The sequence below is a fragment of the Natator depressus genome, chromosome 14, assembly GCF_965152275.1.
Source record: "Natator depressus isolate rNatDep1 chromosome 14, rNatDep2.hap1, whole genome shotgun sequence".
Taxonomy (NCBI): Eukaryota; Metazoa; Chordata; order Testudines; family Cheloniidae; genus Natator; species Natator depressus.
In genome coordinates, this window is record NC_134247.1 from 40,889,750 (window position 1) to 40,950,697 (window position 60,948).

General features: G+C 50.9%; 3 protein-coding genes across 8 annotated transcripts; 2 read left to right on the forward strand and 1 right to left on the reverse strand.

Moving 5' to 3' along the window:
- Positions 1-7,356: 7,356 nt before the first annotated feature.
- LOC141998431 (uncharacterized) lies at positions 7,357-59,115 on the reverse strand. Of its 6 annotated transcripts, none has more exons than XM_074971255.1 (5): positions 13,770-13,860; positions 11,219-11,418; positions 10,575-10,701; positions 9,952-10,065; positions 7,357-9,614 (listed from the first exon to the last, which is right to left on the reverse strand). In XM_074971255.1, the coding sequence occupies exons 2-5, from the start codon at positions 11,240-11,242 to the stop codon at positions 7,672-7,674; spliced, it is 2,208 nt and encodes a 735-aa protein (XP_074827356.1). In that variant the 5' UTR covers positions 11,243-11,418; positions 13,770-13,860; the 3' UTR covers positions 7,357-7,671. The 6 variants fall into 6 exon arrangements, with proteins under 6 accessions (XP_074827356.1, XP_074827355.1, XP_074827354.1 ...); XM_074971254.1 differs by having other exon boundaries at positions 7,357-9,617; XM_074971253.1 differs by lacking the exons at positions 9,952-10,065; positions 10,575-10,701; positions 11,219-11,418; positions 13,770-13,860 and adding exons at positions 57,735-57,848; positions 58,355-58,481; positions 59,032-59,115 and having other exon boundaries at positions 7,357-9,617.
- Positions 19,742-27,388, forward strand: LOC141998495 (uncharacterized). Its single transcript, XM_074971359.1, is given in 5 exon segments — positions 19,742-19,971; positions 23,253-23,379; positions 23,889-24,002; positions 24,336-25,349; positions 25,352-27,388. Coding segments are annotated over 4 exon segments (1,344 nt in total). The 5' UTR covers positions 19,742-19,971; the 3' UTR covers positions 25,441-27,388.
- On the forward strand, positions 36,637-43,358 carry LOC141998454 (uncharacterized). The gene is given in 5 exon segments (XM_074971304.1): positions 36,637-36,897; positions 40,176-40,302; positions 40,903-41,016; positions 41,333-42,526; positions 42,529-43,358. Coding segments are annotated over 4 exon segments (1,527 nt in total). The 5' UTR covers positions 36,637-36,897; the 3' UTR covers positions 42,621-43,358.
- Positions 59,116-60,948: the final 1,833 nt, after the last annotated feature.

Below are 60,948 nucleotides of genomic sequence, written 5' to 3' on the forward strand. Positions count from 1 at the left end.
ATGGAAATAGGGAGAGTGTCATATTCCAACTTGTTTCCAATTCAGTCTTTTTATAAATTAGAGAGAGACCTCAATTATCTGAATTTGACTGGTATTTATTCATTCACTAATTAGTAGCAGAGCACATAACAGGAAACTGGAGTCACATGGTGGTGAATCAATTAAGGTGGTTTTCAGATTACAGAAGTGATACTAATCCCAGAAACCAACCGGTCTCCAAATATGAGCTGGGATTCTTCAAGGAGCCCAACTCCTAGTTGAATTTCAGCTCTGAAGCCCTGGGGACTGCACTGGTGTGACAGAGCGGGACTAAGCGTTAGGGCAAACTCCCAACTCGCAAATATAGACAGGCCTGCAGCTCTTGTGTTTTAAGCTGCACTGATCATTGAACAGCTTCTGTTCTGTAAAAAGTTCCCTTGTTTCACCAGTGGAAGTTGGGTTTGACAAGGATTCAACTTCTCAGTTAAAGGTTTCCCATGTCAGGTATCTTTAAAAACTTTATTTTTTTGCCTTTCTTGCCACTCTGCCAGATCATTTATTTTTAATAGCAGCTCCCATACAGTGAAGGCTTTGCAGAGCTGCATGATACAGATACACTTGTGACAGGCAACTTGCAGTGAAATTAACCTGTAATTAAAATCTAAAGTTATTGCCCATTAAACTTCACAGCAACTTGACAGTTTTAAACATAGGTGCCGACTCCGTGGGTGCTCTGGGGCTGGATCACTCACTCAGGGGAAAAAATTAGTGGGTGCTCTGCACCCACTGGCAGCTCCCCGCCCCAGCTCACCTCCACCTCTGCTCTGCCTCCTCCCCTGAGCGTCCCTTCCCCGCTTCTCCCCCTAGCTCCCAGCGCTTCCCGCTGCAAAACAGCTGTTTCGCGGAGGCAAGTGCTGGGAGGGATGGAGAGGAGGGGGAACGCAGCGTCCTCGGGGAAGAGGCGGGGCCGGGGCAGGGATTTGGGGAAGGGGTCCAATAGGTGCAGGGAGGAGGTGGAGTTGGGGAGGGACTTTGGGGAAGGGGTTGGAATGGGGGTGGGGCGGAGGTGGAGTCAGGGCGGGGAGTGGGGGTTGAGCACCCACCAGCGCCGGGAAAAGTTGGTGCCTATGGTTTTCAAGAAAACTATTTGGATTATTGACTAAGTAAATATAAGTACCGCAGAAAGGGATCTAGGGGTCATAGTGGACTACAAGCTAAATATGAGTCAACAGTGTGACACTGTTGCAAAAAAAGCAAACATGATTCTGGGATGCATTAACAGGAGTGTTGTGAGCAAGATACAAGAGGCCATTCTACCGTTCTACTCTGCATTGATTAGGCATCAATTGGAGTATTGTCTCCAGTTCTGGGCACCACATTTCAAGAAAGATGTGGAAAAATTGGAGAAGGTCCAGAGAAGAGCAACAAAAATGATAAAAGGCCTAGAAAACATGAGCTATGAGGGAAGACTGAAAGAACTGGGCTTGTTTAGTTTAGAAAAGAGAAGACTGAGGGGGGACATGATAGCAGTTTTCAAGTATCTAAAAGGGTGTTACAGGGAGAAGGGAGAAAAATTATTCTCCTTGAGCTCTGAGGATAGGACAAGAAGCAATGGACTTAAATTGCAGCAAGGGAGGTTTAGGTTGGACATTAGGGAAAACTTCCTAACAGTCAGGGTGGTGAAACACTGGAAAAAATTGCCTAGGGAGGTTGTGGAATCCCCATCACTGGAGATATTTAAGAACAGGTTGGATAGACATCTACCAGGGATGATCTAGATGGTGCTTGGTCCTGCTGTGAGGGCAGGGGACTGGACTTGATGATCTCTCAAGGTTGCTATGCCAACAAAACTACACAGGATCATTTCAGGGGACAAGACAAGAAAATGCCACGTTTATTATGATACCACAATTTGATTTATAACCAATAACTAATATCTTGGGTTCGATGCCTGTGACGGCTAACTGGCCAGGAAAGCCGGGCACAAGGAAGAGCTGGGTCTCTGTTGGGCATGCACCGATGCCCTTCCATGTTGGCTGCAGAATGGTACCCTCCAAAGTCTTCCATCTCATCCATCCTTTTCTGTAGGCTTTAGTTTGAATCTAGAGTCTATAGGTCTTGCTGTGTCACGCTGCCTCTGGGTTCAGTGTGATTGATCACCCGTCAATTGCAGACATGACTTTCAGCCTAGGACCTGGCTTTGATGTTCCTTCAATTGTACTTTTGTTCTTTTCTTTTGAGGGTGGACTCCTCTTACTTTGTCAGGGCTGTTGTCTGCATCTTCAGCCACTGGGTGTTTACACTTTATTTTATCAGGACAGGCTGGGGCTGGAGGTTGATTCCATCATCCATCCATACCTCATTCACACATCTAAACTAAACTAATAAGATTACATCAGGCTTTTGCAAAATGGAGTAAGCATTTTTAAAATGGAGTTTGGGACAAGTTAAAATGGAGTTTGAGTTACAATATGGACAAGTGTAAGAAATGGCAAACAGTGAGCAGAAGTTACAATGTTGAAACAGTTCAAGTTTCAGTGATTTAAGCAGCAATTGGATTGAAAGTGAAACTCAATTAGCCAGTTATTGGGGTAACCGATTTTATGAATGAATGTTGCAATGTCAGACAGCTACCGGTAAGTCGGGAATCAATTTGGAGTGGGCAAATCTACTGTGGGGGTTGCTGAGATGCAAGTAGCCAACATAATCATTGAGCTGCTGCTATCAAAGGTAGTGACTCTGGGAAATGTGCAGGTCACACTAGATGGCTTTGCTGCAATGGGATTCCCTAACTGTGGTGGGGCTATATACGGAACGCATATCCGTATCTTGGGACCGGACCACCAGGGCAGCCAGTACATAAACTGCAAGGGGTACTTTTCAATGGTGCTGCAAGCACTGGTGGATCACAAGGGACATTTCACTCACATCAACGTGGGATGGCCAGGAAAGGTTCATGATGCTCGTGTCTTCAGGAACTCTGATCTGTTTAAATGGCTGCAGGAAGGGATTTACTTCCCAGACCAGAAAATAACTGTTGGGGATGTTGAAATGCCTACAGTTATCCTTGGGGACCCAGCCTACCCCTTAATGCCCTGGCTCATGAAGCCGTACACAGGCACCTTGGACAGTAGTCAGGAGCTGTTCAACTACAGGCTGAGCAAGTGCAGAATGGTGGGAGAGTGTGCATTTGGATGTTTAAAGGGTCGCTGGCGCAGTTTACTGACTCGCTCATGTGACGAAGTGGGACTGTTCTTAATGTTTCCTCTGAATATTGTGGGGGTGCCTCAGTTTCCCCTATGCAGTTCTTAAGTATCTAGGGGGTGGGGTAAGGGTGTATGATCATTGCAGAGCCCTAGAGGGCAAGGGTGTGCAGGGGTCTGGACACAGACAATGGCCGACACCCTGTTTCCTGGCAACTGATGGCCTGGGCCCTTCCCCCCTGCAAGGTGAGAGCTAAAGGGTTGGAGAACAAAGGAATCAGGTGACCTCCTGGCCCGGGAAAGGAACAAAGCCCAGGGGAGGAGGGGCTGCAGGGAGTTTCAGTCTGGGGCTGGCTGGGACATGGAGTGAAGGGCAGACGTGGTTGTCTGGCTCACTGCCCCCCAAAATGGACCCAGCTGAGGGGTCCCGTTCTCTGCACCTGCAAGCTCTGTTTTAGACCATGTTCCTGTTGTCTAATAAACCTCTGTTTTACTGACTGGCTGAGAGTCACGTCTGACTGCGACGTTGGGGTGCAGGAGCCAGGGGACTCGCTGTGGGAAGCGCACGGAGGGGCAGAGGATGCTGAATGCTCCGAGGTCAGACCCAGGAAGGTGGAAGCTGTGTGAGCTGTGTGTCCTGAAGACAGGCTGCTCACAGGAAGGCGACTGCCCCAGAGTCCTGACTGGCTTCATGGGGAGCAGTTCCAGAGCATCGCCCAGGGACTCCGTGACAGCTCAGACCTCAGTGAAACCAATATTCCCATTGTTATTGCTGCTTGCTGTGTGTTCCACAATCTCTGTGAGAGTAAAGGGGGAGACGTTTATGGCAGGGTGGGAGGTTGAGGCCAAACGCCTGGCCGCTGAATACGCGCAGCCAGACACCAGGGAGGTTAGAAGAGCACAGCAGGAAGTGGTGCGCATGAGAGAAGCTTTGAAAACCAGTTTCATGACTGGCCAGGGTACCGTGTGACACTTCTGTTTGTTTCTCCTTGATGAAAACCCGCCCCCTTGGTTGCCTCTAAATTCCCTGTTAGCCACCCACCCTTCCCCCTTCGATCACAGCTTGCTTGCAAGGGAAATAAAGTCACTATCATTTAAAAAACATGTATTCTTTATTAATTGATTATAAAAATAGGGAGATAACTCACAAGGTTGCCCAGGTGAGGTGTGGGAAGAAGGCAGGAGGGAAGGAAAAGGCCACTTTAAAACTTCTTGAATGACAGCCTTCTGTTGCTTGGGCTGTCCACTGGGGTGAAGTGGTTGGGTGCCCGGAGCCTCCCCACCCTCCTCCCCCCATGTTCTTGGGAGTCTGGGTGAGGAGGCAATGGAACTTGGGGAGGAGGGAGGGCAATTAAACAGCAGCTGCAGCGGCAGTCTGTGATCCTGCTGCCATTCATGAACCTCCACCAGAGGCCGGAGCATGTCCGTTTGATACTGCAGTAGCCCCAGCATTGCCTCACGCCTCCTCTGATCTTCCTGCCACCACCTCGCCTCACGTTCATCGGCCACTTTCCTGTACTCTGCTATTGTGTCCCTCCACACATTCTGCTGAGCTCTGTCAGTGCCAGACAACTGCATGATGAGCTCGCCTGGCCAAATAGGAAATGAGTTTCAAAAGTTCCTGGGGCTTTTCCTCTACACCGGGCCAGTGCATCCGAGTTCAGAGTGCTGTCCAGAGCGGTCACAATGGTGCACTGTGGGATAGCTCCCAGAGGCCAATAGCTTTGAATTGCGTCCACACTAACCCTAATTCGAAACAGCGATATCGATTTCAGCCCTAATCCCCTCATTGGGGAGGAGTACAGAAATCGGTTTTAAGAGCCCTTTATGTCGAAAAAAATGGCTTCATTGTGTGGACGGGTGCAGGGTTAATTCGATTTAACGCTGCTAAATCCAACATAAACTCGTAGTATAGACCAAGCCTTAGCGACTGGCAGAAAAAGAAGTAGCACTGAGTGGACTTCTAGTCTCTAAAGGTCTTAATTGCTTTATTTTTGAGTGCACTTATATAATTAAAATCATCTATGTTTCTAAGTTACACTTTCCCGATAAAGAGATTTCACTACAGTACTTGTATGAGGTGAATTGAAAAATACTATTTTTGTTTTGAATGTTTATAGTACAAATATTTGTAATAAAAAATAATATAAAGTCAGCACTGTACACTTTCTATTCTTTGTTGTGAGAAATCAACATATGAGAAAACGCAGAACAATATCCAAAAACATTTAACAAATTCCAATTAGTATTCTATTGTTTTACAATGTGATTCATTGAGATTAATTTTTCTAACCCCAATGAATTTTTTTGAGTTAATCATGCGAGTTAACTGCAATTAATCAACAGCCCCACTATCTTCTTCCAATTTATTAACAACACCAGTTTACATTTCAAAGTTCTACTCTATATTACTTGGAGTGGCCCTAAATACCATTTAAACACTTTTCTAACATGTCTCTAAAGGTTGAATCTGGGTCAATTAGCCTGCAAGGTTCTTAACTCTTTTGGACCAGGTGTCACAGAAGTTTAGATCGTGTGTGAATTCTCCCATGTTTAATGAGGTGTGATCTCTGTGTACAACTTTTGCTCAGTCCAAGCACTTATGGAGTCTTGTGGATTCCTTGATGTAGAACAAGGACTCATCAGTTTCTGAAATGTTTCCCACAGTCTAAGCCAGGGGTGGCCAAACTACGGGCTGCGGGCCACATCCGGCCTGCGGAACCATCCTGACCGGCCCGCCTGAGCGCCCGGCGGGGGAGGCTGCTCCCAGCCCCTCCCCCGCCTTCCCCGCTCTCTCGGAGCCTCAGCGCACCGTGCGGGCAGCGCTCTGAGGGGTGGGGCTGCGTGCTCCTCCGGGAGAGTGGTGCAGCGTGTCTGGCTCCTGCCACCAGCAGCGTGGTAAGGGGGCCGGGGCCGGAGGGTTGGATAAGGGGCAGGGAGTCCCAGGGGGGAGTAAGGGGACGGGGGCTGTTGGATGGGTGGAGGCTTGGGGGGGGGCGGTCAGGGGACGGGGAACATGGGGGGATTGGATAGGTGTGGGAGTCCCGGGGGCCTGTCAGGGGGCAGGGGTATGGATAGGGGTTGGGGCAGTCAGGGGACAGGGAGCACGGGGGATTGGGAAGGGGGTGGGGTCGTGGGGGGGTGGTTTGGGGCAGGGGCCCCTGGAGGGGGCAGTCAGGTGGTTTAGATAGGGGATGAGTGTTGCGGTCCAAATACAAGACAGACAAAGCTTTAAGCAAGCAAGCGGGCTGGTCTGCCGACGGGCTGGTCTGCCTTGTCAGCTTTCCACCCTCTCTTTTATTCTCCCCCTCCTCCTGCGCATTACATACTCCAACAGATAAAAGGAATACACTGGCTTTGTTTAAGATTCTTATTTACCAATTTCTATCTACCGCATTCCTTGCTCTCGGGCCTTGAGCCCAGTCCTGGGAGGCTTCCCACGGTTCATGTCCTTTGGGCGAGTTTCCAAGGTTCATGCCCTTGAGAGGAGCCGTGTGTGCACTGCTCCTACACAACACTCAGGGTGTGCCCTAAATGTTGCCAAGTGCATGAACCCTGCATGAATCCTTCAGATGAGGTCCTGGGGGGTGGTTAGGGGTGGGTGGGGGGTCTCTGGAGGGGGCGGTCAGGGGACAAGGAGCAGGAGGGGTTGGATGGATCAGGGATACTGAGGGGGGCAGTCAGAAGGCAGGAAGTGGGAGGGGGTCAGATGGAGGCGGGTCCAGGCTGTTTGGGGAGGCACAGCCTTCCCTGACCCGGCCCTCCATACAAGTTTTCAACCCCGATGTGGTCCTCGGGCCAAAAAGTTTGCCCACCCCTGGTCTAAGCACTTATCGGATCTCTCTTCAGTGTGGACTGTCTGATGTTTAACAAGGTCTGACCTCTGTATGAAACTTTTTCCACAGTCTAAGCACTTACGGAGTCTCCCTCTTTCGAGGATTGCCTGATAATTAAGGAGCCTTGACCACGGTATGAAACTTTCTCCATAGTCTGAGCGCTTATGGGGTCTCCTGTGTGGATTCTCTGATCTAAAACATGGGCTGAGCTCCTTATAAAACTTTACCCACAGCCTAAGCACTTATGGGATCTCTCTCCTCTGTGGATTAGCTGATGTTTAACGAGGTCTGACCTATGTAGGAAACTTTTTCCAGTCTGAGCACTCATGCGGTCTCTCTCCTGTGTGGATCCTCTGAGTGTTATAAGATTCGATCTTTGTGTGAAACTTTTCACATGGTCCAAACACTTATAGGGTCTCTCTCCTGTGTGAATTGCCTAATTTGAAACAAGTTCTGACCTCCATTTAAAAGGTCTTTCACAGGCTAAGCAGTTATGGGGTCACTCCTCTGTGTGGATTCTCTGATGTAAAACAAAGGATGACATCTATTTGAAACATTCTTCCATAGTCTAAGCACTTACGGGGTTCTCTCGCGTGTGTGGATTGCCTGATCTTTAGAAGGGCTAATCTGTTTCTGAAACCTTTCCAAGAGTCTTATGGTCTCCCTGTTGTATGGATTGCTTGATGTTTAACAAGGTGGGACCTCTGGATAAAACTTTTCCCACAGTCTAAGCACTTATGGGGTCTCTCTCCTGTGTGGATTGCCTGATGTCTAACAAGGTGGGACCTCCGTATGAAACTTTTTCCACAGATTAAGCACTTATGGGCTTTCTCCCCAGTGTGGATTGCCTGATGTCTAACAAGGTGGGACCTCTGGATAAAACTTTTCCCACAGTCTAAGCACTTATGAGGTCTCTCTCCAGTGTGGACTGCCTGATGTTTAAAAAGGTGGGACCTCCGTATGAAACTTTTTCCACAGTCTAAGCACTTATGGGGTCTCTCTCCAGTGTGGATTGCCTGATGTTTAACAAGGTGGGACCTCCGTATGAAACTTTTCCCACAGTCTAAGCACTTATGAGGTCTCTCTCCAGTGTGGATTGCCTGATGTTTAACAAGGTGGGACCTCTGTATGAAACTTTTCCCACAGTCCAAGCACTTATGAGGTCTCTCTCCTGTGTGGATTGCCTGATGTCTAACAAGCCAGGACCTGTGTATGAAACTTTTCCCACAGTCTAAGCATTTGTGGGGACTCTCTCCTGTGTGGATTGCCTGATGTGCCATAAGATTTGATCTTTGTGTAAAACTTTTCCCACAGTCCAAACATTTATGGGATTTCTTTCCTGTGTGGATTATCTGATGTTTTGCAAGGTCTGGACTCTGTATGAAACTTTTTCCACAATCTAAGCATTTATGAGGTCTCTCTCGAGTGTGGACTGCTTGATGTTTAACAAGATCTGACCTCCGTATGAAACTTTTTCCACAGATTAAGCATTTATGGGGTCTCTCTCCAGTGTGGATTGCCTGATGATCACGTAGGGTTGATCGCTGTATAAAACTTTTTCCACAATCTAAGCACTTATGAGGTCTCTCTCCAGTGTGGACTGCTTGATGTTTAACAAGATCTGACCTCCATATGAAGCTTTTCCCACAGTCCAAGCACTTATGGGGTCTCTCTCCTGTGTGGATTGCCTGATGTGTAACAAGGTGTGACCTCTGTATGAAACTTTTCCCACAGTCTAAGCACTTATGAGGTCTCTCTCCAGTGTGGATTGCCTGATGACTAAGCAGCGTTGACCTCCGTACGAAACTTTTCCCACAGTCTAAGCACTTATGGGGTCTCTCTCCTGTGTGGACTCGATGATGCAAAACAAGGTATGATCTAAGTATGAAGCTTTTCCCACAGAGTAAGCACTTGTGGGGTCTCTCTCCAGTGTGTATTGCTTGATGTTTAACATGGTCTAACTTCCGTATGAAACTTTTTCCACAGTCTAAGCACTTATGGGGTCTCCCTCCAGTGTGGATTGCCTGATGTAAAACAAGTTGTGACCTCCGTATGAAACTTTTTCCACAGTCTAAGCACTTATGGGGTCTCTCTCCTGTGTGGATTGCCTGATGTCTAACAAGGTGTGACCTCCGTATGAAACTTTTTCCACAGTCTAAGCACTTATGGGGTCTCTCTCCTGTGTGGATTGCCTGATGTCTAACAAGGTGTGACCTCCGTATGAAACTTTTCCCACAGTCTAAGCACTTATGAGGTCTCTCTCCCGTGTGGATTGCCTGATGATTAAGTAGGGTTGACCTCCATATGAAACTTTTTCCACAGTCTAAGCACTTATGAGGTCTCTCTCCAGTGTGGATTGCCCGATGATGAAGTAGCATTGACCTCCGTATGAAACTTTTCCCACAGTCTAAGCACTTGTGGGGTCTCTCTCCTGTGTGGATTCGATGATGTAAAACAAGTTGTGACCTCCATATGAAACTTTTTCCACAGTTTAAGCACTTATGGGGTCTTCCCACAAAGGTGCCCTGTGATTCCCTGTACCCAGGAATCTCCTGCTGTTGATTCCCCTCCTCGTTTTCATTCACTCTCTCATCACCTGCTGGGACAGAGAGACAATCCAGACAGGAGTCATTGTGCTAGGGAAAAATTAAGAGGAATAGCACCGAGGGAAAACCCAACATATTAAAGCTACACAGATGGAGCAATTGAATTCTGCCTCCAAATCCCACCCAAACTTTCACAGAGAAGGAATGTTGGGAAGGAAACACCTGCAAGTAACAGGACACGTGGGAAACAATGTCAGTGATAGCTCCTGACTGCAGCCCTGCCCTGGGTGAGATGAGGAAGGAACTGAGGAAACTTACTGATACCACGGTTCTGGGATTCTCAATTTTTTCCTTCATTCCCCAGATGGTTTCTGTGTCAGTCCTCACCTGTGTGGGTGACTCTCGGGATCTCTCTTTCCTCACCGGCCTGGAGATCGGGCACCCACGGCTCTTCCCCTCGTTCCAGTCGGGCGATCAGGTCAGGTTTGGGAAGGGGGAATCCTGTACAGGTGGTCAATTCAGATCAGAGGAGGGTATGGAGGACTGAGAGAGCGTCTGTCAGAAAGGACATTCCGTGGGCGGCACCTGTCCCTGTTCTGTGCTGTGGAAAGTGGAATCTAAGAGGACGGGAACGTGGTCACTGAGCCCCCTCGGGGGAGGCAGACGTCTGGGGAGGTGAGGGCAATTGTGATGCACACCCAGCTCTAGTGTTAAACCCCTGCCTATTTCTAAACCTGCGGAGCCCAGAGCCCTCATTCGGAGGTCAGACCAAGGAGGAGGGAGAAGAAGGATTCTCTGAGTGACCGAGAAACAACACAGACAGGACAATACAAGAGTTCTTCACCTTGCAAGCTACGGGGTTCTGGTGGGGATGATTTAGTATGTGCCTTAGGTTTTGACACCCTGGTCTCATTGGAGTGTGATGAGGGAAGAACCTCAGCGGTGCCAGACACACAAACCCTCCCCGCACCCCGCAGCTTCCAATAACCAAGGAGCCACGAATCCCTTACCCAGCGAGGTCACTGTCTCGTAATTCTCCTGCATGACGTCCCTGTAGAGGGCTCTCTGAGCGGGATCCAGCAGAGCCCCCTGCCCCTGGGTGAAATACACAGCCACCTCCTCAAAGGTCACCAGCATCTGGAACAAGAGTTGCCCACTAACCATCTGCTGCCCCAGCCACAATCCCACTAGTTACGGGGGAGGAGGGCTAGAGAAGCAGAATCCTCCCCACACCCTGCTCAGAGCAGCCAGAACTTCAGGGGGGGTGGGAGAAGGTGAGCTCCTTGTCCCCCCAGCACAGGGAGCAGGACAGGGTCTTCTCATTTCCCACAGGCTGACACGGGAAGCAGAGCTCTGAGCCGGGGACGGGGACAGGAATCGCGACAGCTTCCCTTCGTATTTCACCGCAGCCTCTGGCCAGTGGGGTCAGGCTCCAGCACTGGGAGTCTGGTCAGCTTTCCCAGCCCTGCCCAGGAGGCTGTTTCCTAGTTCAGAAATGGGGGAATGTTTCCCTTCCCTACACCACCAATGGGCCTGTTCAGAAAATCAGGCCCAGGCTGATCATGTTCCAGCGGGTTTATCACACCCCGTCCCACACCCCGTCCCTCTACACTACCCCTCCCCCACCACCAAAAGCTCCCTGAAAATCTCCTACCTGAGCTGGCTCCATCACAGCCATTTCCCTGCCCTGTCCCCTGCAAGACGGGACGATCTGGAGCGAAACGTGGACGTGATTCCGCAGCCTGTCAGAGGAGCAGGGCGATTGGGCAGGTTTCACAAGGGGCTGGAGTCTATGTCACTCCCCGAGTCCCCCCAGGCTCCCTCCCTGCAGACAGACGCTCTGATTCTATGACTCTGCCATGGTGGGAACAAACCCAGTTAGTTCATTACCTCCCCGGCCAGCCCCCCCCCCGCTTAGAACTAACCCACCACGTCCCTTCTAAACCTCCCCAGAGCAGCATCTCCGAGCCAAATGCAGGAAAAAGAGCAGATCAAAGGAGTCACTTCAGGGTACTGCCCCACAGTGTATTGTGACCCCCTCTAGCTCTCCCCCATCTCCCTCCGTAGTGCGGTGCTCAGCAGAGCGAGCAACTGGCTTTTCCTCTCTCAGCTCCTGCCCTTGTTCCCAGGAGAGCTGACTGCCGCGGGGGTGCAGGGAATGGATCTGGGCAGAGCTGGGAACCTCCCTCCCCACTTCCTGCTCCTGCTGCCCCTTCAAGTCTCTCCACTCTCCCTTTTTATCTTCTTCCCTCGCCCTGGGAGAACTGGCGACTGCCCCATTGTCTTGGGTCTTTGCTCTCATTAGGTGGCTGAGCCACGGACACTGGTAATGGGGGTTGAACCAGGCTGTGTCACTGAGGACAGAAGCTCTGGTACTCACAGACACAGGGAGACCCTCCCCTTGTAGGCCAAACTTACCAGCTAGTCCCTGAAAGGCACCTTTCGTGCAGAGTCATTTCCCTGCCCAGCTCCAGCCCTTTCCCCAGGTCTCTCCATCACTTGCAGGTTCAGGCTCAGGGGCTGGTATGCTCAGAATGTTCCAGCCACTGGAGAAAGTGCCCCTGGGCTGGTCTCAGAGGGGTGTGATGAAGCGGGATTGTTCTTAAGGTTTTCTCTGAATACCGTGTGCGTGCCTCAGTTTCCCCATGTGTTACACAAGTATCAAGCTGGTGGGATACAGGGGTGTGATCACTGCAGAGACCTCTAGAGGGCAGGTGTGACGGCAGAGCGGCTGCCTGGGCGTAGAGAATGGCCAAAATTCTGTATCCTGGCAAGTGATGGCCAGAGCCCATCCCCTGCAAGGAGCCAGCCGAAGATGTTGGAGAACAAATAGAGAGGGGGAGGCCAGGTGACCTGTTTTCCTGGGAAAAAAAGAAAGCACGGGGGAGGGGCAGCTGGGCATCACTGAGGATGAGGGGCTGGAAGCGGCTCAGTCTCCTGGTTTGGGACTCAGCGGGGAGAGCCCAGGACTCAAGAGTCTGGATTCCCCCCAAGCCAGACTTTGCTGAATGTTCCTGATTTCTGCGCTAACAAGCTCTGTTCTATGCCGCCTTCCCAGCGACCAATAAACCCGTCTGTTGTCCAAGCTGGCTGAGAGTCACAGCTGACTGCGGATGTGGGGTGCACGGCCCCTGTGAGGAGCATGTCAGGCTTCTCCTTAGGCTGCCCCTGGGGTTCAGACTGGGGCTATGCACCCTCCATGGGCTCCAGGGCTGGAGGGGCTGGGGCCACACGCTCAGTGGGGGGGATGTTGGGGGTGCTCAGGGGTTGGGGTCCTGTCCCTACAATGGGAGGAGGGCTCACCCCCCACCAGCTGTACCCATTTTTATCCCCGGCTCCTAGTCCCAGGCAGGGGGCCTGAAACAATCTGTACGGAGGGGGGAGCACTGAGAGCCATTGAACCAAACTGTAAAGCCTGGATAGGATGGAAACCCCTTCAAGCCAGGGGGTGCGGCAGGGCCCCGCTAGCTAGATCCAGCACCTGTGCTGCTCCCCCTCCCTGATTGTGCCCCTGGGCCCCGCTCCTTCCCCGGCCCAGGATGGGGCACCCCACCCTGCATTCACTTTGGCCCCGGCCCCCCTTCTGCCCCTCCCTATTTGCCCCCCTCACATCTCCCTGAGCTGCAGCCCCCGTCCGCACCAGGCCGGCCAGGGGCAGGGAAACAAAGCAGCAAGTGGGGGGCAGCGGGGGGTACCGTGATCCTGCCCCCGCCCCGCACACACCGGGGGCTGGCGGCAGCTTTCCCGGGCCCGGGGCAGGGAATCGCAGCCGGCTCCGCGGGGAGCAGCCCCGGGCCAAACCCGCCCCCGGCAGCCCGGGGGGTGACGGGGGGGGGGCGGGTCTCTCTTACCTTCCCTCCGAGCGGGGCCCCCCGGGGCAGGGGCCGGGCCGGGAAGGGGCCCTGGCCGGGCTGGGGGCTCTGCCCTGGGAGAGGCTCCCGGGGAGCAGCGGGCAGGGCCCGGCTGGAGGTTCCCCTCTCCCGGCTGCAGCCCGGGCTCCGGGCTCCCAGCACCAGCCGCCGGGGCTCGGGGATCTCGCCGGGAGCCTGGGAGCCAGAGTCCCCGCAGCGGCTGCGAGTCACTTCCTGCGGCCGGGCCTGAGCCCCGCGATCCTCCCCCCGGAGCCGCCCCCCAGCCGCTCCCCGGTCCTAGCGATCAAGCCACCGCGCTGCAGCATCTCTGTGCCCGGCTCCTGTTACACTCACAGGCTCTAAGGTCAGAAGGGCCCGTCATGAGCATCTAGCCCAGGGGTTCTCACAGCCACATTTTTGGAGGCCTCAGAGTGCGGCCAGCTCTGACACTTTTCCCTAAAATATTTAATGAACTTTAGGGGAAGCCAGTAAACATGCACGGAGGTAAGCGGGGAAATGGTCCGGTTACTGTGGGGAACTTTCCTGACTTTACTCCCCACCGCTGTGGAATCAAACAGCAGAAGGATCTGAGTCCTCGCTCCCTCTTCCTTCACCCAGAGCCTGCCTCACCATGAGGGCTCCCCTTCCACTCTCCTGTGTGGCAAAGTCCTTATAACCCCGGCTAGGCTGGGCCCAGGCTTCCTGAGGGGCTCGGCCCCCAACCTTGGTGTGACCACGCAGAACACGGGCTGGAGCGTGCCCACTCCAGGGTACTTTCTCCTCTCTGGACGCTTCCCTGACCTCCTCCCTGACCATTGTCTATACTCCAGAACAAATGCAATTTACTAAACAGCTAGTAATTTAAAAAAAAATCAGGAAACAATGAGAAAGGCGAAAGGAAAACACTTAGCCCCACTCTGTGGGCACGGGGGCAGTTCACAGTCCATCTCTGCCACGTCCCAGGCCTCCTGCCCAGGCCCTGGCTGTGCTGCAGGGATGCCGCGGGTCAGACACGTGCTCTGACGGTGGCCACACGCCCTCAGGCGCTAGGTGACAGGATCTTTCTTCCCAGTGTCCTCAAAAAGGTGCAAATCCAGAGGACAAATAAAAAGCCCCCACACTTGGTAATCTCTGTAACTGATTGGGGGGAGGGGGGCAGGGGGTTGGACTCATGATCTTTGAGCACTTCTGGCTGCTGACCTAGTTCTGTCCCTGCCCTCCCCCTGGGTTCCACGGGAGGGAGGCCTTGATCTGGGACACCGCCGGGGGGCAGGGGAAATGCCAGTACGATGGGGATGACTTCATCAGCTTCCATGTTCAGCTTCGGGCCTCTTACCCCTGTCTGTGTCCCAACTCCCACCCTCCCGGAGCCATGGCCCTGCTCCCGGCCCCACCTCAAGGGGGTAGAAGGGCACAGAGAGGGATAAGGGGGCGGCTGTGTAGTTCTAAAAATCGCTCCACTGGGCCCAGAGCAATTCCAGCCTCTCCGCCTGTGCTTTGCTGGGCTAAACCCATCATGGCAGTAGCCGGGATGCTGGGCAGATGCCCATGTTGTGAACTCCTTAACATGTTACCAGTAGAATTGTAATAGGTGAAAGGGTTACTTTTTACATGGTATTTTCATCCCTAGTCTGGACACCTGCCTTGCAGCTTCTGAGCCCTCAGGCAGAAGCCTCCACAAACCCCCAAAGCTTCCCTGACTATTTGGAGTGATTTTAGAGTAGGGGTGCGGTGCCCCCCCCCCCCATCCCATTGAGGTGGGGCCAGGAGCAGGGCCATGGCTTCAGGAGGGGGGAGTCGGGATGCAGACAGGGGTAAGGGGCCTGAGGCTGAATGTGGAAGCTGATGAAGTTATCCCCGTCATACTGGCATTTCCCCCGCCCCTCGTGGGTGTCCCAGTCCACGGCCTGCACCCCATGGAACCCTGGGGGGCAGGGACAGAACTTGGTCAGCAGCCAGAAGTGCTCAAAGATCACGAATCTGCCCACTGCCCCCCCCCCCATCAGTTTACAGAGATTACCAAGTGGCGGGGGGGGGGGGGGTTATTTGTCCTCTGGTTTGCACCTTTCCGGGGACACTGGGAAGAAAAGTCCTGTCACCGAGAGCCTGAGGGTGTGTGGCCACCACCAGAGCACGTGTCTGACCCGCAGCATCCCTGCAGCACAGCCAGGGCCTGGGCAGGAGGCCTGGGACGTGGGAGAGACAGACTGTGAACTGCCTGGGCATTCCAGAGATGCTGTTTGTGCTTCCCCAGAGCCCATAGAGTGGAGCTAAGTGTTTTCCTTTCACCTTTCCCATTGCTTCCTGATTGTTTTAAATTACTTGCTGTTTAGTAAATTGCATTTGTTCTGGGGCATAGACAATGGTCAGGGAAGCATCCAGAGCGGAGAAAGTACCCAGAGTGGGTTTGCTCCTACCTGTGTCCTGAGTGGTCATAACCAGGTCAGGGGGCCGAGCCCTTCAGGAAGCCTGGGCCCTGCCTGGTCGGGGTTATAAGGACTTTGCCACACAGGAGAGTGGAAGGGGAGTGTCATAAATATAAAGGGAAGGGTAAACACCTTTACAATCCCTCCTGGCCAGAGGAAAAACCCTTTCACCTGTAAAGGGTTAAGAAGCTAGGATAACCTTGCTGGCACCTGACCAAAATGACCGATGAGGAGACAAGTTACTTTCAAAGCTGGAGGGGGGGAGAAACAAAGTTTCTCTCTATCTGTGTGTTACTTTTGCCGAGATCAGAACAGGAATGCAGGTCAGATCTCCTGTAAAGAGTTAATAAACAATCTAGTTAGATATGCATTAGATTTTGTTTTGTTTAAATGGCTGATAAAATAAGTTGTGCTGAATGGAATGTATACTCCTGTTTTTGTGTCTTTTTGTAACTTAAGTTTTTGCCTAGAGGGATTCTCTATGTTTTGAATCTCATTACCCTGTAAGGTATTTACCATCCTGATTTTACAGAGGTGATTCTTTTACTTTTTTTCTTCAATTAAAATTCTTCTTTTAAGAACCTGATTGCTTTTTCATTGTTCTTAAGATCCAAGGGTTTGGGTCTGTGGTCACCTATGCAAATTGGTGAGGATTTTTATCAAGCCTTCCCCAGGAAAGGGGGTGTAGGACTTGGGAGGATTTGGGGGGAAAGACGTTTCCAAGCGGGCTCTTTCCCAGTTATATGTTTGTTAGATGCTTGGTGGTGGCAGCAATAAAGTCCAAGGGCAAAAGGGAAAATAGTTTGTACTTTGGGGAAGTTTTAACCTAAGCTGGTAAAAATAAGCTTAGGGGGTTTTTCATGCAGGTCCCCACATCTGTACCCTAGAGTTCAGAGTGGGGAAGGAACCTTGACAGGAGCCCTCAAGGTGAGGCAGGCTCTGGGTGAAGGGAGTGGGAGCGAGGACTCAGATCCTTCTGCTATTCGATTCCACCCAGGAGGTGTTTAAGTTAGGAAAGTTCCCCACAATAGCGGGACCAGTTCCCCACTTATCTCTGCGCATGTTTAGTGGTTTCCCCTAAAGTTCATTCAGTATTTTAGAAAAATGTGTCACCCATTCCCCACACTAGATGGAAGACGGTCCCTCCCTTCTGTCCTCAGTACATCTGCTGAAGCGACTGTCCTTCACCCTGCCCTTATTAGCAGTAAAAATCTGCTGACTGCTATTTACAGGTGTTAAAAAGGGGCAAAGGGGGCGAATTGGAGCAGGGGGGTGGCCAGGGTCTGCACAGGGGGTGAAAATTGACTGATCGGGGGGTCAAGCAGCTGGAGGCAGCATTAGGAGAGGGGCTAAAAGGCAAAATCAGGGCAGGGGGTGGGGCGTGGAGCAGGAGTTAAGGTTGGGGTGAGGTGCTGGCAGAGGGTGACAGAGGGCAAAACCCAGCACAGGCAGGGCCACAGGGGATAACAGTTACCCCAGTGGGACTGAGACACCAGTGCTTACAAAAATGGTGGGGGGCAAAGGGGCTTTTTAATTTCCCCTCTCACAGACAGCACCTCTCAGCATGGGCTTCCCAGGGCTGGGTTCTTAAAGGCACAGGCATCCCAATGCCTATTCAGTGCCGCTCCTCTTGGTCTGATCTAACCCACTGAGGTATGTCTACACTAGAAAGTTCAAAGCGCTGCCGCGGGTGCCAGTGCTCCTGGTAATCCACCTCGACGAGGGGGTTAGCTCCGAGCACCGGGAGCCGAGCCTGTCCACACTAGCGCTTTAAAGAGCTCAAACTTGCTGCGCTCAGGGGGGTGATTTTTCACCCTCCTGAGCCAGCAAGTTCGAGCACTTTAATTTGTCAGTGTAAATAATCCCTGAGACTTAATTCAGTGAAACATTTTACATATATCCCCTCAGAAACAAAGAATCCCTTATCACTGTATCTGATTGCATAGAGTCTCCTTGCAGTTGTCTTGTCTGTTGCTGGGATTCCCTGAATTCCCTGAATTTTTAAATTTAATTTTTTTCTTCTCATTTTAGAGCTCACTGAATTTCTGGCCAAGTGTCAAAACTTTTGGAGTCAAGCCACCAATGGGGATTGCATTGTTGCAACTGTTATTTTGCCTCTCAGTCAAGCCCTGAGTGTTTTTCCTCGTGCCACTGTGTACAACTTGATTCTCAGATATTGAATAAAGGCAGTATATTAGCTCGTATAATGTCTTTCTCCCGTATTGTAATGACTGCCATCATGGGTCAGACCAATAGTCCGCCTAATCTAGTATCCTGTTTTGTGAGAGTGATAGTGATGTGCCCCGTGAGGCTTAATGTGTATACAGGGCCTTGTACCATACAGGGCCTTGTACCATCCAGAAAGATATGCAGCTGCGATAGGTCCTACTTTGCTAAAAGAATCACAGAATCATAGAATATCAGGGTTGGAAGGGACCTCAGGAGGTCATCTAGTCCAACCCCCTGCTCAAAGCAGGACCGATCCCCAATTAAATCATCCCAGCCAAGGCTTTGTCAAGCCTGACCTTAAAAACTTCTAAGGAAGGAGATTCCACCACCTCCCTAGGTAACGCATTCCAGTGCTTCACCACCCTCCTAGTGAAAAAGTTTTTCCTAATATCCAACGTAAATCTCCCACACTGCAACTTGAGAACTTCCTCTCCTGAGAATTGAGTAATCGATCATTTCATGATCGCATTCACCCAAACTGTTTCTGACCTTCAGATGAAAAGGTCATCTGATGTAGCTAATTCCTAAGGGGGGCAGTTTCTCACACCACAGGTACCTGAGACTGCTATCTGTAGGAATTAACTTCATCAGATTGCAGTGTTACAGATAGCACATCCCTGCAGGTTGCAATTTCTTACACATATATGTGTGTGAAAATGCTATCTGTAGGACCAGGCTATCTGCAGCAGCGACAGGTCCTACGATGCTAACAAAGGCCATCTGATGTAGCTAATTGCTGCAGAGAGCAGTCTCACCTACCTACAGTGTTGAGAAACTGCTATCTGGAGGAATTAGCTTCATCAGATTGCAGTGTTACAGGTCTCCCATGACCTTCTCATAAACAAACTATGGAAATGACACCTAGATGGAGCTAAAATAAGATGGGTGCAAGTGATTCACAGGCTGAAAGGGCTGAGTCAGGCTGAAAGGGCATAAGCAGTGAGGTTCTGCAGGGATCAGTTCTGGATAAGTTTCTATTCAAAATCTGAATGAATGATTGAGATAATGGCATAGAGAGTACAATTATAAAGTCTTGTGAATGATAACAAGCTGGAAGCATACAAAATGGGAAACGACTTCCTAGGAAGGAGTCCTGCGGAAAGGGATCGGAGGGTCATAGTGGACCAGAAGCTGAATCCCAGACTGTGGAAAGGGACCTATGCAAGAAAACAGACCGTCACTCTGGGCTATCGGCTCTCCTCTGGGCTGATGAGCTCTCAGCTGGAGTAAAAATTGGAGAGAGGCCAGAGAAGAGAAAAAAAAATTAAGGTTTAGCAAACATGACCTGTGCGGGAAGGAGCATCTGTTTACAAAAGCTGTTTCTTACAATCTACAGCCAGAAATAACTGCTCCAGGGAGCGAGGGGGAGAGGGGGAGCGAGCACATGTCTGCGTGGAGCAATTTCACCCACACAGCAGTGGAAGAAGCTGCTGCCCGTAGGCCTTTGCTACATCAGGTAGCAGTTTACTGCACTAGCAGCTTCTGACCCTCCACTACGTATCGGTAACCGCGACCGGTAGCACGTTCCTACGCGGAGCACTTGAAAACAGGACACCGGACAGAGAGAGGGGAGGCGCAGCGCGGTGGCTTGATCGCTAGGAGCCGGGAGCGGCTGGGGGGCGGCTCTGGGGGAGGATCGCGGGGCTCAGGCCCGGCCGCAGGAAGTGACTCGCAGCCGCTGCGGGGACTCTGGCTCCCAGGCTCCCGGCGAGATCCCCGAGCCCCGGCGGCTGGTGCTGGGAGCCCGGAGCCCGGAGCCCGGGCTGCAGCCGGGAGAGGGGAACCTCCAGCCGGGCCCTGCCCGCTGCTCCCCGGGAGCCTCTCCCAGGGCAGAGCCCCCAGCCTGGCCAGGGCCCCTTCCCGGCCCGGCCCTGCCCCGGGGGGCCCCGCTCGGAGGGAAGGTAAGAGAGACCCGCCCCCCCCCGTCACCCCCGAGCTGCCGGGGGCGGGTTTGGCCCCGGGCTGCTCCCCGCGGGGCTGGCTGCGATTCCCTGCCCCGGGCCCGAGAAAGCTGCCGCCAGCCCCCGGTGTGTGCGGGGCGGGGGCAGGATCACGTTACCCCCCCCCCCCCAATCTGCTGCTTTTTTCCCTACCCCGACCGGGGTGGTGCGGACGGAGGCTGTAGCTCAGGGAGATCTGAGGGGGGCAAATAGGGAGGGGCAGAAGGGGGGCCGGGGCCAAACTGAATGCAGGGTGGGGGGCCTAGGCTGGGGAAGGAGCGGGGCCCAGGGGCACAATCGGGGGGGGGGGCAGCACAGGCTCTGGATCTAGCTAGCGGGGCCCTGCCGCACCCCCTGGCTTGAAGGGGTTTCCATCCTATCCAGGGTTTACAGTTTGGTTCAGTGGCTCTCAGCACCCCCCGCTGAACAGATTGTTTCAGCCCCCCTGCCTGGGACTGGGAGCTGGGGATAAGAATGGGGTACAGCTAGCAGGGGGTGAACCTAGGGCTGGGGGAGGCAAGTTCCTGCCCCACCCCATAGGGTTAGGACCCCAGCCCCTGAGCACCCCAACACCCCCCCACCTGCTGTGCATGTGGCCCCAGCCCCCCCCCCCCTTCCCCCGGCACTCAGCTGTGACTCTCAGCCAGCTTGGAAAACAGAAGGGTTTATTGGTCGCTGAGAAGACTTCAGAAATCGGGAGCATTCAGCAAAGTCTGGCTTGGGGGGAATCCAGACTCTTGAGTCCTGGGCTCTCTCTGCTGAGTCCCAAACCAGGAGCCTGACCCACTTCCAGCCCTCCATCCTCAGTGACGTCCAGCTGCCCCTCCTCGATGCTCTCTCTCGTTCCCAGGAAAACCGGTCACCTGGCCTCCCCCTGTCTCTTTGTTCTCCAACACCTTCGGCTGGCTCCCTGCAGGGGACGGGCTCTGGCCATCACTTGCCAGGATACAGAATTTTGTCCATTCTCTACGCCCAGGGAGCCGCTCTGCCGTCACATCTGCCCTCTAGAGGTCTCCACAATGATCACACCCCTGTATCCCACCAGCTTGATATTTGAGTAATACATAGGGAAACTGGGGCACGCACACGGTATTCAGATTAAACATTAAGAACATTCCTGCTTCATCACACCCCTCTGAGACCAGCCTAGAGGCACTTTCTGCAGTGGCTGGAACCACTCTGACCATATTAAGTCCTGAGCCTCCATGTGATTGAGAGACCTGGGGAAAGGGATGGAGCCGCATAGAGAAATGACTCTGACAGAGGGCCCCTTTCTGGGACTGGCTGGTGAGTTTGGCCTACATGGGGAGGGGACTCCCTGTGTGTCTGTGAGTACCAGAGCTGCTGCCCTCTGTGACACAGCCGGGTTCAACCCCCATTACCAGTGTCAGTGGCTGAGCTGCCTGATGAGAGCAAAGGCCCACGACAATGGGGCATTTGCCTGTTCTCCCAGGGCGAGGGAAGAAGATGTCAAGGTTCCTTCCCCACTCTGAACTCTAGGGTACAGATGTGGGGACCTGCATGAAAGACCCCCTAAGCTTATTCTTATCAGCTTAGGTTAAAACTTCCCCAAGGTACAAACTTTGCCTTGTCCTTGAACAGTATGCTGCCACCACCAAGCGATTTAAACAAAGAATAGGGAAAGAGTCCACTTGGAGATGTCTTCCCCCAAAATATCCCCCCAAGCCCTACATCCCCTTTCCTGGGGAAGGCTTGATAAGAATCCTCACCAATTTGTACAGGTGAACACAGACCCAAACCCTTGGATCTTAAGAATAATAAAAAAATCATTCAGGTTCTTAAAAGGAGAATTTTAATTAAAGAAAAGATAAAAGAATCACCTCTATAAAATCAGGATGGTAAATACCTTACAGGGTAATCAGATTCAAAACATAGAGAATCCCTTTAGGCAAAACCTTAAGTTACAAAAAGACACAAAAACAGGAATATACATTCCATCCAGCACAGCTTATTTTACCAGCTATTAAACAAAAGGAAATCTGATTCATTTCTAGCTAGATTACTTACTAACTTAACAGGAGTTGTAAGGCTGCATTCCTGATCTGTTCCTGGCAAAAGCATCACGCAGACAGACAAACCCTTTGTTCCCGCCCCCAGCTTTGAAAGTATCTTCTCCCCTCATTGGTCATTTTGGTCAGGTGCCAGCGAGGTTATCTTAGCTTCTCAACCCTTTACAGGTGAAAGGGTTTTGCCTCCTGCCAGGAGGGATTTTATAGCCCTGTATACAGAAAGGTGGTTACCCTTCCCTTTATATTTATGACAGAAGATAAAAAGGGAGAGCGGAGAGACGGGAGCGGGAGCGGGAGCGGGAGCGGGAGGTGGGGAGGTTCCCAGCCCTGCCCAGATCCATTCCCTGCACCTCCCGGGACAGTCAGCTCTCCTGGGAACAAGGGCAGGAGCTGAGAGGGGAAAAGCCAGTTGCTCACTGCACTACTTAGGGAGACGGGGGAGAGCTAGAGGGGGTCACAATACACTGTGGGGCAGTACCCTGAAGTGACTCCTTTGATTCTGCTCTTTTTCCAGCGTTTGGCTAGGAGATGCTGTTCTGGGGAAGTTTAAAAGGGACTTGGTGGATTTAGTTCTAAGAGGGGGTGGGACCTGGCCAGGGAGATAGTGAACTAACTGGGTTTGTTCCCAGCATGGCAGAGTCATAGAATCAGAGCGTCTTCCTGCAGGGAGAGAGCCTGGGGGGAATCGGGGAGTGACCTAGACTCTAGCCCCTTATGAAACCTGCCCAATCTCCCTGCTCCTCTGACAGGCTGAACCTGCTGGAACATGGTCAATTTGGGGCTTATTTTCTGAACAGGCCCATTGACGGATGGGGAGGAGGGGAACAGTCCCCCATTTCTGAACCAGGAAACACCCTGCTAGGCAGGGCTGGGAAAAATGACCAAACTCCCAGAGCTGCAGCCTGGACCCACTGGCCAGAGGCTGCTGTGAAATACGAAGGGAAGCTGTCAGGATTCCTGTCCCTGTCCCCGGCTCAGAGCTCTGCTTCCCGTATCAGCCTGTGGCTGGCAGGCGTGTGGGAAATGAGAAGACCCTGCCCTGCTCCGTGTGCTGGGGGGGACAAGGAGCTCTCGCCTTCTCCCACCCCCTGAAGCCTCCTGGCTACTCTGAGCAGGGTGGGGGTGGGATTTTGCTTCTCTAGCCCTCCTCCTCCATTACTAGCGGGATTGTGGCTGGGGCAGCAGGTGCTGAGTGGGGGACTTTTGTTTCAGATGCCGGTGACCTTTGAGGAGGTGGCTGTGTATTTCACCCAGGGGCAGGGGGCTCTGCTGGACCCCGCTCAGGGAGCCCTCTACAGGGACGTCATGTGGCAGAACTACGAGATGGTGACCTCACTGGGTAAGGGATTCCTGGCCCCTTGGTTATTGGAAGCTGCGGGAAGGTCTGCATGTCTGACACCGGTCAGGTTCTTCCCTCATCACGCTGCAATGAAACCAGGGTGTCAAAACCTTAAGGCACATACTAAATCATCCCCACCCAACCCCCCTAGCTTGCAAGGTCGAGAAGCCGTGTACTGTCCTGTCTGTGTTGTTTCTTGGTCACACACAGAATCCCTCTTCTCCCTCCTCCTTGGGAACAGCTCCAGCCATGTGGAGGGCTCTGGGCTCCACAGGTTTAGAAATAGGCAGGGGTTTAACACTGGAGCTGGGTGTGCGTCCCAATTCCCCTCACTTCCCCAGACGTCTGCCTCCCCCGAGGGGGCTCAGTGACCATGTTCCCGTCCTCTTAGATTCCACTTTCCCCAGCACAGCACAGGGACAGGTGCCGCCCATGGAATATCCTTTCTGACAGATGCTCTCTCAATCCTCCACAAACCCTGATCTGGTCTGATTTCACTCCCTGCACAGGATTTCCCCTTCCCAAACCTGGCCTGATCACCCGGCTGGAACGAGGGGAAGAGCCGTGGGTGCCCGATCTCCAGGCCTGTGAGGAAAGAGAGATCCCGAGAGGTGCCCACACAGGTGAGGAGTGACAGAGAAACGACCTGGTGAATGAAGAAAAAAGTGGAGAATCCCAAAAATGTGGTATCAGTAAGTGACCAAAGTTCCTTATTCATCTCTCCCAGGGCAGGGCTGCAGGCAGCAGATATCACTGACATTGTTTCCCACGTGTCCTGTTACCTGCAGGAGTTTCCTTCCCAACTTTCCTTCCCTGTGAAAGTTTAGGTGGGAAGTGGAGGCAGAATCCAATTGCTCTGTGTAGCTTTAGTATGTCGGGTTTTCGCTCGGTTCTATTCCTCCTAATTTCTCTGCAGCACAATGACTCCTGTCTGGATTGTCTCTCTCTCCCAGCAGGTGATGAGAGAGTGAGTGAGAACAAGGAGGGGAATAAACAGCAGGAAGTTTCTGGGCATGGAGAATCACAGGGGACCTTTGTGGGAAGAGCTGAAGGGAATTTTTCCCAGTGCTTGGAAAAGGGAGAAGCCTGGGGAAATTGGCAGAGGTCAGAGAGGCTGCTTGGAAATGACTCAAGGGAGCTAATGGATGGATCTATTATATGTGGGGAAGGACACAGGGATACTAGAACCCGGCAGACAACCTCCAAGGAAGAACAACGGAATGAATGCCTCGGTTATGGGAAAGGATTTGTTCTGAGACCGGAGCTTGTTACGCTTCAGACAATCCATACCGGAGAGAAATCACTTCAATGCTTGGACCGTGGGGAAAACTTCAGTAACCGCTCAGATCTTAATAACCCTGGGAGAAGCCACAAGGGAGAGAAACCCTCTCAATGCCTTGAGGACAGGAATTGTTTGAACTGGAAGTCAGCACTGATTACACATCAGGCAATCCACACTGGAGAGAGACCCCATAAGTGCTTAGACTGTGGGAAATGTTTCATAAGGAGGTCAACCCTACTTAATCATCAGGCAATCCACACAGGAGAGAGATCCCATAAATGCTTAATCTGTGGGAAAAGTTTCATACGGAGGTCAGGCCTTGTTTTTCATCAGAGAAAACACACAGGAGAGCGACCCCATAAGTGCTTAGACTGTGGAGAAAGTTTCATAGAGAGGTCAGGCCTTGCCCAACATCAGATAATCCACACAGGAAAGAAATCCCATAAGTGTTTGGACTGTGGGAAAAGTTTCACACAAAGATCAAATCTTATGACACATCAGAGAATACACATCGGAGACAGACCCCATAAGTGCTTAGACTGTGGAAAAAGTTTCGTACGGAGATCAACCCTACTTATTCATCAGGCAATCCACACTGGAGAGAGAGCCCATAAGTGCTTGGACCATGGGAAAAGTTTCATACGGAGGTCAAACCTTCTTACACATCAGGCAATCCACACCAGAGAGAGACTCCAAAGTGCTTAGACTGTGGAAAAAGTTTCATACAGAGACCCGACCTTGTTAAACATCAAGCAATCCATACAAGAGGGAGATCATAAGTGCTTGGACTCTGGGCAAGTTTTCAGAAACAGATTAGCCCTTCTAAACATCAGGCAATCCGTGCATGAGAGAGACCCCTGTAAGTGTTTAGACTGTGGAAAAATGTATCAAATAGATATCATCCCTTGTTTTACATCAGAGAATCCACACAGGGGAGAGACCCCATAACTTCTTAGCCTGTGAAAGACGTTTTAAATGGAGGTAAGAACTTGTTTTACATCAGGCAAACCACATAGGAGAGAGACCCCATAAGTGTTTGGACCATGTGAAAAGTTTCCCCCAAAGATCAAATCTGATAACATTCAGAGGACCCGCACAGGAGAGAGACCCCATCAGTAATCAGACTGGGAAAGTTTCATATGGAGGTCAATTTTTGTAAACTGGAGAGAGACCCCATAAGGGCTTAGTCTGTGGGAAACATTTCAGAAACTGATCAGTACTTGTTTTACATCAGAGAATCCACAAGACTCCATATGTGCTTAGACTATGGCAAAAGTTGTACTCAGAGAACACACCTCATTAAACATGGGAGAATTCACACATGATCTAAACTTCTGTGACACCTGGCCCGAAAGAGTTAAGAACCTTGCAGGCTAATTGATCCAGATTCAGCCTTTAGAGACATGTTAGAAGAGTGTGTAAATGGTATTTGGGGCCATTCCAAGTAATAAAGACTAGAACTTTGAAATGTAAACTGGTGGTGTTAAAAAACTGGAAGAAGATAGTAGTGCTGTTGATTAATTGCAGTTAACTCATGTGATTAACCCCCCCAAATTCATCGTGGTTAGAAAAATTAATCTCGATGAATCGCATTGTTAAACAATAGAATACCAGTTGAAATTTGTTTAATGTTTTTTGATGTTTTTCTACGTTTTCATATCTATTGATTTCGATCGCAACAAAGAATAGAAAGTGCACAGTGCTCACTTTATATTATTTTTATTACAAATATTTGTACTGTAAACATGCACAACAAAAATAGTATTTTTCAGTTCCCCTCATACAAGTGCTGTCGTGCAATCTCTTTATCAGGAAAGTGTAACTTAGAAACACAGATGATTTTAATTATATAAGTGCACTGAAAAATAAAGCAATTAAAAACTTTAGAGCCTAGAAGTCCACTCAGTGCTACTTTTTCTGCCAATTGCTAAGACAAACAAGTTCATTTACATTTACGGGAGACAATGCTGCCTGTTTCTAATTTATGATGTCACCGGAAAGTGTGAGAAGGTGTTCGCATGGCATGTTTGTAGCTGGCAGTGCAGGTATTTAAGTGCAAGATATGCTAAACATGCCTGTGTCCCTTCATGCTTCGGCCACCATTCCAGTGGACGTGCTTCCATGCTGACGATGCTCTTTTTTAAAAAAGAAAAAATGCATTAATTAAATTTGTGACTGAACTCCTTGAAGGAGACTTGTATGTCCCCTGTTCTGTTTTACACACCTTCTGCCAAATATGTCATCATATCGAAGTCACGGAGAATGACCTAGTACATGGGGTGGACACTTTCACTGCAGATTTGACAAAACGCAAAGAAAGGAAGAATGTGAGATTTCTAAAGATAGCTACAGCATTTGGCCCACAGTTTAAGAATCTGAAGTACCTTCCAACATCTGCGAGGGACGAGGTGTGGAGCATGCTCTCAGAAGTCTTTAAAGAGGAACATGCTGATTGTGAATCCACAGAACCCAAACCACCAAAATAGAAAATCAACCTTCTGCTGGTGGCATCTGACTCAGTTGAAGAAAATGAGCTCGTGTCGGTCCGGTCTGCTTTGGATCGTTATCGATTAGAACCCGTCATTAGCATGGAGGCATGTCCTCTGGAATGGTGGTTGAAGCAGGAAGGGACATAAGACTCTTTAGAGCACCTGACACACAAATATCTTGCGACGCCGGCTGCAATACTGCCACGCAAACGCCTGTTCTCACTTTCAGGTGACATTGTAAACAAGAAGCGGGCAGCATTATCTCCTGCAAATTGTAACCAAACTTGTTTTTCTGAGTGATTGGCCGAACAAGCAGTAGGACCGAGTGGAGTTGTAGGCTCCAAAGTTTTACATTGTTTTATTTTTGAATGCAGTTATTTTTTGTACATAATTCTACATTTGTAAGTTCAACTTTCATGATAAAGAGATTGCATATGGTACTTGCAGTTGGTGGATTGAAAAATACTATTTCCTTTGTTTTTTACAATAATTTATAATAAAAAAATATAAAGTGCTCACTGTATACGTCGTATTCTGTAAAAACAAGGAGGAGTCCTTGTGGCACCTTAGAGACTAACAAATTTATTTGGGCATAAACTTTCGTGGGCTAGAACCCACTTCATTGGATGCGTGGAATGTATTCTGTGTTGCAGTTGAAATCTATATATTTGAAAATGTATAAAACATCCAAAATATTTAAATAAATGGTATTCTGTTATTTTTTAACAGCATGATTAATCACAATTAACTTTTTTTAATTGCTTGACAGCCCTAGAATCATAGAATAACAGAGTTGGAAGGGACCTCTGGAGGCCATCTAGTCCAACCCCCTGCCCAGAGCAGGACCAATCCCAACTAAATCATCCCAGCCAGGGCTTTGTCAAGCCTGACCTTAAAAACTTCTAAGGAAGGGGATTCCACCACCTCCCTAGGTAACGCATTCCAGTGTTTCACCACCCTCCTAGTGAAAAAGTTTTTCCTAATATCCAACCTAAATCTCCCCCACTGCAACTTGAGACCATTACTCCTTGTCCTGTCATCTGCTATCACTGAGAATAGTCTAGATCCATCCTCTTTGGATCCACCTTTCAAGTAGTTAAATGCTATCAAATCTAACTATCAAATCCCCCCTCATTCTTCTCTTCCGTAGACTAAACAATCCCAGTTCCTTCAGCCTCTCCTCATAAGTCATGTGTTCCAGACCCCTAATCATTTTTGCTGCCCTTCGCTGGACTCTCTCCAATTTCTCCACATCCTTCTTGTAGTGTGGGGCCCAAAACTGGACACAGTTCTCCAGATGAGGCCTCACCAGTGTCGAATAGAGGGGAACGATCACGTCCCTTGATCTGCTGGCAATGCCCCTACTTATACACTCCAAAATGCCATTGGCCTTCTTGGCAACAAGGGCACACTGTTGACTCATATCCAGCTTCTCGTCCACTGTCACCCCTAGGTCCTTTTCTGCAGAACTGCTGCCTAGCCATTCGGTCCCTAGTCTGTCGCGGTGCATTGGATTCTTCCGTCCTAAGTGCAGGACTCTGCACTTGTCCTTGTTGAACCTCATCAGATTTCTTTTGGCCCAATCCTCCAATTTGTCTAGGTCCTTCTGTATCCTATCCCTCCCCTCCAGCGTATCTACCACTCCCCCCAGTTTAGTGTCATCCGCAAACTTGCTGAGAGTGCAATCCACACCATCCTCCAGATCATTAATGAAGATATTGAACAAAACCGGCCCCAGGACCGACCCTTGGGGCACTCCGCTAGATACCGGCTGCCAACTAGACATGGAGCCATTGATCACTACCCGTTGAGCCCGACAATCTAGCCAACTTTCTACCCACCTTGTAGTGCATCCATCCAGCCCATACTTCTTTAACTTGCTGACAAGAATACTGTGGGAGACCATGTCAAAAGCTTTGCTAAAGTCGAGGAATAACACGTCCACTGCTTTCCCTTCATCCACAGAACCAGTTATCTCATCATAGAAGGCAATTAGATTAGTCAGGCATGACTTGCCCTTGGTGAATCCATGCTGACTGTTCCTGATCACTTTCCTCTCGTCTAAGTGCTTCAGAATTGATTCCTTGAGGACCTGCTCCATGATTTTTCCGGGGACTGAGGTGAGGCTGACCGGCCTGTAGTTCCCAGGATCCTCCTTCTTCCCTTTTTTAAAGATTGGCACTACATTAGCCTTAGTAATAGTAGAAGATAGTAATTGTAGTAGTCTATGTTTAGCTATATCTTGTTACAGATTAACGGTGTAACCAAAGGGTTCCTGTCTAAGACAGTATTTTGTTAATTCAGAAGTTAAAAGGAAATATAAACATTTAGATGAAACTTGGGTGTAATAATGTCATTGTGTATATATCTCTCTCTTTAAAGTTTGTAATAAACTGTCTATGAACTGCTTTATAGATAATTACCTTTTGTTAATCCATGTAGTTTTATTACCTGTGATGTTTGGGAAATAGGAGGTTACTTCCAGAACCTATTGTTCACCCAAGGACTGCCTGCTGTCGAGAGGCTGCAAAAACGTCTACATAAACTCTTGGGACCTGATCCTTTTATCTCAGATCTTCTTAAGCTTTTTTCAGGGGGAGTTCGAGTCGTAAGACAGAGATCTCCAGTCCCCATCTGGACTGCCCTGATATTGAACATTTGGATATTGGACTAGAACCTTATGAAATGATTCTGAAAAACACTTTTCTCAATTCTAAAGCACCATCTCTATGGTGAAACTGACCTAAGGACTCTATTCGCGTTTGTACGTCTAATGATCTTTTAGCCAATATTGTCTTTTCTTTTTTTAATAAATCCTAGTTTAGTTAACAAGAATGGGCTGTAAGCGTGTATTTGGGTAAGAACTGATTTATTCATTATCTTGGTGGGTAACATGTCTGATCCTTTGGGTTTGGTAGAATTCTTCATATGATGAAGATTTTCAGGAATCCCCATCAGAATCTCAGAGGACATTTTCCCACATCAGGTATCGTTAAAGACCTGCCTCTGTTGCGACTCTGTCAAATCATTTATTTTGTTACAGCATCTCCTATACCATGAAGGGTTTACAGAGCTAAATGATGCCTCATGCCTGTGCCAGGTAACTTCCAGTGAAATTAGCCTGTAATTAAAATCCAAAGTTAATACCCATTAAACTGGACAGCAATTCCCTACCTTGTACTCCTGGGCAGTCTCCTCTGGGAACCACCATGTGAGCTCTGTAAGCCCGGGACATATGGCAAACCAGACAGATCGAAGTTTGATGCTCTTCACAGAAGTTTCGGAAACTCCTGGTGTTCCCCACACACGCCGTCCCCTCCTGCCATCTGTGACTCTGTTCAGTGGCTGCAGGGGCTGGTGCAGACTTTGGCCCAGGCTGAGGAAGTTCTGATCCCAGCCAGAGCTACCTCCCTGTTGCAATGGCCTCCGTGTGTCTTGGCAAGGGAGCAGAGAGTGCGAGGCCCAGCTTTACACTGTCCACGTCCCTCTGTCCCTGCCCCACTCCCCTCCCTCTTCCACCCGCCGCCACCACCCCCACCCCATTCCCAGCCCTCTCAGGAACCCACCTTGTGCCTGCAGCTGCTGGGGAGGAGGCACCAGGGGCTTCTGTGCTGGAGGGATCCCTCACCGTGGGGGAGGGGCTTTCTCCTTCCCTACAGCCCATTTGGCCCAGACTAGCTGCCGTACGGGACCAGAGCCCAGTGATGGGCTGGATCCACGTGTAACAATTGGCCTTTAATTTAGGTTCTAGATTTTGGGTGCTGACCTTTAGGCACCTGGGGCCTGGTTCTCAGAGGGGCTGGTCTCCTGCAGCTATGGAGGCTACTCGGCTCTGGAGCACCTGCCCTGCAGCTCTCTAGCTGGGAGATTTCAAAAGGCTGCCTGGTGGGACTCACGGAACCACTCTGGCTGGGCCTTGCCCACGTACACCACAGAACAGGTCAGACTGGCACCGGTCAGCTCCAGCCTGGGGTTAGGTTGGCTACACTCCAGTGTAATCCCAGTGGGACTTGGCATGGATCTGCGCTGTCTGGAGCCCTGTTATGGGTGGACTCAAGGTGCTCGGGGTCCCACACAGTGTTTAGCCCAGTGATCTCCTCTCATGCAGACTAGCGTCAGAGTTTAACCCCTCATGGAACAGCACAGGAGTTCAGAATCCCAGTGGGAAACCTCATCTCCCTGCTGGGCCTGGGGCCTTTATCAAGTTGTCTTTCCCTCCCGATAGACACACTTCTTCATGGGAGGTTGATGTTGAGGTGGCAGCAGGGTGTAATGCTTAGCACAGTGGAGTGGGACTGGGGAGTTTTGGGTTCGAGTCCCATCTGTGCTGGTGATCCTGGACCAGTAATTGCGCCTCTCTGTGCCTCAGTTTCCCTCCCACTCTAGTTAGGCTGTAACCTGCTCAGGGCAGGGATTGCCCCTGGCTGGGTTTTGTGCAGGGCTCAGATCTCATGTGTGGTCTGTAAGGGCTCTTGTGATGGAAATAGAAGTAATAATAAATTCTATTAAACAAACCAACTTGTACCTTCCTCTCCTGCAATGTGAAGGTAGCACTCTCACAGATTGGGCCTCAGCTCATGTGATTTAAACGTCACTGGTGTTGACAGCTTCCACTCAGTAAAATGTTCCCTTATTTCACCAGTGGAAGCTGGGTTTGAAAAGCATTCAGCATCTCCAATAATTTTCCCACATCAGATGTCTTTGAAGACTTCATTTTTTGCCTTTGTTGCCACACCGCCAGATCATTTATTTTGTCATGACATCTCCCAAACAGTGAAGGTTTTGCAGAACTGAATGCTGCAGTTACATCTGTGAGAGGGAACTTTCAGTGAAATTAGCCTGTAATTAAAACCCAAAAGTTAACCCATTAAATCTGACTACCTTGTACTCCTGGGTAGTCTCCTGTATGGGAACCACCGTGTGAGCACGATGAGCCCGGGACTCTCTGCAGATCACACAGATGGGGGTTTGATCCTCTTCACAGAACAGTTTCAGAGCCTCCAGATGTTCCCCACACACCCCGCCCCCTCCTGCTCCCTTTGCTGCTTGTAAACTCAGCCGCTTGGTGATTGCCTAGCCCCTGAGCTCCCGGCTGTGGACCCAGGGAGGGGCTGGATAAGGGGCAGGGGATCCCAGGGGGCCGTCAGGGGACAGGGAGCAGGAAGCGGTGGGTTGGAGCAGTCAGGGGAGGGGGAGCAGGGGAGGGATAGGGGGTGGGGTCCGGGGGGGTGGTTAGGTGCAGGTGGATATGCACCCACAGTATTCTTGTCAGCAAGTTAAGGAAGTATGGGCTGGATGAATGCACTATAAGGTGGGTAGAAAGCTGGCTAGATTGTCGGGCTCAACGGGTAGTGATCAATGGCTCCATGTCTAGTTGGCAGCCGGTGTCAAGTGGAGTGCCCCAGGGGTCAGTCCTGGGGCCGGTTTTGTTCAATATCTTCATAAATGATCTGGAGGATGGTGTGGATTGCACTCTCAGCAAATTTGCGGATGATACTAAACTGGGGGGAGTGGTAGATACGCTGGAGGGGAGGGATAGGATACAGAAGGACCTAGACAAATTGGTGGATTGGGCCAAAAGAAATCTGATGAGGTTCAATAAGGATAAGTGCAGGGTCCTACACTTAGGATGGAAGAATCCAATGCACCGCTACAGACTAGGGACCGAATGGCTCGGCAGCAGTTCTGCGGAAAAGGACCTAGGAGTGACAGTGGACGAGAAGCTGGATATGAGTCAGCAGTGTGCCCTTGTTGCCAAGAAGGCCAATGGCATTTTGGGATGTATAAGTAGGGGCATAGCGAGCAGATCGAGGGACGTGATCGTTCCCCTCTATTCGACACTGGTGAGGCCTCATCTGGAGTACTGTGTCCAGTTTTGGGCCCCACACTACAAGAAGGATGTGGATAAATTGGAGAGAGTCCAGCGAAGGGCAACAAAAATGATTAGGGGTCTAGAGCACATGACTTATGAGGAGAGGCTGAGGGAGCTGGGATTGTTTAGTGTGCAGAAGAGAAGAATGAGGGGGGATTTGATAGCTGCTTTCAACTACCTGAAAGGGGGTTCCAAAGAGGATGGCTCTAGACTGTTCTCAATGGTAGCAGATGACAGAACGAGGAGTAATGGTCTCAAGTTGCAATGGGGGAGGTTTAGATTGGATATTAGGAAAAACTTTTTCACTAAGAGGGTGGTGAAACACTGGAATGCGTTACCTAGGGAGGTGGTAGAATCTCCTTCCTTAGAGGTTTTTAAGGTCAGGCTTGACAAAGCCCTGGCTGGGATGATTTAACTGGGAATTGGTCCTGCTTCGAGCAGGGGGTTGGACTAGATGACCTTCTGGGGTCCCTTCCAACCCTGATATTCTATGATTCTATGATCAGGGCAGTCAGGGGACAGGGAGTGTTTGGATAGGTGTGGGAGTCCTGGGGGCCTGTCAAGGGGCAGGGGTGTGTATAGAGGTCAGGGCAGTCAGGGGACAAGGGGCCGGGGGAGGGGGTTGGATGAGTTGGAGATTCTGAGGGGGGCAGTCAGGGGTCGGGAAGTGGGAGGGAGTGGATAGGGGGTGGGGGCCAGGCTGCTTGGGAAGGCACAACCTTCCCTACCTGGCCCTCCATACAGTTTCACAGCCCCGATGTCGCCCTTGGGGCCCAAAAGTTTGCTCACCCCTGGCTTCGACAAACAAGTTTGTTTCCATTTGCAGGAGGTAATGCGGCAAGTGAGACGAGGCAATTCGATGACACTGTTGCAGCCGGAGTCGCAAGATATTTACATGCCAGATGCGCTAAAGATTCCTCTGTCCCTTCATGCTTCAACCACCGTTGCTTAACCTCCCTTCCCCTGCCCTGTTATACCTGCTGTCCATGCTCAGACCAGAGCTGATCATTCTTCTGCTTTTCAGACTCTTCTAGAGTGTGTGGGGAAAATTTTTCACCTGCCAGTAGGGTTCCCAACTCTCCTGGACCAGACGCCGTTTGTGGCAATGGCGTCTGGTCCGGGAGAGCTGGAAATCTTATGTGCCAGGGAAATCCCCTCTGGCTGGCGTTTCCCATTTGCCTGCCTCCTGCAGAAGGAGAGTCAATTGGCATTTATTTATTTTTGGAGCTTCTCCCACAGATGTAGCTGCTGTCGCCCATTGGGGTGGATTAATTAACTCTCCTGCAGGTGCAGTATAGAAAACTGCTCCCTGCAGGAATGTGCTCCTTATGGTGAACTGAGCATGCTCAGTAAGATCTGCTGAAGCCAGTGCCCTTCACCCTGCCCTTACTAAGCGTAGGATTGTGCTGAGTGCTTTTTACAGGGGTTAAAAAGGGGCAAAGGGGGCAAATGGGAGGAGGGGGCGGCCAGGGTCTGAGCAGGGGGTAAAAGTTGACTGGTCGGGGGGTCATGCACCTGACAAACACCTGCCAGGAATTGTCCCGGTAATACTTAGTCCTGCCACGAGTGCGGGGGACAAGAGAAGAGTGCAGGGGACAAACTGCTCTCTGTCCTCATTTGCTCCCTCAGAGAGCAGTTTTTACACAATAGCAGTTGCTTAAGAACCATTCACACATCAGCAACTGGTGCAGGTAGCATATTCCTACAGGGAGGTTTCCCATCTGCCACTGTGTGCGGAGCAGAGGGAGGCCAACCCATGCTGCACTGGGGGCTGGGACAGCCACACCTGGGGGGGGGAGGGGGGAAGGGTGGAGCTGAAAGAGGGCTGAAGAGGGTGTAGATAAGGTGGGATTTAGGGGGATGAGGGATGGGTCTGGGGCAGATGCAGGAGGCAGGGAATGGCTGAAGGGGGGATGGGGTGATGCAGGGGAATCAGGGAAGACTTAGGGGCCAGATGGAAACAGGGCTTCAATAGAGGAAAACTATCAGTGAGGGGGTCACTGAGAAGGAAAGGGGGGACATGGGGAGGAGAGGCTTTGAGAGCAAGAGCAGACAGGCTGGGGAAGGGAGGGAAAGAGGGTGGGGGTCAGGGAGAAGGAGAGGGCGAAATACAAGGGCAGCTCTCCCACCCCACGGGGCACCCAGCAGCCAAAGGAGAATTCTTTTACTGCAAATAGTTAAGGAAGCTTTGGGGGTTTGTGGAGGCTTCCACCTAAGGGCTCAGAAGTTACAAGGCAGGTATCCAGATGAGGGATGAAAATAGCATGTAAAAAGTAACCATTTCAACTATTACAATTCTACTGGTAACACGTTAAAGAGTTCACAACATAGGCATCTGCCCAGCATCCCGGCTGCCACCATGACGGGTTTAGCCCGGCAGAGCACAGACAGAACAGCTGGAATTGCTCTGGGCCCAGTGGAACGATTTTAGAGTAGGGGTGTGGTGCCCCCCTTGTCCCTGTCTGTGCCCCCCACCCCTTTGACGTGGGGCCGGGAGCAGGGCCATGGCTCTGGGAGGGTGGGAGTTGGGACACAGACAGGAGTAAGAGGCCCGAGGCTGGACGTGGAAGCTGATGAAGTCATCCCCGTCATACTGGCATTTCCCCCGCCCCCCCCTCCCCCGGGGTGTTCCAGTCCACGGCCTGCACCCTGTGGAACCCAGGGGGAGGGCAGGGACAGAACTAAATCAGCAGCCAGAAGTGCTCAAAGATCACGAGTCCAACCCCCTGACCCTCTCCCCCCAATCAGTTACAGAGATTACCAAATTTGGATGCTTTTTGTTTGTCCTCTGGATTTGCACCTTTCCGGGGACACTGGGAAGAAAGGTCCTGTCACCGAGAGCCTGAGGGTGTGTGGCCACCGCCAGAGCATGTGTCTGACCCACGGCATCCCTGCAGCACAGCCAGGGCCTGGGCAGGAGGCCTGGGACGTGGGAGGGACGGACTGTGAACTGGCCCCGTGCCAACAGAGTGGGGCTAAGTATTTCCTTTCTCCTTTCTCATTGTTTAGTGATTTTTTTTTATTAGCTGCTGTTTAGTAAATTGCATTTGTTCTGGAGTATAGACAATGGTCAGGGAGGAGGTCAGGGGAGCGTCCAGAGCGGAGGAAGTACCCTGGAGTGGGGATGCTCCAGCCCGCGTCCTGAGTGGTCACACCAAGGTTGGGGGCCGAGCCCCTCAGGAAGCCTGGGCCCAGTCTTGTCGAGGTTATAAGGACTTTGCCACACAGGAGAGTGGAAGGGGAGCCCTCAAGGTGAGGCAGGCTCTGGGTGAAGGAAGAAGGAGCGAGGACTCAGATCCTTCTGCTGTTTGATTCCACCCAGGGGGTGTTTAAGTTAGGAAAGTTCCCCACAGTAAAGGGACCATTTCCCCGCTTACCTCCGTGCATGTTTACTGGTTTTCCCTAAAGTTCATTAAATATTTTAGGGGAAAGTGTCAGAGCGGCCACCAGCGACAGTTGCTGGCCGCACTCTGAGGCCACCAAAAATGTGGCTGTGAGAACCCCTGGGCTAGATGCTCATGACGGGCCCTTCTGACTTTAGAGCCTGTGAGTGTAACAGGAGCCGGGCACAGAGATGCTGCAGCGCGGTGGCTTGATCGCTAGGACCCAGGAGTGGCTGCGGGGCGGCTCAGTGGGAGGATCGCGGGGCTCAGGCCCGGCCGCAGGAAGTGACTCGCAGCCGCTGCGGTGACTCTGGCTCCCGGCGAGATCCCCGAGCCCCGGCGGCTGGTGCTGGGAGCCCGGAGCGGGGAATCTCCAGCCGGGCCCTGCCCGCTGCTCCCCGGGAGCCTCTCCCAGGGCAGAGCCCCCAGCCCGGCCAGGGCCCCTTCCCGGCTCCTGCCCCTGCCCCGGGGGGGGCCCCGCTCGGAGGGAAGGTAAGAGAGACCCGCCCCCCCCGCGTCACCCCCGGGCTGCAGGGGGCGGGTTTGGCCCCGGGCTGCTCCCCGCGGAGCTGGCTGCGATTCCCTGCCCCGGGCCCGGGAAAGCTGCCGCCAGCCCCCGGTGTGTGCGGGGCGGGGGGAGCCCGGGCACAGGCCCTGGCAGGCAGGGCGGAGGGGGAAACCTAGGAATGAAGTGAGCAGAGGGAATAAAAATTCCCCCCAGATAGGTTGAGCCAGCTGCAGTGGTTGCAAAAATTGGGGGGAGTGGGGCTTTTCCTTCACCCTTTCCTGGGTTTTTGGCTCCCATTTCCCAGTTCATCGCAGTGCCCGGACAGGGCCCCTCTCCCCTCCTGTATAAGATGTTACTGAGGTGCTAGAGGGGACTTGATCCAGTGAACTATTGACAGACATCCCCTCCCCTCCCCCAGATCTCACTGTCACACCTGCTTTGAGCCTTTAAAAGAATCCGGGTCTCAGTTCCTGTGTCTGTGTAAAGCCGCCCAGCGCTTCAGCCGTGTGTCCTAGCCCCTGTCCCTGTTCCCCCGAGTTTCACTCCCCTTGGAATCCAGTCTGGGCAGTTTCACTCCTTTACATTCGTTCTTTAAAAAAATATTCTTCTTACTCTGAGCGCTTCATCCTAAACTTCATTAGCGTTGTGCGGAGGGACGTCACGGTGCCCTGGTATTCCTATTTTTAATGGCAAATCATCACGGGAACTATTAATAGTTTCTCCTTGGCATTGGTGAGGCCGGGGGACACCATGGTGACCTCACCTTGTTTACCTTTTGGTGAGATTAAGGTACTTTGCCTTTGCTCTGTTTTTGCGGCGGGCTAGCTAATGCAGGTGAGTTACCCCATGGGAAAAACACCCACTTTCTTATAGACACAGACTAAGCTGCTGACTCCGATGTTAAATGACCCGTTATTGTTCATGGGCTGAAAACTCTGATACTGAGTGTGTGTCTCCTGCTTCTGCTCCTGTGCCAGGCGCTGCCTCTGAATGTCTGCACCCAGTTATGCGGGCGTCATGGAACAGAAATTAAAACATTTAAAACTAAAGGAATTAGCAGAGACCCCCCCCACACACACACAGCCACTCTCACCAATTTCTCTCATTCCCTTCCCTTTACTTCTTCAGGTCTTGTCTGGTGGTCTGATGTTAAAAGTGTGAAGTTAATCCACATGAATTCCAGAGCTTTAAACCCCTGTGTGGACACTCTTGTTCAGAAGTCAGGTGGCCTTAATTTAGACAGTGGCAGTCAGGACAGCCACAGACCAGGGCAGGAGACCTTCCCCCAAACACTATAAATCTTCAGGTCTTTGATCACTTCTTGAACATTTTTAAGTTTTGGATAGTCCAGGTGTAACCCACATGCGATGTTTCAAGCCTAAAGAGAAGGAGCGAAACAGTGAGGCGCTCATCTCATCTTCCCTGACTGTTGCCTTGTGTAGAAACGCCATTAGAATATTTCACAGCTTTAGTCCGACAGAATGTCAGTAGATGGGTTGAGGTGGAAATGTAAGGTGATCTCACTCCTCTGCTGCCTCCTGCAAAGGACAGGACATGCTTCGTGAGCAGGAGGGTGAAGGCAGGATAGTGTCCTGGTAGATCCTGCTGTGAGCACGGAGACTGTTGGCCTGGCTGCTCGGTGATCCCATTTGTAAGGAACATAGCCCAAATGGCGGCACTCTTGTCCCATGGGAGTGAACTATAAAGACTCCTTTGGGCTCTTGCCCTGGTGAGAGTGTGCCCTGAGGGGTAGACACTGCACCAGAGTCCTACCTGGCTTCATTCAGAGCCGTTCCAGAGCATGGAGATGGTGACTGTCCTAAACACCTGTCTCCTGTCCATGCTCTGATTGCCTCAGCTCTCAGGTGAGTAAAGAGGGAGCGGCCGGGCCAGGTGGCATATACCTGGTGAAAACATCCGATGCAGCTTTGGAAACAAATACAGAGCATGTCTGGTAACTGCCCCTCCCTACTTCTGGATGCTTTGGAGCAAGATCAGCCCTGTGCTGAGACACAGCATGACAATGTGTGAAGTGAGCTTAGTATATTTTTGTTACACCTGCCAGACTGTGCCTCACACCTTTGTAAGCATCGCAGTCACAGACTCACCGACGTGACCATCCTCATGTACGACAGGGGTAACAGACAATGCTTTCTCTCCAAGTGACATTTCCGTGGCAGAGCCTAGTTACAAGGCAAATATCCACAGGCAACCCCCTCCCTTCCCGCACACACTGCTCCCAGTTTACATTGGATTTTTTTTTAAAAGAGACAAACTCATGATCTTTGGGGCTCTGATTCTTGAGTGTTCAGGGCTCCCCTAGGTCTTGGTCTGATTTCCAGACAGGTTTTAGATTTCACCCACACCGGAGTCAGACCGGAGTCACTGCTCGCTCTGGCAGGGGGGAGTGCGGATGGGCCAATGGGATCAGCCTCCGCCTGCCTGTCCCTGGGGGCTGCTGGGGGAGTCGAGGGCAGCTCATTCTTCAGGTGTTGCCACCAGAGGGCTCCGGCTATGGCTAAGGGGGAGAGGGGTTTACACTGCAATGGGGGGAAATCTGCCAAAGGGGCCCCTTTGATTCTGCTCTTTTTCTAGCAGTTGGCTCAGGGATGCTGTTACTGGGAGGGTCTAAAGAGCCTGGGGGAAATCAGGGGGTGACATGGACTCCAGCCCCTTCTGTAACCTCCCCCATCACCCCGACAGGCTGAGGAATCACGTCCACATAGCCAGCTCAGGTAGGGGATTTCAGGGAGTTGCTGGGTGGGGGGAGGGAGAGGCAGGGAGGAGACAGGGTGTGATAAACCTGCTGATTTTCTGAGTAGGCCCATTGGTGGCAAGGGAGGGGAGAGGGGACATTCCCCCATTTCTCAAATAGGATATAACCCCCTGGGCAGGGCTGGGAACATTTTCCAGACTCCCAGTGCTGGAGCCTGAACCCACTGGCCAGAGCCTGCTGTGAAATACGAAGGGAAGCTGTCGGGATTCCTGTCCCTGCCTCCGGCTCAGATCTCCGCTTCCCATATCAGCCTGTGGCTGGCAGGCGTGTGGGAAATGAGAAGAACCTGCTCTGCTCCGTGTGCTGGGGCGGACAAGGAGCTCTCACCTTCTCCCAACCCCCTGAAGCCTCCTGGCTGCTCTGAACAATAGGAGTCAGTTTCTGCTACTCTGGCCCTCCCAGAGCTTTGAGTTTTCCCCCCTTTCCTGTGGCTAGCGAGACTGGCTGGGGCAGCAGATGCTGAGTGGGGGACTCTTGTTGTTCCAGATGCCGGTGACCTTCGAGGAGGTGGCTGTGTATTTCACCCGGGGGCAGGGGGCTCTGCTGGACCCCGCTCAGAGAGCCCTCTACAGGGACGTCATGCAGGAGAACTATGAGATGGTGACCTCGCTGGGTAAGGGATTCCCGTCCCTTTGGTTATTAGAGGCCGTGTAGTCTGCATGTCTGACTCTGGTCAGGTTCTTCCATCGTCAGTTAGATCAGAGGCGAACGGGTTCCATAATGCACGGCTGCCATGTGAGAGAGACTTGCATCTCTGTGCCCTCTCCAGTGAGACACGGTGTCAAAACTTAATGGACATGCTAGCTCATCCCCACCCCTCCAGCTTTCAAAGAGGCAGAATTCATTCATTGTCCTGTCTGTACTGATTCCCATTCACATACACAATCCTTATTTACCTGCCTTCTTGGGAATAGCTCCAGCCATTGGGAAGGCTTACAAAGACGCATGGGTTTAACACCAGAGCTGTGTATGTCACCAAGGCCCCTAACTGTTCAGATCCTAGGAACTCCTAGTGAGGGTGTAAAAATTCCCCTCACCTCCCGAGATGTCTGCCTCTCCCAAGGGGGCTCAGCAACGATGTTCCCGTCCTCTTGGGTTCCGCGTTCCCCAGCAGAGCACAGGGACAGGTTCTGCTCACAGAATGTACTTTGTGACAGATGCGCTCTCAATCCTCTATGCACCCTGATCTGATCTGATTTCACCCCCTGCGCAGGATTTCCCATTCCCAAACCTGAGCTGATCGCCCACCTGGAACGAGGGGAAGAGCCGTGGGTCCCAGATCTCCAGGCCTGCGAGAAAAGAGAGAGCCTGAGAGGGGCCCGCACAGGTGAGAACTGACAAAGAAACCATCTGGGGAATGAAGGAAAAAGTTGAGAATCCCAAAAGTGTGGTATCAGTAAGTGCCCTCAGTTCTTCCTCACCTCTTCCAGAGCAGGGCTGTAGTGAGCAGACATTGCTCACTGCTCTCCACCCGTCTTGTTAGCTGCAGGAGTTTCCTTCCCATCTCTCCTTCCCTGTGAGTGTTTGGGTGGGAAGTGGAGGCAGAATCCAATTGCTCAGTCTTTGTGTTGGGTTTTCCCTTGGTGTTATTTCTTTTTCTCCCCAGCACAATGACTCCTGTCTGGATTTTCTCTCTCTCCAAGCAGGTGCTGAGCGAGTGAGTGAGAGCGTGGAGGGGAATCACCATCAGGAAGTTCTTGGGGAAGTGGAATCACAGGGGACCTTTGCGGGAAGAGCTGAAGGGAATTTTTCCCAGTGCTGGGAACAGAGAGAAGCCTGGGAAAATTGGCACAGGTCAGAGATGCTTCAGGGAAACCACCCAAGGAAGAAAGTGGATGAATCTATTAAATGTGGGGGAGGGGACAAGGATCCCACAACCCAGCAGACAAATTCCAAAGAAGACATACGCTATGTATGCCTCGGTTATGGGGAAAGATTCATTCTGAGATCACATCAGACAATCCATACTGGAGAGAAACCACTTCAGTGCTTGGACTGTGGGGAAAGCTTCAATAATCGCTCAGCCCTGAATAACCATGGGAGAAGCCACAGAAGAGAGAAACCCTCTCAATGCCTTGACTGCGGGAAATGTTTCATTTGGAAGTCAGAACTAATTAGACATCAGTTAAGCCACACAGGAGAGAGACCCCATAAGTGCTTTGACTGTGGGAAAAGTTTCAAACAGAGGTCAGACCTTTTTAATCATCAGGCAATCCACACAGGAGAGAGACCCCATAAGTGTGTGGAGTGTGGGAAAAGTTTCAGTCGGAGGTCAGTCCTTGTTATTCATCAGAGAACCCACACAGGGGAGAGACCACATAAGTGCTTGAAATGTGGGAAAAGTTTCATTCAGAGGTCAGACCTTCTTAAACATCAGAGAATCCACACAGGAGAGAGACCTCACAAGTGCTTGGACTGTGGGAAAAGTTTTAATCGGCGGTCAGCTCTTTTTAAACATCACGCATTCCACACAGGAGAGAGACCCCATAAGTGTTTAGTCTGTGGAAAAACTTTCATATGGAGCTCAGACCTTGTTAAACATCAGAGAACCCACACAGGAGAGAGACCCCATAAGTGTTTACACTGTGGGAAAAGTTTCACACGGAGGTCAGTCCTTGTTAATCATCAGAGAATCCACACAGGAGAGAGACCCCATAAGTGTTTAGACTGTGGGAAAAGTTTCACATGGGGGTCAGACCTTCTTAAACATCAGAGAATCCACACAGGAGAGAGACCCCACAAGTGCTCAGACTGTGGAAAAGGTTTCATATGGAGGTCAAACCTTGTTAGACATGAGTCAATCCACACAGGAAAGAGACCCCACAAGTGCTTGGACTGTGAGGAAATTTCACACAGAGATCACACCGCATTAAACATGAGAGAATCCACACAGGATCTAAAATTTTCTGTCACAGGGACAGAAGGTGTTAAGGAAATTGCATGTAATTGACCTAGATTCAGCCTTTAGAGACATATTCGAAAAGTGTGTCCTCGTTAGATAAACTAGAGCTTCGAAAGGTAAACGTGTATTGTTAAAGACATGGAAGAAGATGGTACCTGAAGTAGTCTTTGTTTAGCTATATCTTGTTCGTGGTTAACAATGGAAATAAACGGTTCCTGTCTAGGACTGTATTCAGAGATCAAAAGGGAATATTAACATTTAGATAAAACTTGCTTGTAATAATGTCATTGTTTGTCTCCTGAAAGTTTGTCGTAAACTGTCTATGAACTGCTTTATGGAGAATCACCTTATGATAATCCATGTAATTAATTACCAGTGATCTTTAGGAAATAGAAGGTTACTTCAAAAGCCTATTGTTCAGCCAAGGACTGTGTGCTGTCGTGACACTGCAAAAATGATCCTTTCTTTTCTGATCTGCCTAACCTTTATACTGAGGGGAGTGTGAGTCAGAAGACGGAGATCTCTAGTCCTGTCTGGACTGCCCTGACATTGAAATTGGACTAGAACTTGATGAAATGATTCTGTAAAGGACTCTTTGCAATTCTAAAGCATCAGCTGTACAATGAAACTGAGCTAAGGACTCTATGCATGTCTCTGTGTAGAATGATCTTTTCACCAGCACACTCTCTCTTTTCTTCTTTTAATAAATCTTAGTTGAGTTAATAAGAATTGGCTGTAAGCGTGTATTTGGGTAAGAACTGAAATATTCCTTAACTGGGTGGGGGGATAATGTATAGGATCCTTTGGGATTGGTGGAACTTTTTAATGTGATTAATAAGATTTTTAGTAATCCCCATCATGTTGAAGTGGGCTGTCTGGGAGGGAGCCCAAGGCGGGGTTGCTTTAAGGGAGCCGTGCTTTGGCCTCCGTGTAGCAGTATGGTACTGTAGAAGCTGTCTTGTTGCTGGCCTGGTGAATCTAAGGGTAAGTCTATACTACGAAATTAGGTCGATTTTTCAGAAGCGATTTTATACAGTCGATTGTGTGTGTCCCCACTAAGCGCATTAAATTGGCGGAGTGCATCCACAGTACCGTGGCTAGCATCGACTGTCAGAGCGGTGCACTGTGGGTAGCTATCCCACAGTTCCCGCAGTCTCCGCCACCCATTGGAATTCTGGGTTAAGCTCCCAATGCCTGATGGGGCAAAAACATTATCGCAGGTGGTTTTGGGTACACGTCATCAGTCTCCCCTCCTTCCCTCCCTCCCTCCATAAAAGCAACGGCAGAGAATCATTTTTCGCCTTTTTTCATGGATAACCCACGCAGACGCCATAGCATTGTAAGCATGGAGCCCGTTGAGATCACCGCAGCAGTTGTGAGCATTGTAAACACCTCACGGATTATCCTGTAGTATGTGCAGAACCTGGAGAGGAGGCGACACCAGCCCGGTGATGATAGTGATGAGGACATAGACACAGACTTCCCTCAAAGCATGGGATGTGGCAATTGGGACATCATGGTGGCATTGGGGCACGTTCATACCCTGGAACGCCGATTCTGGGCCCGGCAAACAAGCACAGAGTGGTGGGACCGCATAGTGTTGCAGGTATGGGATGATTCCTAGTGGCTGTGAAACTTTCGCATGCATAGGGCCACTTTCATGGAGCGTTCTGACTTGCTTTCCCCTGCCCTGAAGCGCAAGAATACCAAGATGAGAGCAGCCCTCACAGTTGAGAAGCGAGTGGCGATAGCCCTCTGGAAGCTTGCAACATCTGACTGCTACCAGTCAGTCGGGAATCAATTTGGAGTGGGCAAATCTACTGTAGGGCCTGCTGTGGTCCAAGTAGTCAATGCAATCACTAACCTTCTGCTATCAAGGGTAGTGACTCTGGGAAATGTGCAGGTCATAGTGGATGGCTTTGCTGCAATGGGACTCCCTAACTGTGGTAGGGCAATAGACGGAACCCATATCCCTATCTTGGGACTGGACCACCTTGGCAGCCAGTATTTAAACCACAAAGGATACTTTTCAATGGTGCTGCAAGCAATGGTGGATCACAAGGGGCGTTTCACCAACATCAACGTGGGATGGCCGGGAAAGGTGCATGATGCTCGCATCTTCAGGAACTCGGGGCTGTTTGAACAGCTGCAGGAAGGGACTTCCCAGATCAGAAAATTACTGTTGGAGATGTTGAAATGCCCATAGTTATCCTTGGAGACTCAGCCTACCTCTTGCTCCCATGGCTCATGCAGCTGTACACAGGCAGCCTGGACAGTAGTAAGGAGCAGTTCAACTATAGGCAGAGCAAGTGCAGAATGGTGGTAGAGTGTGCATTTGGACCTTTAAAAGCTTGCTGGCGCTGTTTGCTTACTAGGTTAGACCTCAGTGAAACTAATATTCCAATTGTTATTGCTGCTTGCTGTGTGCTCCACAAGATCTGTGAGAGTAAGGGGGGACATTTATGGTGGGGTGGGAGGTTGAGGCAAATCGCCTGCCAGTCGATTTTGCGCAGCCAGACACCAGGGCAATTAGAAGAGCACAGCCGGGCGTACTGCACATCAGAGAAGCTTTGAAAACCAGTTTCATGACTGGCCAGGCTACAGTGTGACAGTTGTGTTTGTTTCTCCTTGATGCAAACCCACCCTCTTGGTTGACTCTAATTCCCTGTAAGCCAACCACCCTCCCCCCTTCAATCAGAGCTTGCAAAGGAAATAAAGTCACTATTGTTTCAAAACCATGTATTCTTTATTAATTGATTTAAAAAATAGGGAGATACCTCACAAGATAGCCCGGGTGGGGTGGGGGAGGAGGGAAGGACAAGGCCACACTACAAATCAAAACTTAATTTATGCCAGACTGCTGTCGCTTGGGCAATCCTCTGGGGTGGAGTGGCTGGGTTCCCGGAGCCTCCCCTTCCCCTGCCATTCCTGGGCATCTGGGTGAGGAGGATATGGAACTATGAGAGGAGGGCAGGTGGTTATTCAGGGGTGCCTTCTCCGGATTCATGGTCCGGGAGCACGTCTTGGGAGGGTATTGGCTCCAGTGTGGTGAAAAGTTCCAGGCTGCCGGGGAGAATGGTTTCTCCGCTTGCCTGCTGTGTACTCTCCTCCTCCTCCTCCTCTTCCTCATTCACAAAATCCTCCTCCCTGTTGCGTGAGACTCCCCCCTTGCAGGTCTCCACGGACAGTAGTGGGGTAGTGGGCCCCCACCCTAGAATTTCATGCAGCTGATCGTAGGAGCAGCATGTCTGAGGTTCTGACCTGGAGCGACCGTTTACCTCCTTTGTTTTTGGTAGGCTTGCCTGAGGTCCTTAATTTTCACGCGGCACTGCTGTGTGTCCCTGGTGTAGCCTCTGTCCACCATGCCCTGTGCGATTTTGGCATATATATTAGCATTTCGTCTTTTTGATGGGAGTTCTGCCTGCACAGATGTTTCTCCCCATACAGCAATCAGATCCAGTGTCTCCCGTTCGGTCCATGCTGGAGCTCGTTTGCGACTCTGGGGGGAGTGCATGGCCACCTGTGCTGCGGAGCTCGCCACGCTGATCAAACAGGAAATGAAATTCAAAAGTTCCCGGGGCTTTTCCTGTGTACCTGGCTAGTGCATCTGAGTTGAAAGTGCTGTCTAGAGTGGTCACAATGGAGCACTCTGGGATAGCTTCCAGAGGCCAATACCGTCGAATTGCATCTACACTACCCCAAATTCGATCCAGCAAGGTTGATTTTTGCACTAATCCCCTCGCTAGAGAGTAGTACAGAAGTCGATTTTGAGACCCCTTTAAGTCGACAAAACAGGGTTGGTCGTGTGGACAGATAGAGCATTAAATCGACCTAACGCTGCTAAATTCGACCTAAACTCGTAGTGTAGACCAGGGCTCGCAAGCCGCCACCAACGGAGTGGGGGAGTCCACCAATGGTCCCCAGTCCTCGTGGGCCCACCGCTCCCCACTCTTCCTGGGCACTGGGGAATGCCCTACGGTTCCCCACTGCCCGTGGGCGTCGTGGGATCCCCCTCAGTTCCCCAGTTGTCATGTGTGTCTGGGACCTCTGGAGTTCCCAAGGGCCCATGGATAAAGGGGGGAATCCCAAGTAGCTCTCCAGAGCTTGGGAATGTTTGGGAATTTCCCTGGGGGCAGGGAGGAAATGGCTCCCCAGTCCCCAGGAGTTGGGGGGAATCCCCTGTTGCTTGCCAGTTCCCCCCAGGGCTTTGGGGAAATTCCTGCGGCTCCTCAGGCCCTGCGGATGGGAGGGAATCCCCCTTAAACCTTTCCAGAGGCCATGGGGTTGGGAATCCTGCTCAGGAATCTGTCCTCAGCTCCCCAGCGCAAGGTGCAGGGAGGAAAACTTTTGAAGCTCCCTATTCTGCATGAGTGTGGGGGAATGGAATCTCTGCGGGCATTGGGGATTGCCCCCACCCCATGTGCTGCTTTGTTTCCCTGCCCCTGGCTGGGCTGGTGTGGACGGAGGCTGCAGCTCAGGGAGATCTGAGGGGGGCAAATAGGGAGGGGCAGAAGGTGGGCTGAGGCCAAAGTGAATGCAGGGTGGGGTGCCCCATCCTGGGCCGGGGAAGGAGCGGGGCCCAGGGGCACAATCAGGGAGGGGGAGCAGCACAGGTGCTGGATCTAGGCTAGCGGGGCCCTGCCGCACCCCCTGGCTTGAAGGGGTTTCCATCCTATCCAGGCTTTACAGTTTGGTTCAATGGCTCTCAGTGCTTCCCCCTCCCACCCTCCACCCCTCCGTACAGATTGTTTCAGGCCCCCTGCCTGGGACTAGGAGCCGGGGATAAAAATGGGTACAGCTGGTGGGGGATGAGCCCCCCTCCCACTGTAGGGACAGGACCCCAACCCCTGAGCACCCCCAACCCCCCCTCCACTGAGTGTGTGGCCCCAGCCTCTCCAGCCCCGGAGCCCATGGAGGGTGCATAGCCCCAGTCTGAACCCCAGGAGCAGCCTAAGGAGAAGCCTGACATGCTCCTTACAGGGGCCGTGCACCCCACCTCCGCAGTCAGCTGTGACTCTCAGCCAGCTTGGAAAACAGAAGGGTTTATTGGTCGCTGGGAAGGCGGCATAGAACAGAGCTTGTTAGCGCAGAAATTAGGAGCATTCAGAAAAGTCTGGCTTGGGGGGAATCCAGAGTCTTGAGTCCTGGGCTCTCCCCGCTGAGTCCTAAACCAGGAGACTGACCCACTTCCAGGCCCCCAACCTCACTGACACCCAGTTGCCCCTCCCCTGTACTTTCTCTCTTTCCCAGGAAAACAGATCACCTGGCATCCCCCTCTCTCTTTGTTCTCCAACACCTTTGGCTGGCTCCCTGCAGAGGACGGGCTCTGGCCATCACTTGCCAGGATAGAGAATTTTGGCCATTCTCTACGCCCAGGCAGCCACTCTGCCGTCACACCTGCCCTCTAGAGGTCTCTGCAATGATCACACCCCTGTATCCCACCAGCTTGATACTTGTGTAACACATGGGGAAACTGAGGCACACACACAGTATTCAGAAAAAACATTAAGAACATTCCCGCTTCATCACACCCCTCTGAGACCAGCCCAGGGGCACTTTCTCCAGTAGCTGGAACCACTCTGACCACACCAGCCCCTGAGCCTGAACCTGCAAGTGATGGAGAAACCTGGGGAAGGGGCTGGGGCCGGACAGGAAAGTGATGCTGCACAAAGGGCCCCTTTCAGGGACTGGTTGGGGAGTTTGGCCTACGTGGGGAGGGGATTCCCTGTGTCTGCGAGTCCCAGAGCTGCTGCCCTCCGTGTCACAGCCGGGTTCAACCCCCATTACCAGTGTCAGTGGCTGAGCTGCCTGATGAGAGCAGAGGCCCATGGCAATGGGACAGTCACCCGTTCGCCCACAACGAGGGAAGATGATAAAAAGGGAGAGCGGAGAGACTTGAAGGGCAGCAGCAGCAAGAAGTGGGGAGGGAGGTTCCCAGCTCCCAGCCCCGCCCAGATCCATTCCCTGCACCCCCGGGGCAGACAGCTCTCCTGGGAACAAGGGCAGGAGCTGAGAGAGGAAAAGCCAGTTGCTCGCTCTGCTGAGCACCGCACTACTGAGGGAGACTGGGGAGAGCTAGAGGGGATCACAATACACTGTGGGGCAGTACCCTGAAGTGACTCCTTTGATCTGCTCTTTTTCCAGCGTTTGGCTTGGAGATGCTGCTCTGGGGAGGTTTAGAAGGGACGTGGTGGGTTAGTTCTAAGCGGGGGGGGGGCTGGCCGGGGAGGTAATGAACTAACTGGGTTTGTTCCCAGCATGGCAGAGTCATAGAATCAGAGCGTCTGTCTGCAGGGAGGGAGCCTGGGGGGACTCAGGGAGTGACATAGACTCCAGCCCCTTGTGAAACCTGCCCAATCGCCCTGCTCCTCTGACAGACTGAGGAATCACGTCCATGTTTCGCTCCAGATCGTCCCGTCTTGCAGGGGACAGGGCAGGGAAATGGCTGTGATGGAGCCAGCTCAGGTAGGAGATTTTCAGGGAGCTTTTGGTGGTGGGGGAGGGGTAGTGTAGAGGGACGGGGTGTGGGACGGGGTGTGATAAACCCGCTGGAACATGATCAGCCTGGGCCTGATTTTCTGAACAGGCCCATTGGTGGTGTAGGGAAGGGAAACATTCCCCCATTTCTGAACTAGGAAACAGCCTCCTGGGCAGGGCTGGGAAAACTGACCAGACTCCCAGTGCTGGAGCCTGACCCCACTGGCCAGAGGCTGCTGTGAAATACGAAGGGAAGCTGTCGCGATTCCTGTCCCCGTCCCTGGCTCAGAGCTCTGCTTCCCGTGTCAGCCTGTGGGAAATGAGAAGACCCTGTCCTGCTCCCTGTGCTGGGGGGACAAGGAGCTCACCTTCTCCCACCCCCCCTGAAGTTCTGGCTGCTCTGAGCAGGGTGTGGGGAGGATTCTGCTTCTCTAGCCCTCCTCCCCCTTGACTAGCGGGATTGTGGCTGGGGCAGAAGGTGCTGAGTGGGGGACTCTTGTTTCAGATGCCGGTGACCTTCGAGGAGGTGGCTGTGTATTTCACCAAGAGGCAGGGAGCTCTGGTGGTCCCCGCTCAGAGAGCCCTCTACAGGGACATCATGCAGGAGAACAACAAGACTGTGACCTCGCTGGATAAGGGATTCCTGGCCCCTTGGTTATTGGAAGCTGGAGGGCCGGTGTTGTTTTCATGTCTGACACTGGTTAGGTTTTTCCCTTATCACCCTGCAATGAGACCAGGGTATCAAAACCTAATCATAGAATCTCAGGGTTGGAAGGGACCTCAGGAGATCATCTAATCCAACCCCTTGCTCAAAGCAGGACCAATCCCCAACTAAATCATCCAACAGATTTTTTTTCCCCATATCCCTAAATGGCCCCCTCAAGGACTGAGCTCACAACCCTGGGTTTAGCAGGCTAATGCTCAAACCACTAAGCTATCCCTCCCCCGCAAGGCACATACTAAATCATCCCCACCCGACCCCCCTCGCTTGCAAGGTGGAGAAGCCATGTATTTGGACATGTGATGTTGACATTCTCTATTTTAATGGTTGTGACGCTTTAACTTTTGGAATCTGTCTCTACTGTCATTACACAGTTATTGTCTGACCCAAATATTGTCTAAGCCCGCCCTAAATCTCCCACCACTGTGAACATTTAAATGGAGGACAATTGGAATGAAATGCTAAAAACCCAGATTTTTGTGCAACTGTGAATGTTTAAATCAATAAATATAAAATTGCTTAAAAATATATATTAAAAAAAAAAAGAATTCTACCAAGCCTGACTATCCCGCCTTAGACACACAAATCCTGCTCCTGCAGGCTCATAGAATTGTAGAAGATCAGGGTTGGAAGGGACCTCAGGAGGTCATCTAGTCCAACCCCCTGCTCAAAGCAGGACCAATCCCCAACTAAGTCATCCCAGCCAGGGCTTTGTCAAGCCTGATCTTAAAAAGCTCTAAGGAAGGAGATTCCGCCACCTCCCTAGCTAACCCCTTCCAGAGCTCATCCTCACAGGGGGATGCCTCTCATTGCAAGACCAGAGCCCTAGTGGTACATTTTTCACTAAATGGTCCAGAGGGAGCCATGGCCACAGAGAACCCCCTGGAAAGTCTCCAGGAGGAAGCTCCATGTCCCGTCTGTCTGGAGTAGTTCACAGAAGCTGTCACTCTGGCGTGTCGGGATGTCAGCCAGTGCTGGGAGGGATCCGATACAGCCGTCTCCTGCCCTCAGGAACTGAGCAACACAGAAACGTCAGGCTGAACAGGCAGCTGGCAAACATGGTAGAAATCACCAAGCGGCTGAGTTTACAGGCAGCAAAAGGAGCAGGAGGGGACGGGGTGTGTGGGGAACACCAGGAGGCTCCAAAACTTCTGTGAAGAGCATCAAACTTCGATCTGTCTGACTTGCCATCTGTCCTGGGCTCATCGAGCTCACACGGTGGTTCCCAGAGGAGGCTGCCCAGGAGTACAAGGGAGGAAATTGCTGTCAAGTTTAATGGGAATTAACTTTGGAATTTAATTACAGGCTAATTTCACTGAAAGTTACCTGGCACAGGCATGAGGCATCATTCAGCTCTGTAAACCTTCATGGTATGGGAGATGCTGTAACAAAATAACTGATTTGACAGAGTGGCAACAGAGGCAGGTCTTTAACGATACCTGATGTGGGAAAATGTCCTCTGAGATTCTGATGGGGATTCCTGAAAATCTTCATCATATAAAGAATTCTACCAAACCCAAAGGATCAGACATGTTACCCACCAAGTTAATGAATACTTCAGTTCTTACCCAAATACACGCTTACAGCCAATTCTTGTTAACTAAACTAGGATTTATTAAAAGAAGAAAAGACAGTATTGGCTAAAAGGTCATTAGACATACAAACGCGAATAGAGTCCTTAGGTTAGTTTCACCATCGAGATGGCGCGTTAAATTGAAAAGAGTCCTTTTCAGAATCATTTCATCACGTTCTAGTCCAATGTCCAATATCTGGGAGGTCCAGAGAGGACTGGAGATCTCAGTCTTACGACTCAAACTCCCCCTGAATAAAGCTTAAGAAGATCTGAGATAAAAGGATCAGGTCCCAAGCGTTTATATAGACGTTTTTGCAGCCTCTCGACAGCAGGCAGTCCTTGGGTGAACAATAGGTTTTCGAAGTAACCTCCTATTTCCCAAACATCACAGGTAATAAAACTACATGGATTAACATAAGGTAATTATCCATAAAGCCATTCACAGACAGTTTACCACAAACTTTAAAAAGAGAAATATATACTATGACATTATTACACCCAAGTTTCATTTAAATGTTAATATTTCCTTTTGACTTCGGAATTAACAAAATACAGTTCTAGACAGAAACCCTTTGGTTATACTGGTAATCTATATCTCATTACAGATTAACATAGACTACTACAATTACTATGTTCTAGGGCTGTCAAGCAATTAAAAAAATTAATCGTGATTCATCGTGCTCTTAAACAATAACAGAATACCATTTATTTAAATATTTTGGATGTTTTATACATTTTCAAATATATTGATTTCAATTGCAACACAGAATACACTCCATGCATCTGATGAAGTGGGTTATAGCTCACAAAAGTTTATGCCCAAATAAATTTGTTGGTCTCTAAGGTTCCACAAGGACTCCTCGTTGTTTTTACAGAATACAAAGTGTACAGTGAGCAATTTATATTTTTTATTACAAATACTTGCACTGTAAAAAACAAAGGAAATAGTATTTTTCAATCCACCAACTGCAAGTACCATATGCAATCTCTTTATCATGAAAGTTGAACTTACAAAGGTAGAATTATGTACAAAAAATAACTGCATTCAAAAATAAAACAATGTAAAACTTTGGAGCCTACAACTCCACTCAGTCCTACTGCTTGTTCGGCCAATCACTCAGAAAAACAAGTTTGGTTACAATTTGCAGGAGATAATGCTGCCCGCTTCTTGTTTACAATGTCACCTGAAAGTGAAAATAGGCATTCGCGTGACACTATTGCAGCCGGCGTTGCAAGATATTTACATGCCAGATGCTCTAAAGGGTCATAGGTCCCTTCCTGCTTCAACCACCATTCCAGAGGACATGCCTCCATGCTAATGACGGGTTCTAATCGATAACGATCCAAAGCAGACCAGATCGACATGTGCTCATTTTCTTCAACTGAGTCAGATGCCACCAGCAGAAAGCTGATTTTCTATTTTGGTGGTTCGGGTTCTGTAGTTTCCCAATCAGTTGTCTTCCTCTTTTAAGACTTCTGGAAGCATGCTCCACACCTCATCCGTCTCAGATTTTGGAAGACACTTCAGATTCTTAAACCTTGGGCCGAGTGCTGTCGCTATCTTTCGAAATCTCAGATAGTTACTTTCTTTGCGTTTTGTCAAATCTGCAGTGAAAGTGTCCCCCCATGTGCTAGGTCATTCTCCTTGACTTCGATATGATGACATATTTGGCAGAATGTGTGTAAAACAGGACAGGGGACATACAAGTCTCCTTCAAGGAGTTCAGTCACAAATGGAATTAATGCATTATTTTTTTTCAATGAGCATCCTCCACTGGAATGGTGGCCGAAGCATGAAGGGACACAGGCATGTTTAGCACATCTTGCACTTAAATACCTGCGCTGCCAGCTACAAACAGGCCATGCGAATGCCTTCTCACACTTTCCGGTGACATCATAAATTAGAAGCAAAGCAGCATTCGCTCCCGTAAATGTAAACAAACTTGTTTGTCTTAGCAAGTGGCAGAAAAAGAAGTCAAAAGAAAAGGACTTGTGGCACCTTAGAGACTAACAAATTTATTTGAGCATAAGCTTTCGTGAGCTACAGCTCACTTCATCGGATGCATTCAGTGGAAAATACAGTGGGGAGATTTATATACATAGAGAACGTGAAACAATGGGTGTTACCATACACACGGTAAGGAGAGTGATCACTTAAGATGAGCTATTACCAGCAGGAGAGCGGGGTGGGGGGGAGGGGGGAGAAAACCTTTTGTAGTGATAATCAAGGTGGGCCATTTCCAGCAGTTGACAGTGGAGGAACAGTGGGGGGGAATAAACCTGGGGAAATAGTTTTACTTTGTGTAATGACCCATCCACTCCCAGTTTCTATTCAAGCCTGAGTTAACTGTATCCAGTTTGCAAATTAATTCCAATTCAGCAGTCTCTCCTTGGAGTCTGTTTTTGAAGTTTTTTTGTTGAAGAATTGCCACTTTTAGGTCTGTAATCGAGTGACCAAAGAGATTGAAGTGTTCTCCGACTGGTTTTTGAATGTTATAATTCTTGACGTCTGATTTGTGTCCATTTATTCTTTTACGTAGAAACTGTCCAGTTTGGCCAATGTACATGGCAGAGTGGCATTGCTGGCACATGATGGCATATATTACATTGGTAGATGTGCAGGTGAACAAGCCTCTGATAGTGCGGCCGATGTGATTAGGCCCTATGATGGTGCCCCTGAATAGATGTGGGGACACAGTTGGCAATGGGCTTTGTTGCAAGGATAGGTTCCTGGGTTAGTGGTTCTGTTGTGTGGTTGCTGGTGAGTATTTGCTTCAGGTTGGGGGGCTGTCTGTAAGCAAGGACTGGCCTGTCTTCCAAGATCTGTGAGAGTGATGGGTCGTCCTTCAGGATAGGTTGTAGATCCTTGATGATGCGTTGGAGAACTTTTAGTTGGGGGCTGAAGGTGATGGCTTGTGGCGTTCTGTTATTTTCTTTGTTGGGCCTGTCCTGTAGAAGGTGACTTCTGGGTACTCTTCTGGCTCTGTCAATCTGTTTCTTCACTTCACCAGGTGGGCATTGTAGTTGTAAGAATGCTTGAGAGAGATCTTGTAGGTATTTGTCTCTGTCTGAGGGGTTGGAGCAAATACGGTTGTATCGGAGAGTTTGGCTGTAGACAATGGATCGTGTGGTGTGGTCTGAATGAAAGCTGGAGGCGTGTAGGTAGGAATAGCGGTCAGTAGGTTTCCGGTATAGGGTGGCGTTTATGTGACCATCGCTTATTAGCACCATAGTGTCCAGGAAGTGGATCTCTTGTGTGGACTGGTCCAGGCTGAGGTTGATGGTGAGATGGAAATTGTTGAAATCATGGTGGAATTCCTCAAGGGCTTCTTTTCCATGGGTCCAGATGATGAAGAAGTAGCAATGAGTTGACTTCGAGGCTCTAAAGTTTTTAATTGCTTTATTTTTCAGTGCACTTATATAATTAAAATCATCTATGTTTCTAAGTTACACTTTCCTGATAAAGAGATTGCACGACAGCACTTGTGTGAGGTGAACTGAAAAATACTATTTTTGTTTTGCATGTTTACAGTACAAATATTTGAAATAAAAAATAATATAAAGTGAGCACTGTACACTTTCTATTCTTTGTTGTGAGAGAAATCAATAGATACGAAAACACAGAAAAACATCCAAAAACATTTAACAAATTTCAACTGGTATTCTATTGTTTAACAATGTGATTCATTGAGATTAATTTTTCTAACCACAATGGATTTTTTTGAGTTAAACACACGAGTTAACAGCAATTAATCAACAGCACTACTATCTTCTTCCAGTCTGAGCACTGATGGGGCCTCTCTCCTGTGTGGATCCTCTGAGTGTTATAAGATTTGATCTTTGTGTGAAACTTTTCACATGGTCCAAAAACTTATGGGGTCCCTCCTGTGTGAATTGCTTAATTTGAAACAAGTTCTGACCTCCATTTACAAGGTCTTTCACAGGCTAAGCAGTTATGCGGTTACTCCTCTGTGTGGATTCTCTGATGTAAAAGAAGGGATGACATCTATTTGAAACATTTTTCCATAGTCTAAGCACTTACGGGGTTCTCTTGCGTGTGTGGATGGCCTGATCTTTAGAAGGGCTAATCTGTTTCTGAAACCTTTCCAAGAGTCTTATGGTCTCCCTCTTGTATGGATTGCTTGATGTTTAACAAGGTGGGACCTTTGTATGAAACTTTTCCCACAGTCTAAGCACTGGTGGGGTGTCTCTCCTGTGTGGATTTTCTGATGTTTAATTAGGCCAAACCTCCGTACGAATTTTTTCCCACAGTCTAAGCACTTGTGGGGTCTCTCTCCTGTGTGCATTAGCTGATGTTTAAGAAGGGTTGGCCTTTCTGTGAAACTTTTTCCACAGTCTAAGCACTTATGAGGTCTCTCTCCACTGTGGGTTGCCTGATGATTAAGTAGGTTTGACCTCTGTATGAAACTTTTCCCACAGTCTAAGCACTTATGGGGTCTCTCTCCTGTGTGTATTCTCTGATGTGTAACCAGGGCTGATTTCCATGTGAAACTTTTCCCACAATCCAAGCACTTATGGGGTCTCTCTCCTGTGTGGATTTTCTGATGTTTAAGAAGGGTTGGCCTTTCTGTGAAACTTTTTCCACAGTCTAAGCACTTATGGGGTCTCTCTCCGGTGTGGACTGCTTGATGTTTCACAAGGTCTGACCTCTCTATGAAACTTTTCCCACAGTCTAAGCACTGATGGGGTCTCTCTCCTGTGTGGATTTTCTGATGTTTAATTAGGCCTGACCTCCGTACGAATTTTTTCCCACAGTCTAAGCACTTGTGGGATCTCTCTCCTGTGTGTATTCTCTGATGTGTAATCAGAGCTGATCTCCATGTGAAACTTTTTCCACAGTCTAAGCACTTATGAGGTCTCTCTCCACTGTGGGTTGCCTGATGATTAAGTAGGTTTGACCTCTGTATGAAACTTTTCCCACAGTCTAAGCACTTATGGGGTCTCTCTCCTGTATGTAATCTCTGATGTGTAACCAGGGCTGATCTCCATGTGAAACTTTTCCCACAGTCCAAGCACTTATGGGGTCTCTCTCCTGTGTGGATTACCTGATGTTTAAGAAGGGTTGGCCTTTCTGTGAAACTTTTTCCACAGTCTAAGCACTTATGGGGTCTCTCTCCGGTGTGGACTGCTTGATGTTTAACAAGGTCTGACCTCTGTATGAAACTTTTCCCACAGTCTAAGCACTGATGGGGTCTCTCTCCTGTGTGGATTTTCTGATGTTTAATTAGGCCTGACCGCCGTACGAATTTTTTCCCACAGTCTAAGCACTTGTGGGGTCTCTCTCCAGTGTGGATTAGCTGATGTTTAAGAAGGGTTGGCCTTTCTGTGAAACTTTTTCCACAGTCTAAGCACTTATGGGGTCTCTCTCCGGTGTGTATTCTCTGATGTATAACCAGGACTGATCTCCTTGTGAAACTTTTCCCACAGGCCAAGCACTTATGGGGTCTCTCTCCTGTGTGGATTCTCTGATGTTTAAGAAGGGTTGGCCTTTCTGTGAAACTTTTCCCACAGTCTAAGCACTGATGGGATCTCTCTCCTGTGTGGATTTTCTGATGTGTAATCAGTGCTGACTTCCAATTCAAACAATTCCTGCTCTCAAGGCACCCAGAGGGTTTCTCTCCCACGTGGCTTCTCCCATGGTTAGTAAGATCTGAGCGGTTATTGAGGTTTTCCCCACAGTCCAAGCATTGAAGTGTTTTCTCTCCAGTATTTATTGCCTGAAGCGTAAGAAGGACCGGTCTCAGAATGAATCCTTTCCCATAACCGAGGCGTTCATAGCGTTTGTCTTCCTTGGGGGTTGTCTGACGGGCTGTGGGATCCCTGTGTCCTTCCCCACATATAATAGATCCATCCAGTTGCTCCCTTGAGTGGTTTCCCAGCACCCTCTTTGACTTCTGCCCATTTCCCCAGGCTTCTCCCTGTGCCAAGCACTGGAAAAAATTCCCTTCAGCTCTTCCCACAAAAATCCCCTGTGGTTCCCCGTGCCCAGGAATTTCCTGACGTTGATTCCCCTCCTTCTTCTCACTCACTCTCTCATCACCTGCTGGGAGAGAGACAATGCAGACAGGAGTCATTCTGCTGAGGAGAAATTAAGAGGAATAGAACTGAGGGAAAACCCAACATACTAAAGCTGCAGAAATGGAGCAACTGGATTCTGCCTCCACTTCCCAGTTGGGAAGGAAACTCCTGCAGTGAACAGGACCCGTGGGAAGCGATGTCAGTGATATCTGCTGCCTGCAGCCCTGCCCTGGGTGAGATGAGGAAGGAACTGAGGGCACTTACTAATATGTCATTTTGGGGATTCTCAACTTTTTCCTTCATTCACCTGATGGTTTCTGTGTCAGTCCTCACCTGTGTGGGAGCCTCTCGGGATCTCTCTTTCCTCACAGGCCTGGAGATCGGGCACCCATGGCTCTTCCCCTCGTTCCAGCCGGGTGATCAGGCCAGGTTTGGGAAGGGGAAATCCTGTGCAGGGAGTGAAATCAGACCAGATCAGGGTTTGTGGAGGATTGAGAGAGCGTCTGTCAGAAAGGAGATTCCGTGGGTGGCACCTGTCCCTGTGCTGTGCTGGGGAAAGTGGAATCTAAGAGGACGGGATCGTGGTCACTTAACCCCCTTGTGGGAGGCAGACGTCTGAGGAGGTGAGGGCAATTGTGATGCACACCCAGCTCTCATGTTAAACCCCTGTCTATTTCTAAACCTGTGGAGCCTAGAGCCCTCCACATGGCTGGAGCTGTTGCCAAGGAGGAGGGAGAAGAGGGATTCTGTGTACGACCGAGAAACAACATAGACAGGACAATGCACGGCTTCTCCACCGTGCAAGCTAGGGGGGTTCGGTGGAGATGATTTAGTATGTGCCTTATGTTTTGACACCCTCTTCTCATTGGAGCGTGATGAGGGAAGAACCTGACCGGTGTGAGACACGCAGACCCCCCCAGCTTCCAATAACCAAGGGACCAGGAATCCCTTACCCAGCGAGGTCACCGTCTCGTAGTTCTCCTGCATGACGTCCCTATAGAGGGCTCTCTGAGCAGGGTCCAGCAGAGCTCCCTGCCCCTGGGTGAAATACACAGCCACTTCCTCGAAGGTCACCGGCATCTGAAACAACAAGAATCCCCCACTCAGAACCTGCTGCCCCAGCCACAATCCCACTAGTCATGGGGTAGGACGGAGAGAGAAGCAGAATCCTCCCCGCAGCCAGGAGGCTCCAGAGCAGCCAGGAGGCTCCAGGGGCTGGGAGACGGCGAGAGCTCCTTGTCCCCACAGCACACGGAGCAGGGCAGGGTCTTCTCATTTCCCACATGCCTGCCAGCCACAGGCTGACATGGGAAGCAGAGCTCCGAGCCGGGGACGGGGACAGGAATCCCGACAGCTTCTCTTCGTACTTCACAGCAGCCTCTGGCCAGTGGGGTCAGGCTTCAGCACTGGGAGTCTGGTCAGTTTTCCCAGCCCTGCCCAGCGGGGTGTTTCCTGGTCAGAAATTGGGGAATGTTTCCGCTCCCCCCAATCCTCTAATGGGCCTGTTCAGAAAATCAGGCCCACATTGATCACGTTCCAGCAGGTTTATCACAACCCGTCCCACCCTGTGTGTTTAACCCCTCTACAATACCCCTCCCCCACCACCACAAGCTCCCTGAAAATCCCCTACCTGAGCTGGCTCCATCACAGCCATTTCCCTGCCCTGTCTCCTGCAAGAGGGGACGATCTGGAGCGACACGTGGATGCGATTCCTCAACCTGTCAGAGGAGATGGGAGATTGGGCAGGTTTCATAAAGGGCTGGAGTCCATGTCACTCCCCAAGTCCCCCCAGGCTCTCTCCCTGCAGACAGACGCTCTGATTCTATGACTCTGCCATGCTGGGAACAAACCCAGTTAGTTCATTACCTCCCCGGCCAGCCCCCCCCCGCTTAGAACTAACCCACCACGTCCCTTCTAAACCTCCCCAGAGCAGCATCTCCGAGCCAAACGCTGGGAAAAGAGCAGATCAAAGGAGTCACTTCAGGGTACCGCCCTACAGTGTATTGTGGCCCCCTCTAGCTCTCCCCCGTCTCCCTCAGTAGTGCGGTGCTCAGCAGGGCGAGCAAGTGGCCTTTCCTCTCTCAGCTCCGGCCCTTGTTCCCAGGAGAGCGGACTGCCCCCGGGGGGGGGGGGGTGCAGGGAATGGATCTGGGCGGGGCTGGGAGCTGGGAACCTCCCTCCCCACTTCCTGCTCCTGCAGCCCGGGGGTGACCGCGGGGGGGGCGGGTCTCTCTTACCTTCCCTCCGAGCGGGGCCCCCCGGGGCCGGGGCCGGGGCCGGGGCCGGGCCGGGAAGGGGCCCTGGCCGGGCTGGGGGCTCTGCCCTGGGAGAGGCTCCCGGGGAGCGGCGGGCAGGGCCCGGCTGGAGGTTCCCCTCTCCCGGCTGCAGCCCGGGCTCCGGGCTCCCAGCACCAGCCGCCGGGGCTCGGGGATCTCGCCGGGAGCCTGGGAGCCAGAGTCCCCGCAGCGGCTGCGAGTCACTTCCTGGGCCGGGCCTGAGCCCCGCGATCGCTCCCCACAGAGCCGCCCCCCAGCCGCTCCTGGGTCCTAGCGATCAACCCATCAAATGCAGCATCTCTGTGCCCGGCTCCTGTTACACTCACAGGCTCTAAGGTCAGAAGGGCCCGTCATGAGCATCCAGCCCAGGGGTTCTCAGGGCCACATCTGGTGACCTCAGAGTGTGGCCAGCAACTCTCGCTGGTGGCCGCTCTGACACTTTTTCCTATAATCTGAACTAACTTCAGGAGAAACCAATAAATATGTACAGAGGTAGGCCGGGGGGAAGGGTCCCACTATTGTGGGGAACTTTTCTGGCTTATACACCACCCTGATGGGATCGAATAACAGAAGTACACGAATCCTCTCGCCCACTCCCTTTACCCAGAGGCCTGTCTGACCTCGAGGGCGCCCCTTCTACTCTCGTCCCTAAACCCCCACAAGGCTGGGCCCAGCATTCCTGAGGGGGCTTCACCCCCACTCTTGTTGCGATCACTCAGGACAGAGGCTAGGGTGTCGTATCCCCGGTCTGGGGCGCTCTCTTCACTCCGGACGCTTCCCTGATGTCGTCACTCAGGAGTGCACAGAATTTAGAACAAATACAATTTATTAAACAGCAAGTAATAAAAAATTCAGGAAGAAATGGGAAAGGAAAACATGATGTCATCCCACACTGCCCAGGGTCCCCCCTTGCTCTCCCCAGCTTCTCACCGCACCCAGCTCTGGACTGCTCAGGTCCCACTTTCCCTCTGCCTCAGGGCTTGTGCTGCTCTTCTTCCACCCCAGCTCTGGCTGCTCCTCTCCCCTTAGCTCTGCCCTTCTCTGGCAAGCAGCTCCAGCTCACTCAGAGAACGGGCTCCTGACTCCCTCATTGGCCTGCCTGTGGTGTCAATGAGGCTGACCTAGAGCCTCGGCCTCTCTCCCTTGGCCCTGGGGACTAGTCTCAGGGTTTTCATTTCTCATTGGCCCTTCCTGTCTTTTGGTACTGGGAGAGGGCCAACCAAAAACCCCCCATTAAGTTTCAGTAAGGGGCAAACAATTATGGGGTCAGG

Coding starts and splice junctions, on each gene's coding strand:
- LOC141998431 (XM_074971257.1), bottom strand. CDS start 59,055: ATGGCTGTGATGGAGCCAGCTCAG. Junction 58,482..59,031: donor CTGTGATGGAGCCAGCTCAG/GTAGGGGATTTT, acceptor TTGTTGTTTCAG/ATGCCGGTGACCTTCGAGGA. Junction 57,427..57,734: donor CCCGAGAGGCTCCCACACAG/GTGAGGACTGAC, acceptor TCTCTCTCCCAG/CAGGTGATGAGAGAGTGAGT.